The sequence below is a fragment of the Trichomycterus rosablanca genome, chromosome 15, assembly GCF_030014385.1.
Source record: "Trichomycterus rosablanca isolate fTriRos1 chromosome 15, fTriRos1.hap1, whole genome shotgun sequence".
Taxonomy (NCBI): Eukaryota; Metazoa; Chordata; class Actinopteri; order Siluriformes; family Trichomycteridae; genus Trichomycterus; species Trichomycterus rosablanca.
Window position 1 is genome coordinate 5460526 of NC_086002.1, and position 52735 is coordinate 5513260.

Here is a 52735-nt window from a genome sequence, read left to right on the forward strand (position 1 = left end):
TGACATGTTAAAAATCCTCATCTGAAACATGTGACGTGTTAAAAATCCTGATGTGAAAGTGTATGAAAGGTGACGTGTTAATAATCCTCATGTGAAAGTGTATGAAAGGTGATGTGTTAATAATCCTCATGTGAAAGTGTATGAAAGGTGATGTGTTAATAATCCTCATGTGAAAGTGTATGAAAGGTGATGTGTTAATAATCCTCATGTGAAAGTGTGTGAAACATGTGACGTGTTAAAATGTGTGAAACGTTTTTAGAGGTCAGCCTACACATAAAGTCCACATGCTGCATGCTTGCGTTTGGCCTCTGAACCTTGTCGACTCGCCCTTGCCACCCCCTCTTGTGGAAATCCACGTCTCCATCCTCAGGTCTGTTCCGATACTGTATCAGCTGAAAGGAAGTTTGGTACATGACCTTTCGGAGTTCTAAGTTACTAAGTCAACATGATCCTGGACTCGTGGAGCAGAACCTGCTCAGAAGGCTTTGTGTTCTGCTGCAGTTTCTATTGAAATGTAATTGGCAGAGGTTTTTTATCTAAAGTACCTTCCTGCACAGATGTGTGACATTGTTCAAATGTATAGAAAGGGGTGCTCGGATGGTGCAGCAATATAATGTGCTAAACCTCCATGGTCAAAAATCCGTATGTGAAAATGTTTGAAACCTAATGTATTGTCTTTAAAATGTTATTTTTATTAAAGTATTCAAATAAAGTTGTTAAATACTGTACATTTTGTAACGGTGCAGTTTCGAGTGAAGGTGTCCTGCTCGAGGGTCCTATCTTAAAGTTCTAAGATATAAATTCACAACATCAAGACTTGCATCACTAGACAGAATCTAATCATCCAGGCAAATGAAATGAATATTAGTATACACAGTAGCAGTGTTGTCATATCTGCATGATAAAACTGCTCAATAGCCAGTCAAAATCAACCTGAAAAGACAAGAGGGACTCGATCCTTTACGACTAAGCCTATTAGAACTGCGTACACTCCTTGAGCACTTTATTAGGAACACCTACACCTATGGTATGTACATTTATCCATAATTTTAAAAGCTCTGCCTACCATCCTGGTGAACTTTGTGGGAAAGTTGTAGCCTAGCAATTAAGGTACTGGACTCGTAATCAGAAGGTTGCTGGTTTAAGCCCCACCACTGCCAAGTTACTGCTGTTGGGCCCTTGAGCAAGGCCTTTAACCCTCAATTGCTCAGACTGTATACTGTCCCAGTACTGTCTCTTTGGATAAAAGTGTCTGCTGAATGCCGAAAATGTAAATGAGTGCCTGATCTTTATATGTTTTTACCTTTTGGTACTTTAGTTTCCCCCCTTACCCCTAAAACGTGCCAACAGTTGGCCTGGCTACACCAGATTGTGAGTAATGCTCTTCATAGACTCAAGACCTACTGTGACCCCAATCAGTGTTAGGCGGTAACTGAAGATAAATAAATTAAAATACAATTTGCAATTAATTCCCTTTCAGGACCAAAGCTGTTAGTGCATCCCAGTACACGTCTCCAGAATTATACCCTCACGATACACTGCTGCATAAACGTAGCTTCCAAACTCCAAAACAGAAAAACATGGAAGAGAAATAAGCATGAATGTAGAAGAGAATGAGGCCCCCTTTCCCTCCTGCTCTCCATAAACACGTACTGGGTGGAATACGGAGAAGGCAGCCAGTGGTGAAATCAGCTGAACAGAACTCAGAGCTGACCCACGGGTCAGAACAGAGGATGACATCATTGCACATTTAAGCCCACACATCACAATCTTACAGGAACACACACTGTTTCAACAGGACACTTTAGAACGAGAGTGATGGGGTGGGACGTGGGACCACTACTAACAATTACACAAATGCCTGAATGGTAAAACAATTTGTCTTTGAATGTCAGGCTTGATTTCAGCCAGCTCTGTAGAAAATAAGTCGTGTTTAGTTTACCATACATTACTGAAATATCTGGAATTTAAAGCCCCATCATGGCTGCAGCAAGTTAACATTTAATGAGGCATATAGACTGTTGAGTAAGGACTTGACACGGTCAGTCCTCTGTGCTACTCTGTGCTTGCATTTGCAAAAAAAAGTAAATAATTTCCAAACCTTTTGGGATAATGGTCTAGAGATAAACAATGCTATACTAAAACCTTCTAAAAAACAAAAATCTTCTATCTAACATATACAATTACAGCAGTATGGAGACCAGAATGCTCCTTAAATACGGGAGCAACTAAAAATAAACAAATAAATGAATAAATAAATAAGAATTTGTGGGTTACAGACTAAAAGGTAGTGGGTTTAAATTCTGGCTCTGCCATGCATTCATTGTATGGACCTTGAGCAAGGCCCCTAACCCTCAAGGCTCAAAAGGTGTCTTACAACCCAGTATAAACTATATTATTACATCACAAAGCAGTTGTTTTAAGGTGGAGTCTATATGCTTTGTGGTTTTGAAACCAGGTTTGTTTGTTTATTAGGATTTTAATGTCATGTTTTACACTTTGGTTCCATTCATGACAGGACAGGTAGTTACTCGTTACACAAGGTTCATCAGTTGATGTTCAGTCTCAAACACCATCACTCAGCCAACAATCAGCCAATTTAGTGTCTCCAATTCACCCCACTTGCACGTCTTTGGACTGTGGGAGGAAACCCATGCAGACACGTGGAGAACATGCAAACTTCGCATAGAAAAGACCCTGTCCGCTCCACCTGGGAATCAAACCCAGGACTTTCTTGCTGTGAGGCAGGAGTGCCACCCACAAGCCACCCTCGAAACCATGTGTGTTGGAAGAAGAAAGCATCATGTAAAAAATACCATTATATTTTGTTAGACTGGTTTTATAGGCCTACATCAACTTTTATTATTTTAGCCCTGAAATCACTTCAATTTTCATGCTCTGCCTTGAGGAACTATTTTACGAGCACGTCAGTAAATCATATCGTTTGACTCACAGCCTGTTGGCTTAGAGAGCAAGCTAATTGCGTCATTGAGGAGAGACGTTTGTCTAATGAGAGTAAATATCATAAGATATCAGATGTGATGTTTTAAATCCTCCAGCTGATTCCTAGAGCTTTGTGTTTGGGTAAGATCTGAAATACTTCTTGTTAGATCTGTGATGCAGAGCAGAACTCCTTACAGATTCAATCCTGGTGGTTTAGGGTAGTTTACAGTAAATGTCTTGCTAATTATTCTACTCTAATTTATGGTAACTAAACAGAAATGTTTCATTGTACTTGTAATCCGGATTACAGTTATTTTTATAACTATTTTTGCATGCTGAGCCTGTATAATAAGTTCTATAAAATCCAACTAAAAATATTATGATGTTAATTCATTTTGCAAAAAAAAAAAAAACATTAACTTTATACATTACTAAATAGAGTTACAAGTAAAGCATTACAATGTTAAAAACATTATAACATGGGCCGCTCAGTTGACGCAGTGGTAAAAACACATGCTGGAACCAAAGCTGGGATCTCGAATACATCGTATTGAGCCTCAGCTCAGCTCTGCCTGCCGGCTAGGCTGAGCAGCCACATGAACAATAATTGGCTTGTTGTTCAGATAGGGGTGGGATATTAAAGCCGGATAGGGACTTTCTCATAACGAATGCAATTATGACCTCTGCTGGCTGATTGATGGCTCCTGCACAGAGACGAGAAAAGAGTGCTCTCAGGGTGTGTCTCTCCGTACACAGTGCTGATCCGCATTGCACTCGTCATGCTGCCCATGTGCATACAGCATGCTGCCCATGTGTTGGAGGGGGCGTGGGTTGGCTTCGTTTTCCTCAATCAGAGTGGGGATCGGCATTGGTGGAGAGGAAGCATGACGCAATGGGGCAATTGGACGCGCTTAAAGGTAGAAAAAAGGGACAAAATGCATAAACAAAATATAAAAACATTATAACATTAATAATGGCACTGTTATGCATACAATGGAGTGAAATAACCGAAGAATGTTAATAATAAACAATGAACAAATATAGAAGTAATGATTTGTGTTAAAAAAAAAAGGTGTCAAAAATATTAATAAAGTACTTTTATAAAGCGCTCAGGTTGTGCAGCTGTAAATTATGCCAGCCCACTACTGCTGGGATTCAAGGTTTAATTGGCTATGTCTGGGGGTGGCTGAAACCCCGTAATGGACTGGTCCTGTATGAGGTGTGTTACTATGTTGCAGACAGTGATTCTGGGAAAACTGGACCAACCGCATCCCTGACCATATATCTATATTGCTGGAAGAATAAATTATTTAAAATTGGTCCAAAGTACTTGGAAACCCCTTCTAATCACTGAGTTCAGGTGTCCAACCTTAAATGAACTTAAGTGGCCTGCCGTAAGAATTGAACTTAACTCCACTTAAAATCTTAAATTGAAAGATACATTGACAACCTTCTCATCTAACATCAGTGCTTGACCTTACAATTGTCCTTTTGACTGAATAGAAACAAATTCACACAAACACACTTCTTATTATACTTCTTAATTATTTTATTACACGTAGCTAATACAAATTAGGACACACTGACCCCTTGTGGATAAATAAATATGGCTTTGAGTGGTGAAAGACGTATTTAACATTGTTACGTGGACAAATTTCTAACATATAATGTATACAGGAACGGTAGTTACTCATTACACCAGATTCATCAGTTCACAAGGTTATATCGAACACAGTCCTGGACAATTTAGTGTCTCCAATTAACCTCACTTGCACGGAAGAAACCCACGCAGACGTGGGGAGAACATGCCAACTCCACACAGAAAATACCTGGACCACCCCACCTGGGGATCGGACCCAGGACCGGCTTGCTGTGAGGCGACAGTGCTACCCACTGAGCCACCGTGCCGACCTCCTCTGATAGTCCCAGAACTGGGGTAAGTCCTCTACCCTCATACCTCTTTAATACACCTAGGTAAACCAAGTTCAGCATGTTACTTACCTAACAAGCTGAATCAGGTGTCTAGGGAAAACAGAAAAGCATCCAAGCAAAAATACAGGACCATGGTATAGAAACAGTGGTCAAGAGGTCACATAAAGACTGCTAATATTTTGTTTACTGTGGGCATTGAACAATCTGGCTGGTTTTTGGGAATTATGATTATAACCCATTGCACTTGTTTGTATTGCAATGAACAATACAACCCTATCAAATAATACAAATTAGAATAAAATTATTTAATACTTGAACTGTAATTAGAATTTATACTCACTCACACACTCGAATACTGTCTGTTTATAGTGACAGTATAACTGTATAATAAGTATTTGGTCATCATTAGTATTTTAGGAATGTGTCGATTAAAATGGCTTGGATTGAGATTAGAACACATTTTATAAATAATTAATACAAACCTCCTGCAGCTTTTGTTTACATTCTATCACTTCATTTCTATCACTTCATTTCTATCACTTCAATAAAATGACAATTGTCATCACTTCATTTCTAAAATGCCTCTCTTTTGTAGTGGGTTGAGCTTTGGGCTATCAATCGAAAGGTCGAGAGTTCGAATTCAGGATCTGCCATGCCGCCACTGTTGGGCCCATGAGCAAGGTCCTTAACCCTCTCAGCTCCAGGGGTGCCGTACAGACCTTTTCAAATGAGCTGGGATATGCAAAAAAAAAAAAAAAAAAGAATATCATTGTACTGTACATGTGTATATGTATATATCACAGATAAAAGCATTCTATTTTTTTCTTGATGTTTTTAGACATGGACTTTTGTCACAATTTCAACTTCCATGCAGATCATGTAGCTCTTTTGCTTTGTCACGAGTTCTATTTGAGAGTTGAACCAAAATTTTCACAAACTTTTTTCTCAGAAACTTACTCCACTCATTTTTTCTTTATTTAAAAAAACAGTATAAAGTAAACATAACAGTACACTTCATATATATAAACATATTACCAAAAATATGCTTTCACATGAATACAACAATAAACAGTATGTCCAACAACAATAAAAAATACAAATATCAAAGAAAAAAAACTAAACCATTTAAGGGATCCTGTTCCAATATCATAACATATAAAGTAATAGAGACAATAAAATCAACCCTCCTTAAAATGTGTTATCTTTATATAAATCTTGTTTCAAGTTCATTTACATTTTTGGCATTTAGCAGACACTTTTATCCAAAGCCACTGTTCTGTGACAGTATACTGGCTAGCGCCTTGCTCAGGGGCCCAACAGTGGCAACCTGGCAGTGTTGGGGCTTGAACAAGCGACCTTCTGATTACTAGTCAAGTACCTTAACTGCTAGGCTACAACTTCCCCAGTTAATAATCTACATAATTTCTTGTTCCAGAAATTTACTGTTTGCAAACAAGTATTCAAATCTGAATTTATAAAAGAAATAAAAACATTTTAGCATTTTTTAGCAGGTTTTATGAATATAATATTTAGCTAGTAATATAATTAGGTTAATTATATAAGATTTAATTGGGTGAAAGAGAAGGGGTGGCATGGTTGCTAAGTGGGTAGCACTGTCGCCTCCCAGCAAGAAGATCCTGGGTTCGATCCCCAGGTAGGGCGGTTGACATGTTCTCCCCGTGTCTGTGTGGGTTTCCTCCGGGAGCTCCGGTTTCCTCCCACAATCCAAAGACGTGCAAGTGAGGTGAATTGGAGATACAAAATTGTCCATGACTGTGCTTCGAGTAACTGCCGTTTCTGTCATGGATGTAACTATAGTGTGTAAATCATGACGTTAAAATGAATTTTAATGTTTTAATTGGAGCGTCTTTACCGAACCGAACTCCGTCGCGCTGCTTTTGTTTACATTCTAGCAACTTCCTGGTTATGCTCGAACGTCACTGCTGTCTACGGCGACTCGGGGAGGGACAAACTTGTGGCGTCCTGGCGTTGCGGATCTCCGGCGGTGAGCGCCTGATCTTCACAGTGTTTGCGCGCGGGATCCAGCAGGCTGCGGGAAGGCATGGGTTAAGGAGCGGGGGGTTCTGGATTCCTCCTCTCCTGATCGCCATGAAGAACAAATGAACTCTCGGGGAATGAAATTCAAATTCCAGAAAGGGGAAAAAGTTCTCTGCTTCGAACCCGACCCGTCTAAGGCCAAAGTGCTGTATGATGCAAAGGTAACATGGCGGGGAAGGAGAAGTGCGTGGGGTTGTTATATTGAGCCTTATTGTTATGATCCGAGCTGCTGATACCAAAACAACCGCCTTCATATTTATTAGACATGTTTAATAGGGTTATATTTCAGCTGTGGAGGTGATTGTAGTGCGCACTAAGTCATTATTATGTCTGCAGTGTTTACCCTGACATGTGCATTACTGAAGTTGTAATGAAACTCTTCTGGAAGTTGTGCAGTTTTGCTTACAAACGCTGGAGATATTTAATCATTTTGTGTATGTTTTTAATGTTAAAGTCTTTTGGGTAGTAGAACTTAAGCTAATAAACGTTACACCCACCTGTGTGCACAATACGGAACTCAGACCGCATCGCATACTGCATACTGCATACTTCACTACTAACTAGTGCGCCAAAGTAGTATCAACACTCTTCCTGATGCGCTCATTTAGCATACTGTGCAGTATGTTAGTATGTTACACAAGATTCATCACTTCAAGTTTAATGTTAAACACAGTCATGGACAATTTTGAATCTCCAATTCACCTCACTTGCATGTCTTTGGACTGTGGGAGGAAAACCGGAGCACCCGGAGGAAACCCGGCATGCAAACTCTACACAGAAAGGACCCGGATCGAACCCAGGACCTTCTTGCTCTGAGGCGACAGTGCTACCCACCGAGCCAGTTAGCCAGCTAGTTACTCATTACACAAGGTTATATCAAACACAGTCTTGGACAATTTAGTATCTCCAGTTCACCTCACTTGCACGTCTTTGGATTGTGGGAGAAAACCGGAGCAAACTCTACACAGAAAGGACCTGGACCGCCCTAGCTGGGGATCGAACCCAGGACCTTCTTGCTGTGAGGCGACAGTGCTACCCACTTAGCCACCCCGGTTTTCAGAACAGTTACAGTTCTTTGTGCCATGCACACCACAAACTGTTGCTTAATACTAAAATAATTGCATCTCGTCATAGCTGCAGATTTGTCATCTGTACATTTATGCTGCAATCGTTCTACATCATGCCAACAATGCTTTGTTGGATTCAGTCCTAATGACTGGGGAGGCTATTGAATCACACCGAACCAGTTAGAGATTACTTGTGCTTCGTGACATGGCACTTGTGTGCTGGAAGAAGCCATTATGAATTGATAAGCTGTTCGTGCTAAGGGGTTGCACCCGCTCAGCAACAATACTGAAACAGGCTGTGTTATTTTGACAATGCTCACTTGGTATTTAGGAAGGATACAGGCCAGGAAAACACAAATCGAGTCTATGGATTCATTGTCTATGGCGTTCTTGTCACTAGCGTTCTTGGTCTGTACTCTCTATAGCCCACGATTTGGGTTCTTGGTTGACAGGAGTGGAAATCACTGTGGTCTTTTGCCATTATAGACCATCTACAGTTGTATAGACGGATTATTGATGTGTAACAGGTCCACCTGCCGTGTTGAGCATGGGGGCAGGAGGCATGGAGGTGCAAAGATCTTATATTGTCAATACCTTAAATCAACTGCATCTGCCTTATGCCCAGAGTTTTAAAAGCAGTCAGACTTAATACTGATGCAAACAGCTTCTGTTTGTAATTCTGTAATAGTTCCACCATTTATTGTTTAAATTATATAAATGCATAAACAGTTTTTTGTGCAGTGAGCATTCCAAGAAGTCTTTAGTCTGGCCACGGATGGCTTCAAACTTCCCTTATTTGCAAATGTTTTTTTTTTTGTTTCGGCTGGTCAGCATACCAGACTTTGCTGGATGACTTTCCTGACGCAACCCTCCTATTCTCATCTTGGCTTGGGACCATTACTGAGAGCGCACTGACAGGTGCACCTCCCAAGGCTAGATTGTTTCAGCCAGCCACCGGCATAACATTGCTACCATTATATTAGTGTTTTGTGTGTGTGCATGTGTGTGTGTGTTAGACTGATGTGCAATTAAAGAATCGTATCATATAATCTGACACTTGATAAACACTTATGCCCGCATTGTGTTATACAAAAGCAGGTGGGATGTTTTGCCAGAGAGAAAAAGAGATAATGGTTTTTAAAATTACACAGTGTAAACTTGAATTTAATCCAGTGAGGGGCGGCAGGTGGCTTGGTGGGTAGCACTGTCGCTTCACAGCAAGAAGGTCCTGGGTTCGATTCCCAAGGGAGCAGTCCGAATCCTTGTTTCCACCCACAGTACAAAGACGTGCAAGTGAGGTAAATTGTAGATACAAAATTGTCCATGACTGTGTTTGACAGTAAAAACTTGAACTGATGAATCTTGTGTAACCAGTAACTACTTGTCCTGTCATGAATGGAACCAAAGTGTTAAAATCCTAATAAATAATCCAGTGAAAAATGACTGGGCTACTACTGTTACAATGGGTTGAGAGCCCCCCCAGCTTAAAGAATCAGAATCACTTTATTTCGCCAGATATGTTACACATTTGAGGAATTCGTTTTGGTGATACACATAATAATACACACAGTAGTACACATAATACACATGTATGACATATTTAACAGACCATACAGAACATGGACTGTTAACAAGTATTTAACCAAGGGAACGGCTGTGGTTAAGAAGTGCTACAGCTCTGGGAATAAAGCTGTTAGTATGTCTGGTTGTGTTCTTCTGCCAGATGGAAGTGTTTGAAAAGGGTGATTTCCAGGATTAGAGGGATCTGCTGTAATTTTGCTGGCGCTTCAGCACTCTGCTATTGTAGATGTCCCGAAGCGTTGGCAGACTACATTTAATGATCCTCTCCGCTGTCCTGATTATACGTTGGAGTTTGGCTCATTCTTGTGATTGATTAATTGATTGATTGATTGATTGTTTACTTTATTGATCCCCGAAGGGAAATTGCTGCAGTTACAGCAGCAATATACAATTATCACAAGTATCACACAACGACATGACAATGTAGTACAGGAAAGAATACAAATTAAAAGTAATGTAATGCACAATAAGATATAAAAATATAATAATATTAAAACATTTGAATATAAGACAGAACAAAACTAAAGCGGGTAAGCCTAAAGGTGCAGTTATAGACATCGTGTGCAATTTAAGATTTGCAAATAAAACAGTACCATGTGCAAATCTGCAAATCCAATAGTACCATTTGCAAAGTTTATTGTCTGTTGTGGGTACTATGGGCTCTGCGTCCTCCTGTTGCACCAGTGAGAGTCATTATAGATTGCCACCGCTGTGGGCAGAAATGACTTCCTGTATTGCTCTTTGTTGCAGTTGCGGAGTTGACGGAACCCTCCACTGAAAGCACTTTGCTGTTTAATCAGCAGATTGTGCAAGATTCTCTGCTCAACAACTAGCTCTAGGGGCTCCAGAGCAAAACCCAGCACAGAGCCAGCCTTCCTTATAAGCTTGTTCAGGTTCTTGGAGTCTTTGGCTCTGATGCTGCTTCTCCAGGGAGAGAACATGCAAACTCCACACAGAAAGGACCTGGACCGCCCCAGCTGGGGATCAAACCCAGGACTTTTCTTATACATTGCACACTTCATCGGATGCTATACTGTTGTTTTTGCTGTTATATTTTTTTATTCTATGTTTATATATAGTACAACTTTCAATTATTTAATTACCCACCGAGCCTCCGTGCCACCCTGGTTTTATTTGTAACATACGCACTTTTTAGAACAGTTACAGTTCTTTGTGTCATGGTCATCACAAACAGAATCTTTATTTTCGCCAAGTACCAGGTGTACAAGGAATTTCTTTTGGTGCTGGTGTCTGTCAACATATAAACATCTAATTAAATAATAGAAAGTTGTACTATTAAAAAATATAACGGCAACAACAACAGTATAGCATCTGATGAAGTGTGCAATACAGATGTATAGTACAGTACACTGCCAGACTTGAAGTATAAAAAAATTGTGCAACAGATAGTCAAGTAAAAAGGTGCAAATGTGCGTACGAAACAATGTAGAAGGCACGTGTGATGTGCAGCATGCTCATTAAAGTATTTCATTTGCTTAATACTGCTTAGGGACAGTGGTAGCCTAGTGGGTAGAGCTTTGGGCTATCAACCGGAAGATTGGTGGTTCAAATCCAGGCTCTGCTATGCAGCCACTGTTGGGTCCTTGAGCAAGGCCCTTAACCCTGTCTGCTCCAGGGGCCGATGGCTCCAAACAAGCTGGGATATGCGAAGAAAGAATTTAATTGTACTGAACATTTACGGCATTTAGCAGACGCTTTTTATCCAAAGCAACTTACAGTCTAAGCAATTGAGGGTTAAGGGCCTTGCTCAAGGGCCCAACAGTTGCAACCTGACAGTGGTGGGGTTTGAACCAGCGACCTTCTGCTTACTAGTCCAGTACCTTAACCGCTATGCTACAACTGCCCCTGTACATCTGTATATGTATATATGACAAATAAAGTATATCTTCTTAATACTAAATACTAAAATAAATACTTGCTTAATACTAAAATAATTGCATCTCGTCATAGCTGCAGATTTGTCATCTGCGCTTTCATGCTGCAATCGTTCTACATCATGCCAACAATGCCTTGTTGGATTCAGTTCTAATGACTGGGGAGGCTATTGAACCACACCGAACCAGTAGCTTCAGTGCTGCATAGAGAATTGCATTCTCTGCTGAGCCCTTTACTGGTGATGTAGTGAAGTGTGTTCCTGTCCCAGTTTAGGTCCCTGGATAAGGTGGTGCCCAGGAACTTAAGTGACTCCTTGTGAACCTTGGTAAACAAAACATGTCCATAACTGTACAGAGCGCTTTATTATGTAAATGTGCACTAAATTACCTGTACATACTTCAACTTTCTGCATGCAAATCAGCCAACAGGTTCTTCTACTGACTGGTGATCGCTTCTTTCCTCTGGTTATAAAAAGCTCTGATAGGAATGAATGGAGTGACGTCACGGCTAGAGCGACTCCATTGTATGGATCGAGTGGATCTAGGAAGAGCAGCTGGAGAGGATCACAGCACTGATCACTGTTTCTGAACTGATCGTTTCTCTTTCCCTCTAGGTGGTCGATATCGTAGTGGGGAAGGATGAGAAGGGAAGGCGGATCCCCAAGTATCTGATTCATTTCAACGGCTGGAACAGAAGGTAAATAAAGCGAGCTCCGCGGTTCTGCTCACCGGCTCGGTTAGCCGTTAGCTAACTGTTCACAGCTATATCGCGGATACATTTAGCTCCACAAACTGCACCTTTCATCACTAAACTAAATCAGTACCACGAGTACGTTGCATTTACCTGTCAGGTCACGATAACACCGGTTTAGATTGCGAGTTAAACCGTTCAGAATGATCCAGCTGGCTAAACTGTTAGCTACCCGTGTTCGGAATACTGTTACCCTACTGGGAAGATTTATGCCACAGTGTTCCGTACGCGTTATTCCAGCTGGATCAGTGGTCCAGAAACAGTTTCTCAACGTCAGATCTGGATACACATCTATTTAAGAGTTATAAAACCTCACACATTTTGGTTTGAAGTGCTTTTTCAGCAAACACAAGGTGTTACAGACACTAATTTCAAGAAATAAATGCTGCATCTTGAAAAGCTATCTATCTACATATCTACCTATATATATATATATATATATATATATATATATATATATATATATATATATATATATATAGGTATCGCCTCACAGCAAGAAGGTCCCGGGTTCGATCCCCAGGTGGGGGGGTCCGGGTCCTTTCTGTGCAGAGTTTGTTCTCCCTGTGTCTGCGTGGGTTTCCTCTGGGTGCTCCGGTTTCCTCCCACGCTCCAAAAACATGCAGCCAGGCTAACTGGAGACACAGAATTGTCCTATAGGTACCTGGCTGCTAGGATACATAAACCAGTGCATTGTAGTGCCGGTCCCAAGCCCGGATAAATAGGGGGGGTTGTGTCAGGAAGGGCACTTGGTGTAAAAACTGTGCCAAATCAGTAATGCAGATCGCGATCCCTAACGGGAGCAGCCGAGGAAATATATATATATATTTATATTTGTCAGTTAAATAATACAACAAAAAAATAAAGGAACGTAATGCTGTTGTATTTTAGAGTGGCAGTGTATTTTGATACAGATATCCAATAACAATGCTGATTTTAAAACCTACTGCTAGTCTCTATGACCTATATTTGGGTTACAACATGATTCAATCATTGGGACCCTAATAACGAGCATTAATTTTTGGTGTGATGCCTTATATAAGCAGAACATAAGCTTTCCAAGATATAAAATATTCCTAGAGATTTCGATAGAGCTCGGGAGTTCCAATCCTATGACGAAGCAGTAAACCTGCCTGGTCTTGAGAGACCTTGTTGTACTGCAAAAGACTTGCAGGCTGACCTGATTCTAGGCTGCGCTGCCCGAGCACCCAGAAATAAACATAATAAAGATGAAAAATGAGGTTTTGTTTGTTTCACAGTTGGGATCGCTGGGCTGCAGAGGACCATGTGCTGCGAGATTCAGAGGAAAATCGCAAATTGCAACGTAAACTGGCTCGCAAAGCTTTGGCTCGCATGTAAGTCCATGTTAAGCAGATTTGTTTATTTTACACATAGGTGTATTTCTGAATAAAACAGCATATATTACCAGGTGTTATATTATGGACGGTAGAAATCATATGGCACCTTTGGAGCAGAGGTCGTTAAACGGCCCAAAAGTGCGTATGGCTGCGTATTGTGATTCTCAGACGAAAGAAACGAACATTCTCTCATTTGCTGCCACGCTCTAAAATCAGTGGTGTGTTAAATTACATTTAAAAGTGTTTCCACTGATATTGGATCTGTCAGAGAGTGGTATTTTTACTTTAAGTAGTTCAGCGTAAAAAGTTTAGGTTTCAACAACTGCATCATACGCTCATAAGAATACCATGTTTTTGTTTTTTTGGCAGGAGGAGAAAAGGATGGAGGAAGCGACGTTGTCGTTTACCAGGTGTTAACTCCGTTTTAAAAGACGTACCTGGGGACGAATCGGATGAAAGTGATGATCGTAAGTAACTAGTGCTCATAGTTCTTATTTATATAGATGTCCTAATGCACTAGCCCACTACTGGACACCAGTTGGTGGTGCCACCAGCCTTGTCGATTGGCAGTGCCAGAGGGAGAAAGGCGCATTTGGGTTTGCTTGTTTGCCCAGGGTCCATAATTCTCAGTGTGGAAATTAGACATAGGGGCTTAACTCACTGATTTCCGGTCTGTGTACCCTGCTTTTTTTCTACAGATTTGATCACATCATCTGACGACAGTCACGAGGACAATTCTGATCCAGAGTCTTTAAAAAGTGAGAGTGAGTCGTCTGAGGAGCTGGAAGAAATGGTAATTACTCTGTGTTTGACTTGTATCATTGAAAAAGCTCATTCGGTAGCAATATTAACAAAATATTGAATCAAGGTTCTGAATACTTCAGTTAATATTTTAGCTTTTCATTTTAAATTCATTTTGGACAAACTCTAAAAACACGTTTTTATTTTATCATTATTGGGTGTAAACTAGAGATGTACCGATCGGGGTTTTTGACGCCGATTTCGTTCTCCGATTTCTTTTCAGAGCGATCGGCCGATAGCCACAACCTGTGGGGCGCGAGTGCCTGACCAGGGGGTGTGGCGGCATTGCAAGATTTTTTACTTCTAAAACTAAAGCGATTTATTTTTCACCCACCGGAGACATATCTCATTAGTCTAACTGACCACGCACACAAGCACGTTAGATGTTATACAGTTCAGTCTGAAAAAAACTTAAAAATAGGGAAACGGTGAAGATAAACCGGTGACGGAAGCATTGACGTGTGTGTGAGAGACGCTCTGTTCACAGTATCGATATAAGTGATTCATTTTATGCGAAACTTAAGTTTATTTTCTCAGTTATCTCTCCGTGTTTACTGTTATTAATTAATGTCGTGGTTTTAAATAAACACCAGCTACTACAGAACATTGTGTGTGACTCTCTTACATTAAAAAGCTAAATTAAAAAGCTTCATTAAACTGCTATTACCACAGATCTGTAACCGAGTCAGACTCGTTCCGTCTGTGGAGCTAAAAGTTTTCTGTCAGTCAGAGCAGATGATCCTGAACTATGTATGATGCACAACGTTAATTATGTTATTTTAGGTCGTGAAGAGCTTTCACCATGGTTTCTGTACGATGGTTGATGAATGGTGATGTGATGGTTGGTGCTTTGTAGCTCAAAGTCTGGATCAATCCACTGAGCTGTTAAGCTTAACATGGTCTTTATATATCACACTATCGGATCGGCTACATGTGGGAAATATCGCCGATAGCATATTTTGATTAAATATCGGCCGATATCGATTTATAGCCGATCGATCGATCGTTCCATCTCTAGTGTAAACTGATTGAGTGCAAGTCAAAGGGGTCTGAATTCTACAGTCCACTGTATGTGGGCACTTGATTTTGAGCTTGTTGGACGTAATGTTCTAAAACCATGAACGAATGATGTTAATCACTGTCTAATCATCACAGCCAGGAGTCCCACTAGCAAATTAACAGCTGATTATTTTCTTGATCATAGAAAGAGGAGCCGGAGGTTCACATAAAGCGGGAGAACGAAGAGAAGAACATCAATATAAACATAGACATTCCTGATGTACTCAAGAAAAAGCTGGAGGACGACTGCTACTACATCAACAAAAGAAAAAAGGTCACAAATCATCATCATTATACATTATATAATAAACCAAAAAAGGGGATGGGATGGGAATACAATTTCCACCTATATTTCGTGACCTGATTATTATGTAGAGAGAAAAGGACAAAATCTTTTAGCTTATTTCATCCTCTCTGGTGGCACGGTGGCTCGGTGGGCAGCACCGTCACCTCACAGCAAGAAGGTCCTGGGTTCAATTCTCAGGTGGACCGGTCCGGGTCCTTGAGTTTAAATGTTCTCCCCGTGTCTGTGTGGGTTTCCTCCGGGAGCTCCGGTTTCCTCCCACAGTCCAATGACCAGTGTGTGCCAGTGAGGTGACGTGGAGATACAAAAATGTCCATGACTTGAACTGATGAATCTTGTGTAACCAGTAACTATTCCTGTTATGAATGTAACCAAAGTGTGAAACATATTATAACAAATAAATACATTTTCATCCTCTCATTGTTTTTTTTGTTTCTTTTTTAATGAATCTAGTTGGTGAAGCTGCCATGTCAGATGAACGTAGTGAACATTCTGGAGTCTTATGTGAAACAGTTCACTATCAACGCTGCCTTTTCTGCCAACGAGCGCTATCGACAGCCTCAGAGCTCAACGCAGTCCAACGTGAACCCGCACTATGTACCACCTGAGAAAAAGTAAGTATCACTGCCTGGATCACTATACTGGATAGCCAGTTGTGCCAGTTGAACGCCCAGCCAGGTCGATAGCTAGCAGACTAGTGCGTTGGGCCAGTGCAGCCAGATTTCATTTAGTTTTAATTGCTCTTATTCCACATGCATATGTAAATAACCTGGACGCATTCTTTTTGTGTTCTTCTGTAGTGAGGAGCTCTGTAAAGAGATGGTAGACGGCTTGAGGATCACTTTTGACTTTACCTTACCCATCATTCTTCTGTATCCCAGCGAGCACACCCAGTTTAAAAAGGTCAGCTCGTCCAAGTTTTTCCAGCCAATCGGTGATGTTGCAGGATGCTCTAGCAGGTAAGAACTATGGGTGAGATGAGCTGCTTTGACGTTTTGTGTTTGCATAATAAATGAATGAATGACTGATTCCTTGCAGCTGCTCACATTAGGGGGCGCTACAGCAGATAATTCGTCGACATATTTACTTTGGCATCGTGTTTCTTTATCTGGTCATTTTTAGGCCTCTCAGTGACCGTTCCCCAAGTCCAGGCCTGAACCCTTCCACTCCTCAGTCGACAGACGGCCAGTCTGCTCCCGAGACCTGCGTCTCCCCTGTCGTCACGGCGACAACACCAAAGCGCCGCCGCTGCACCAATCCCGATTCGGATACCCCGCACTCCCTGAGACGCTCCACGCGTAACACCTCCGGGGGAGAGAAGAGCACCGAGGGAGGAAGCAGCACCAACACCTCCCCTCAACCCAAACGCAGACTCGCCGAAGTTCCAACTCCGCTGCCCAAATTCTTCCTCAACCTGGAGAAGCGTGAGTGCCGGGTTTTAATCCAGAAAAGAATTGTTTTAGCGTGCTAATGAAATATAGCTGATGGAACATCTCGGTCCACGATTTATGACGAACTGCATTTTCATGATTGTACTGCTGCAGTCTCCAAATTATTCAACCCCTTCATGACAAGCATCTTTAGAAACCCAAGAATAATAGTAACAGGAGGCCATTGCTCATGAGGACTGGGCTCAGATTCTTCAGGAACGCTGCCAGATGCTGGAATCTGGCTATTCAGCACGCCTGCAGCGGGTCATATATACAGCAGGTTGAATAATTATATTATAGAATAGACTGCAGTATCCTTAAAAGTGGACTTTTGCCGCTCGGGTGGCGCAGCGGTAAAACACACGCTGTTCACCAGAGCTGAGAGGTCGAATACATCGTATCGAATCTCGGCTCTGCCTTGCCGGCTGAGGCTGAGCGGTCACATGAACAACGATTGGCCTGTTGTTTAGATAAGGGGCGGGACTAAACCGGATGGGGACTCTCTCTCGGACTAGTGCGATTACGACCTCTGCTGGCTGGTTGGTGGCGCCTGCGCGGAGATGGGAAAGGAGTGCGGTAGAGGGTGTGGCTCTCCGTACACAGCGCTGTACTGCACTGCACTCGTCAAGTGTAGGTGATGAGATGTTCGATTGCTGTGCACGTGTCGGAGGGGGCGTGGAGCAGCCTCGTCCTCTCCAATCAGGAGCAGGGACCGGCATTAGTGAGAGGATGATTGACGGGCAGAAATTGAATGCGCTAAAGTGGGAGAGAAAGGGGGGGTGGTGCTTTGAGTTAAATTGAAAGAAACCGCTTGTTATATTAGCGGTGAGAAAGCCCATATTATTAAGACAAGATAAAATAAGCAGACAGAAACACGATACCTATCTTGCCATAAAATGACACATACATGTTAAACATGGCATTAAAACCCAAATAAATAAATACATATTATTGGTGAGCTATTTAAATGTATTCCAAACATCTGAACTGTGTAAATTTTGCTAATAAACCTAATTCGAATGCAACTGTTCAATGGGTTCTACTATTGAGAGCACTAAAAGGGTGCATTTTAACTAAAAGCACATATGCTATAGTAAATAAACATGTACACTGATGAGCCAAAACGTTACACCCGCCCACCACAACTATGCACGGCAATGCCTGTTTCATAACAACTGTGCATGTAACAGTCAGGGATATACAGGGATGGCTGATGGTAGTCACTCATAGTTCATGTGTAGGATTCAGCAGATATGATCAGGCGTAAAAACCTGAGTCACTTTTGATAAGGGCCAAATTTTTATGGCCGAACGACTGGTTGGAAGTTTAAACAAAATCTCTCAGCACCCCTTGGTACCCAGTGTGAGTACCCACAGACAGTGGTCCATGGAGAGACACACTACAAAACACAGACAAGTTGTTGGAAACCCAAGATTCATTGCTATCTGGTACGCACTAACAAAAGAGCTACTGTGGTTCAAATAGTGGGCACACAGGTACTGAAACTGGACATTAAAGCAATGGAGAAAGGTTGAGTGGTTCGACAGATCCTTTTCTCTCCAAGGTCATTGTGTAGATTTGCATTGTTTACTGTGGAAGAGATGCACCAGAAAGAACTGTAGGAGGATCCACATGACAAAATACAGAAGTTAAAGGATCTGTTGGTAATGCCAAGGTGCCAGGATACCACAACAGGACTCTTTCAGATCTCTTGTGGAGTATTTATTTATTTATTATTTGTTTGGGCGGTCCTAAATGTTTTGACTCATTGGTGTGTTCTTGGATCTCCTCGTAAACCTTCTCTACTTGATGCATGATATAGCCACTAGGTGGCGCATCTGATCCACTTCTTGTCTTAAACACTTAAGTGGTTTGGCTAACGGGAATCAATCTGCACAGCAAAAACAAGCGTTTGTATTCTGGAGTGTATTTAGTGAGCATTTATTTATTTACCTATATATTTTTGCTAGGAACCCCAGTTCACAGTGGCTCGTCGTCTCCTTTACCTCTCACTCCCAGTAAAGACGGCAGTGGAGTTTTCTCAGTCCTGGAAAGCCGCAGAAACAATGAACTGAACGAGGTGAGTTACCAACACACCAGACTTTATTTACATTTAGTTATTATAAGACCAACTCCTGCTTAGAAGTTCCACTTTATTTGACGGTACCTGGACTGGTAATCAGAGGGTTGCAGATTCAAGCCCAAATAGATAGATAGGTAGGTGGATAGATATCCTTTATTTGTCATACACAGGTGTACAGTACAATGAAATTCTTTCTTCGCATATCTCGGCTTGTTTGGAAGCTGGGGTCAGAGTGCAGGTCAGCCATCGTACGGCGCCCCTGGAGCAGACAGAGTTAAGGGCCTTGCTCAAGGACCCAACAGTGGCTGCATAGCAGAGCCTGGATTTGAACCGCCAATTTTCGGTTTATAGCCCAAAGCTCTACCCACTAGGCTACCACTGTCCCAAATAATAATTATAGTTGGTGGATTGCTCATGTAGAGTCACACACTGATCTCAGCGTTACTCGGGCTACTAACCCAGGACCTTACACCGCATCAGAGACCCTGCCACTTTCCCACTTAGTAGAGCAGTGGACAATTTTCTGCTGCATGAACTGCCAATTGTGCCTGATAGGGGGTGCCCAGCTGACCGGTAGCTGAGCTGAGATTTAAACTAGTAGTAGTTCAGAATCCCAGTACAGGTGTGCTAGCAGAGTATCCAGCTGTGCCACCTAGGAGCCCCCGCAATATAAAAAAAAAAAGAAAACTAGCCGCTCAGGTGGTGCAGCGGTAAAAAGACATGCTGCAACCAGAGCTGGATTCTAAGTACATGGTATCGAATCCAGCTCTGCCTCCCTGGTTCGAGGCCGAGTGGCTGAATGAGCAACGATTGGCCGGTTGCTCAGTTGGGGGGGCGGGACAAAGAACCGGATGTGGGTCTCTCTCTGTCAGAATGCGATTACGACCTCCGCCGGCTGATTAGAGGCGCCTGCACAGAGATGAGGAAGAGTGCCCTTAGGGTGTGTGTCTCCGCATGCAACGCTAGGTAGGTGGCACACTCATCAATGTGTGGGTGGCAAAAATGCATTCGGCTGCTGCCCATGTTTCGGAGGGGATATGGGTTAGCTTCGATCTCCTCGGTCAGGGCAGGGTTCGGCATAGACCGAGAGGAAGCACGATGCAAATTGAACAATTGGATGCGCTAAAGGGGGAGAAAATTTAAAAAAAGAAAACCAAATCTTTTTCACTAGGTAGTAACAGTAGCGAGATTTGTACGTCTTGTAGGTGCAGGCCTAGCTTTAATTTCACTCCTGACCTTATCTTACCATCAATATCTGTGTAAGGAATTTTCCTCAGTTGTTTTGTGTTATTCATTTACACTTGTAAAACAAATCTCTTTGTGAGGTGTGTCGTTTTAGTAGAGACTGTCCACTAAAAGAAATTAGTAGTCAGTTTTGATAACGGATTTGGGGAGGTTCTCTAAATAGCACCAGAGTTGTAAGAAGTGTGAATGGAACCAGTTCAAGATCCAGTTGTTTTGTCCCAAAAGAGCTAAGTGTGTGTGTGTGTGTGTTGGTTCATATCTAATCAACTGCATTTCTAAACATGTAATGTGTAGAGATCCACTCTCATTGCCACCGTTGTTCCTCCTGCAGGTGTTAAGTTGGCGTCTGACGCCTGATAACTATCCTCTGAGTGACCAGCCTCCTCCTCCGTCCTACCTGTACGGCTCCCAGCATCTCCTGCGCCTCTTCGGTGAGTGTACAAGCCACCTGTCCTGAATTTTAATATGAGCGCATTTAAATGAGCACAGAGGAGTCAGTCGGTCGAGGGTCAGATTCACGTCAGTGTCAACACACCAGAGAAGATAGATGCAGTTCCAGAAAATTAGCAGCGGGTTATCCATCACTTCACGTCTTGATCACAGTGCACTTAACTTAATGTGTCTTTTGTAAGACAACCAAGCAGATGGAAAAGAATCTCGGCCTCCATAAGGGCGAGTAAGGAAGTTATAGTGTGCATTAGAAGTTTTTTTTTTCTTTTCTTTTCTTTTCTTTGTTACTGTAAGTGCTAAAGTGAGAGCCGAAGTGTCCGGTCTTTCTAGACACATGTAAGTCTGCTCTCATTTCCACCTCCGGATGCCATGTCTGATCTAAACCTTCTCTTAAGTGCACGTATCAGAACCTGCAGTGCGGGCGTGTGGTTAATATGTTGGTGTCATTTACTGCTGAATAGGTTTTAATGTTTGGTTTGTGCTTCGCAGTGAAACTTCCGGAGATTCTCAGCAAAATGCACATGTCTGAGAAGAACCTGAGGGCTTTGGTGAAGCACTTGGAGCTTTTTCTCAGGTACCTTCCACTTTCATCATACAGAAAGTTCATGTTAATTTTCATTTAGTGCTGCTGGTGTATCTGATGGTGAATAATTTTTACACAACAATAATAAAAGAAGGTAAAAACAGAAACTGGTTGTAAATGTTGGAGCATTTCTTAACATTAGATTTTTTTCCCTGAATTAATATTATATTAAAAGATCTGATTTTAGAAAAACTAAAACAGGTTCCCAAGTACCATTACAGTTACAGTTTGGTGTGGTCACTGAGCCGAGGTAGCAGTAATACTTAGTCCTGTTTACTTTTTCAAGCTGTCCATGGTAATTCCACTAGCCAAAATATCCAGATTATCACCTAAAATCAAGAGGCGTGGAGAAAATGTCTTTGGGCAAGTTGTAGCCTAGTGGTTAAGGTACTGGACTAGTAATCAAAAGGTCAGGCTGTCACTTTTGGGCCCCTGAGCAAGGCCCTTAACCCTCCATTGTTTAGACTGTATGATGTCACAGTACTGTTAGTCGCTTTGGATAAAGGCGTCAGCAAAATGCTGGAAATGAAAAGAAAATGAAATACCACTTGCAACACCTCTGCCAGTAGCACCCCTCCACCCCAACTGAGCAGGGACAGTCGCATAGTATCACCGCTCCATACTCATGTAATTGCCAGCCACTTCTTTTCACCTGTCTGAGTCTCACAGAGAGCCGTATTGTGTACAGAGCTTTCCCTAATATAAATTATGTGTCCTCTAATCTTTCCATGTTGTTGAATGAGAACGGTGGCTCGGTGGGTAGCACTGTCGCCTCACAGCAAAAAGGTCCTGGGTTCGATTCCCAGGTTTCTGTGTGGAGTTTGCATGTTCTCCCCATGTCTGTGCGTTTCCTCCGGGAGCTCCGGTTGCCTCCCACAGTACGAAAACATGCAAGTGAGGTGAATTGGAGATACTAAATCGTTCATGAATGTGTACTGATAAATTGTGTGTAACCAGTAACTACCGTTCCTATCATTAATGTAACCAAAGTGTAAAATATGACGTCAAAATCCTAATAAATAAATATAACCCTTGTTACTCGCCAATAACTGCGCAGGGGTTTTTATTTGAATGACTGGCCTATCACAGTTCCAAAATTTTAGATGAAAACGAATTGGTGCTTTAAGCTTTAACACAGGAGAAGCAAATCCCAACATACAAACCCATACAGCAGCCAGTTAGACATGAAGAAACCTTGCAAGCACAGACAGGACCAGAATAGAACTGTCGGCGTGACGGATTTGTGTTCCCTAAAGCATCAAGAAACATTCAGTCTTCCTCCATCGATCTGCTGAGATCTGTTTAAAACTAGCAACGGCAAACTAGTGGCGTTTTAAACTTCATGCTTTTGTAAGACAGTAACCTGTTAGTTACTTTATCTGGAGTGGAGAATTAAAACCCTAATAAAATAGTATTAAACAAATAATGTGTCTTAAGTTCTTGACACCCCACATTGAGTGCTTTGGCCAACATCTTGTCCTGTAGTGCAGTACAGAGAATCTAAGAGCAACCACGACTTAGTTGTAGATTTTTAACAACAGCTGGGTTTTTGTACACCTTGGGGAGGATAAGTCCCCACCCAAGAAGGATGGAGGTCCCTGCTGAGTCTGGTTCCTCTCAAGGTTTCTTCCTGTAATGTAAGGGAGTTTTTCCTTGCCACTGTCTATTGTAAAAAGCTCTATACAAATTAATTTAACTTGGCGCCCAGGAGGCGCAGCGGGATAATCCGCTAGCACACCAGCACCGAGTTTCTGAACTCCTCGGTTCGAAACTCGGTGTTGCCACCGGTCGGCTGGGCGCCATCTGGCGGGCATAATTGGCAGTGCCTGCAGCAGATACCGAGTGGCCACCGTATCTGCAGGGTGGGGGGCGGAGTATGTGGGTGGGTAAGTCTTCATACGCTGTGTAAGGACCCCGATTGGCGGAAGAGACGCCTGTGCAGAATGCAGGGGCGAGAAGAGGAGGGCTGTACACGTGTCGGAAGAGGCGTGAGACAAAATTGAGTGCACTAAATCGGGAGGGAAATGGGGAGAAAATGCATTAAAAAAAAAAAGTAAGTAAATAAATTTGACTTGACTTGACTTGACAGAGTGCATGTGCTGGACTGGACTAGCCTGCCTGCAGTCCAGATCAGTCTCCTGTTGAAAATAGGAGAATCAGACGGTGACTACAGAGAACTTTTTTGGAGTGTGTTGCAGGCATCAATTTCTAAATTTTGTATCTTTACAGAATACAATCACATTGGTCAGTGAAAACACAGAGAGAATGAATTATTTTACTGCATATTACAAAACGTCCCAACTTTTCTGGACATGGGGTTCGTACATATTAATTGTATTAAGGTTAGGCTAATTACCCTAAGATACTTCAGCAGACATTAAGGTGGTGGACGGAGGTGTTATTTGGTGCCAGCATCCATTTCCTGTCTGGACAGCAGCGCATGTCTGAGCGTTTGTAAGAATGTGCATTAGGAGTGAGAGAGCGATCAGTGGGCGTTACACAAGCCTCAGAACTAATCTGGAAATCCTGTGCAGCGATCTTCAGCTGGCCTCAAATCCCTGGGATTTATTATTCTCCAGTCCAATCAAACTGCTGCAGCGATGCCTCTCGCCGGCTTCCTCGCTGTGGAGGAGAGTGAAGGAACGTTAGTGGCTTCAGAGAAAAGCCTCTCGCACACTTTCACACTCCAAATATGTGTAAATGCCAGGTTACATTAACAGGTAATGACTTTGCCTTGTGTCGGTCACTTGTGTCGGTCACTTGTGTCGGTCACTTGTGTCGGCTTTACACAGCAGTTTACTGGCTGGCACATTTTTATTTTCACACATGAACTTCCCTGTTCACTTGTGATGTGTAACAATCCTACATCAGTTTGTTTGGTTTTACATTTCCTTTATTTAGGAGTGTTTCTATTCTCCTGAACAGCTCAGTGTTAAAGTGATTCACTCCTGATTTGCTTACAAATGACTCCTTAATACGACTCCTTATGCCTGGTTCACACTACACGATTTTTGCCCTGATTTTCGCTTGCCGACTGGTCACCACTAGATGTGGCAGCTCGGGAGCAACTCTGCGTTCGCTCGACGATCTATCGCTATGTGTGAACTACTCTAACAACTTGATCCGAGCGGCTGAGGAGAGATATCTAGCATGTTGAATATCTGGATCAGTCGGTTGCGACTGGCAATGAGTGCGGTGAGGGGGATAATATAGTTTTTTTTATCAGAATACATCGGCGCACACACAAGCTTTACAATATTTGTGAACTTATCATCCACGCCAAACCACAATACCAACACTGCAATACAAAAAATATTAACAATCCCGGCAGGTCGCGTTGCCAAATCCACTCGGATTCATTTATTTTTCTCCTTGATTTTTACGCTGCACATCAGCGCGCAAACAACTTTGATCGCTCGCTACTTGTTGACGTTCATTTTTGGACGTGGTATCATTAAACCTCTCGTCACTTCTCGCGTTTGTTTTCGTGACAGAACGTAGTTTAAGAGACCAGAGAAGCTCGCCTGCGATTCCAGTTGGTGATAGATGGTGTAGTGTGAAACCCCCTATCACCCATCAGTCGTGTAGTGTGAAAGCCACACCGACTTGAAAGACTCCCGATTACAGGAGATCCAGATGTGTAGTGTGAACTGTACAGAGATCTGACGACTTTGAAGTCGTGTAGTGTGAACTTGGCATTACTTGGGCTACAGACAGCATTCTAAGGGCGTTTCTACATCTACAGTTCAGTTCGTTTACTCGTCTAAATCAACTGTTGAATTTGTTAACTTATAGTGTTTTCCTTCTAGTTCGGGGTTCAAATCCCAGTTTTTGTCGACTGGTTAGGCGTCTACACAGATTTTACATCGCTTTTATCCAAAGCTACTTACAACAGTGGCAACTTGGCGGTGATGGGGCTTGAACCAGCACTCTTTGAATGACTACTCAAGTACCTTAACCGCTGAGCTATCACTGCCCTAGCTGATGACCATGTTTGAATGGCTATGTTTGAGGAAGGGTGGGGTAACCTAGCCACGTGGAGGTGTAACTGTCAGTGCAATCTCAGATCTGGTCCCAAGCCATGATAAAATAAGTAGGGTTGCGTCAAGAAAGGAATCTATGCTTAATTCAGTCTTAATTTAACATTTCATTTACAGTCAGTACACTGACAGATGTATGACGTATTAGTGGTACGAATGTCTGTGACTCCTCTCATCAGGATGTGACGTTGGGTTTGAACTGTGGCTCCCACTGGTAGTGGGCTAGCATAATTCACCACTACGCCACCCTTGCACCCAGTACTCAGAAGATCCAAACCTAAAATATGTTTTACATTCGATAAATGCAATATTAATTTTTATTTTATAATCTTTCATGAGTAATTATGGGAATTTCTGCTCACAGCAGTCCCATCCTCCATCAGCTCCACTGGTTACCAGTATCTTCCAGTATCAAATACAAAAATATCCTGCTTTTTTTTTTTTAAAGCCCAGGGTGGCTCGGTGGGTAGCACTGTTGCACCTCATAGCAAGAAGGTCCTGGGTTCAGTTCCCATGTGGAGCGGTTTCGGTCCTTTCTGTGTGGAGTTTGCATGTTCTCCCCGTGTCTGCATGGGTTTCGTCCAGGAGGTCCGTTTTCCTCCCACAGTCCAAAGACGTGCAAGTGAGGTGAATTGAAGATACATTCAAAACCTTGAACTGATGAATCTTGTGTAACCAGCAGTTATCTGTCATGTCATTAATGTAACCAAAGTGTGTAAAACATGACGTTAAAATTCTAATAAATAATAATTTTAAAGCCCTTTATGTCCTTGCCTCTGTCTACCTCAGTGAGCTCTTTCATCCGTACTGTCCCAAATGTTCTCTTCGATCCTGGACCTGTGGCAGTCCCACATACTGGACATGTCTCTGTGGGCGACAGGCCCTTTAGTTCCACTACGCCCAAACTCTAGAACTCTCCCACAATGTCATTGTGACTGCTCTTCCGTGTCTTTCTTTAAAGGTCAACTCAAAACTTTCCTCTTTTCTGCTCACTGTTCCTCCTCTGTGTTTGAGTTTTTGTTGTTGTTCTTTCCTCCAGAGTCGTTGGGTATGTGAAAGGCACTATGTAAACTGAAATTATTTTTAATATTATTATTTAAAATATTTGAATCAATTTCTGTTTTATTGAACTTAACACACAAGCTGATGGATTTTTGTCTGTAGTTACTCCAGCCTACTGAATTCCTGACCTCACTCCATGCTGATTTCTTCTTTCGGCAGGTTTCTGGCTGAATTTCATGAGGATTTCTTCCCTGAATCTGTGTACGTCTCCGCCACCGAAGCGCATTACTGTATGAAGCAGCCTCGTTCCGTCTGCTGACAGAATGGATCTCGTTCCTCCGCGTTCGGCCCCGGCGTTGCTGATTACCTAAGCGCTTTCTCTACCTATTCTGTTCACATCTAGAATCTCAGCAACTTTAATTTTCTCTTTCGGAGGATTACTGACTTTTTTTCTTGCTTTTTAATTTTTTTTCTCTGCAGAACAGATGTCCTCCCTCCTTTAGCTTGCTTGTATGGATGGAGGGAGGAAGTGAGGGAGGTCCCTGTTTGAACTGTTTCTGCTGTGTTTTGTTCACATCTGCTGCTGCTTTGGCTGTAGCGTCTCCGCTCCTCTGCTCCTCGTCTTTAGTCTCTTTGCAACCAAAGCAGTCAGAACTTTGTTTGGACTTCGCTTCTTCTTGTTTGCTTTAAAAAGCCTGGATTGTTTGAGTGTTGTATATATTTTTTACACAGTGTCTGTCTATCCGAGTGGTTTTGATTCCTTGTGTGCCATAAGTTTTTATGTAGTATGGATGAATATTATATTTCTGTCTATTGGGACAGATCGAGAAGTCTTTCGTACATCAAAGGAATACTCCAGCATTTTTTCCCCCTTATTTTCATATTTGCATCTGTTTATGGTCAGTTACCTTGTACATGATCCATTGTATTAAAAAAAGAAAACACAATGTCTAAGAGCTGTGTAAAAATAGAAGTCCAAAGAAACTTGTATTTAATTCTGTCAATAAGCGTTTAAATTGAATGTTTTGTTTTATATGAATGCTGGGATGAAGCATTTTTCCTGAAATCTGGCATTTACATCTGAAAATACCTATTGACACCATGTAGCACAATTCCACTGCTTAACAGGCAGATAAAGCCAGACGCACACATGCTGTGTTATTGGTTTGTAACATCCTCCATTGAAGCAGTGGTGGTGTCAGTCTCCTGGTTATAAAAACATACATACATTAACAGACCAGCACCCTAAAATTCAGTTAGTTCATTGTTTCAATGTCAAATGTTTTCAATTTCTAAAGCGTTCACTGAAAACCTAAATCTGGATTCCTGATATTAAGACTGAATACCTAATATAGTTCAACATGCTAGCACACCACTGCAGAGTGTTCGAACTCATGAGTGCAGATTTAATTTACATATAAGACAACATTGTTACTTTTAGAAGCAACAGGCAAAATCTAATCTTTAGTCAGGACTCTTTGCTCCTGCTTTAGCATCGGCTCATTTTATTCCATCGGATCATGTTCAGAAGCACAAATGATCCCGTTCAGAGGAGCAAAGACGCTCGTCAGTGATGTTCCTACTGTTGTACACTGACTGGCCACTGTTACACCTGCTCATACTTGTAATAATCCAGTCAAGTGCCAGGAGCAGAATGAATAAAATAAAATAAAAAAGGCACAGCATCAAGAGCTTTGGTTAATGTTTAAATGGAACAATGAAAAAATTCCCTGCTGTCATTGGCGGTGCCGGTTTTTTACAAACAGCTGTACCTGGGTGTTGGGATGGCACAGCGGTCTAACCCACACCAACCAGGCCAGACTTCCACACAAACAAACAGGTGACTGTATTTGAGGGAGGGAGGGAAGGTCTGACAGGGTCTCATCCATGGGGTGGAGATGGAGAGTGTAGCGCAGCTCTCCATGGGCGATATGGCTCTGTGTGGAAATCCAAATGTCAGGTGAAAAGAAGCAACTAGCGACTGGGTTACAATCAGGAATTATTAATTACTAGATTTGGGTGGGGGTTAATAAATAAAACTACTCTCTTGAAATTTTTATGCAAAACTATCGCTAGAGGTTAGCCGTAAAGGGGGAAAAACATCCAGTGAGCAGCAGTTCCGCAAATTAACAGGCCTTGTCTAGAAGAGTCAGGGGGGATTAGTCAGACCTTGAGCCGGTTAGACTGCATTCACTTCGATTTGCTTCATATTGTATGAACTCATGAGACTGTTGTGCATGTAAATCTCACATCATCAGCAGTTTCTGACTTGCATAAATCAGCCTGCCTTGTGCTAGCTATAAAACATCAAAGATACTCTGATTAACATTCTGATGTTTGATAGTCCCATGTTTGTATGATTTTTATGCACTGCGCTGCAGCCACATGACTGGTTGACCGGACAGTCACATGACTGAGTAGATGTTCCTAACAGTACATGGAGTAAATATTATTTGCTGTTTAAAAAAAATTGTTTGGATTTTTTATATTTTTTTGTATGTTTTAATTGTTCTGGTGTGTTTACTAGACACGTGCTGAATAAACACGCTTTGTTCAAGTCATGAATGTGTCTTTAACATTGAATCTAAATATTGCTCAGGTATTTCATTGCAATTTACTGGGTATGTTTTTAGCTCAGCCTGTGCAGTAGTGGGAGAGCAATGAAGAGACGTCTGAATCACAAATAATACTAATAATACACTAAATTTAGAAAGTATTCAGACCCCCTAACTTTTTTGCACAATTTATTGTGGCACACTGGTAAAGAACGCTAGCCCACTACTGCTGAAATCTGGTAATTTGCAGAATTCAAATATCAGCGGTGCTATCGGCCGGTTGGGCGTCTGCATGGACATGATCGGCTAATGTTCGAGAGGGCTGGGAGGCCAGTGAAAAGAATGCAGCAGTGTTTAGGTTGATTGAAAACCAGGCGATCAGCTGCATTTTGTCAGGGTTTAATCGTGGACTATGGGTGTTCAGTGGGGTTGAGGTTTGTGATCTTTCCTGGCCACTGCAGTTCCTTCCTACCAAAGTCATCTCAACATTAAATGACCTTTTTTAGTGCACAGAGACACTGTTTTAAACACCTGAACCCAAAAATAAAAAAAGCATTTTTTAAGTCTATAGGATAGGATGAGTTTCAGTCTGGATTCTAGACTAACGAAAACTTGAAACATGTCCAATTTTGGTACAGGTCTTTACTGATGTGCATGAGTTTGAAGTACATTATTTAAAAGTTGCATTGAATGCATTTAGACCAAAGCAGTTTTAGATGCTCCTGTGTTTTAGTTAGGCCTAATGTTAGCATGCTAATCCACTAATCCACTTTAGTATTGTACACACTGCTTTCATATCACCCACCGTTACGAGTCACAAACACTGTAACCCTGTCCATGTCAAATTATGAGTGAACTGTAAGCACTGGTGGGACGTGACCATATTTTCAACACGTCCGTGATCAATGATGTAAGCTAAAATAAAATTCAAATTACAATTTCCCATCACTCCGCACCAAGATGGCTCCCGGTCCCGTAACCAGTCCGGCTCTTTGCTCTCAGCCCGTATAAAAGTCTATCCATTCTAACAAGCCAAATGGACAAAGTGCTAAGTGCTAATTTAATCTGGATGCCATCACTGAGCAGAACAAAGCACTTATAAAGGAAATCGGAGCTGGGCGTTTCGGTCCTTCGGTATCGGATAGCGGAGAAATTTCAGACCAGTCGAACGTCTGGGCCAGTGATAAACCGATTTGCCCCGCCCAGCCCTCTCGATATCAATTCCTCTTGATTCGATTTAAAATTACAGCACTATGGTCTGCAAATGCACCTGGAGCTCGCGTGTCTGCTGTCATTCTCTCTCGCATTCCTGTCTCGTTGCGTCGGCTTCTGCTCATGAGCTAAGCCTTGGATTTCTGGACAACAAATATGGAGTCGAGGACCAATCCTGAGACCTCCCTTACTGCTGCAGACGTAGGTTGGGTAGAGGAAGGTGTGGAGATGCCAGTGTAAGTGTTTGCTATCAATTATTATTATTATTATTTTAATTTATGTCGTCTCCAAAGGAGATAATATCAATTGTTTTTAAATGTTTTAAAAAGTTTTCAGTGGCTTAATGATCAACAGTTCAGATGGCAATAGTGGCAACATTGGCATCAAGTGCATTTCAGGGCTTCAGACTGGCAGTGAATTGGTAAACAGTGTTTAATATTTAGACAGAATGGTTTACCGTAGTGATTACGTAGTGAAAATCATTGCTAAAGTAGTTATGACTTTATCTCTATAGTTAACAATCGACATGTCATTCTGAGCTGGACCTGCTTGTGTGGAAATTCAAATATTACAACTTTCCTAACAGTAGTGTAGGATTTTAACCCCATGATACAAGGCTAAGCTAAGGCTGATCGTGTGTTAGCTAACATTTTTTCTGTTTTAGGAACTTTGAATTGCATATGTCATGTTTTTTAGCAACAGTTTGATTTTAAAAGAACAAATTGTGTGGAAAACCATTTTTATTCATTGCACTTGCACTTACGTGTGGATATGTGGATAAATTGTGGCTAATCATTGTAAATCTAACCAGGCTACACTACCACCATGGCTGCTCTGTTGTATTTCTATGAATTGATCTGTTTGTTATTTTGATTGGTTGCTATAGGATTTTTATTAATGGTCAAGTAACTGCGTTGATCATTTTAAAAAATGTAGCAGAATGATCATCTGTACTAAAAAGAGCTCACTATAAAAACATGGACTCTTTATGATCAGTCAATGCTACAGTGCCAATAGTGACCCCTTGTGGATAAACTTCTGTCTGCTATCAGTGAGGGAGTGAGTACACAAGGCGGGGCCTTGAGGTGCGTCACTTGTTACAATCAAAATGATCTGTTTTAGCTAACAGTTTAACACTCTGAGAACATTTTCTAAACATTAGAGTTTAGAGGGATGTTAATAAAATAGAAAATAGTTTTAAGATTTTAATGTTAACAAAAAGTTTTACTCTGGTTTTAATCGATTTATTATTTAATTTGTATTTATCTTTTAGAACTTTGCATGTTAGTCTTATAGATCAATCGATTTAAAACATCAGGTAAAACAGTAAACTTATACAATGAAGTCGATGTGGAAATCATATACATCAGTGCCATGCAGAGAAAGCAGGTGTTGTGCAGAAGTTCAGTCAACAGAAATTGACTTGGTATGAGTTGACCTTCTTCCTTCCATCCATCCATCCTTCGATCCTCTCATCCATCCATCCATCCTTCCTTTCTTCCTTCCCTTCTTCCTTCCATCCATCCATCCTTCTATCCTCTCATCCATCCTTCCTTTCTTCCTTCCCTTCTTCCTTCCATCCATCCATCCTTCCTTCCCTTCTTCCTTCCATCCATCCATCCTTCCTTCCCTTCTTCCTTCCATCCATCCATCCTTCCTTCCCTTCTTCCTTCCATCCATCCATCCTTCCTTCCCTTCTTCCTTCCATCCATCCATCCTTCCTTTCTTCCTTCCCTTCTTCCTCTCATCCATCCATCCTCTCATCCATCCATCCATCCATCCATCCTTCCTTCCCTTCTTCCTTCCATCCATCCTTCCTTCCCTTTTTCCTTCCATCCATCCATCCTTCCATCCTCTCATCCATCCATCCATCCTTCCATCCTCTCATCCATCCTCTCATCCATCCATCCTTCCTTCCCTTCTTCCTTCCATCCATCCATCCTTCCATCCTCTCATCCATCCATCCATCCTTCCTTTCTTCCTTCCCTTCTTCCTCTCATCCATCCATCCTCTCATCCATTCATCCATCCATCCTTCCTTTCTTCCTTCCCTTCTTCCTCTCATCCATCCATCCTTCCATCCTCTCATCCATCCATCCATCCATCCTTCCTTTCTTCCTTCCCTTCTTCCTTCCCTTCTTCCTCTCATCCATCCATCCTTCCATCCTCTCATCCATCCATCCTTCCTTTCTTCCTTCCCTTCTTCCTCTCATCCATCCATCCTCTCATCCATTCATCCATCCATCCTTCCTTTCTTCCTTCCCTTCTTCCTCTCATCCATCCATCCTTCCATCCTCTCATCCATCCATCCATCCATCCATCCTTCCTTTCTTCCTTCCCTTCTTCCTCTCATCCATCCATCCTTTCATCCTCTCATCCATCCATCCATCCTTCCTTTCTTCCTTCCCTTCTTCCTCTCATCCATCCATCCTTCCATCCTCTCATCCATCCATCCATCCTTCCTTTCTTCCTTCCCTTCTTCCTCTCATCCATCCATCCTCTCATCCATCCATCCATCCTTCCTTTCTTCCTTCCCTTCTTCCTCTCATCCATCCATCCTTCCATCCTCTCATCCATCCATCCATCCTTCCTTTCTTCCTTCCCTTCTTCCTCTCATCCATCCATCCTTCCATCCTCTCATCCATCCATCCATCCTTCCTTTCTTCCTTCCCTTCTTCCTCTCATCCATCCATCCATCCTTCCTTTCTTCCTTCCCTTCTTCCTCTCATCCATCCATCCTCTCATCCATCCATCCATCCATCCATCCTTCCTTTCTTCCTTCCCTTCTTCCTCTCATCCATCCATCCTTCCATCCTCTCATCCATCCATCCATCCTTCCTTTCTTCCTTCCCTTCTTCCTCTCATCCATCCATCCATCCATCCTCTCATCCATCCATCCATCCTTCCTTTCTTCCTTCCCTTCTTCCTCTCATCCATCCATCCTTCCATCCTCTCATCCATCCATCCATCCATTCATCCTTCCTTTCTTCCTTCCCTTCTTCCTCTCATCCATCCATCCTTCCATCCTCTCATCCATCCATCCATCCTTCCTTTCTTCCTTCCCTTCTTCCTCTCATCCATCCATCCTTCCATCCTCTCATCCATCCATCCATCCATCCTGCCTTTCTTCCTTCCCTTCTTCCTCTCATCCATCCATCCTCTCATCCATCCTTCCATCCTCTCATCCATCCATCTATCCTTCCTTCCTTCCCTTCTTCCTCCATCCATCCATCCTTCTGTCCTTCCATCCTCTCATCCATCCATCCTTCCTTCCTTCCTTCCTTCCTTCCTTCTCTTTATCCTTACTTCTTTCCATCCTTCCTTCCTTCCTTCCTTCCTTCCTTCTCTTTATCCTTCCTTCTCTCCATCCATCCTTCCTTCTTCCTTCCATCCATCCATCCATCCTTCCATCACTCCAACCTTCCTTCCATCTATCCATCCATCCTTCCTTCAGTTCATTCACTCATCCATTCCTCCATTATGATTTGAAAACATTTTTGTGTTACCAGGTTTCTGGTGCTGGATTAAACTAGTGCTGGTTTGTATCTTAGCTGTCTAAGTCTGGACATTCCACATTTGTGTGGGTCAAAAGTTTGCAAATGAAACAGTTTTGTTTGTCTGGTTCAGAAACAATAAGGCTATTTGAGCAAAGAAAATACATTTATCATATCAGGACTTCCCATGGTTACCATCTCCATCTTCAGCTCAACTGAACCAAAATGTGTCTGCACAAAAGACTTTTTAATACCCATGCAAAATCCCAAAGTGTCTAATATATATGGCGTTATATATATTTAATGTAAAAGAGGAAACCAGAAGGAAGCAAACAAGAGAAAATCAATACATTTAATTTAATACATTTACAGAGGCTTAAGAAGCTGAAAGCTTAAAACTCTTCTGCTTCTTCAAACTCTGTCTAATCACATCGGTTCAGTTTTCATTTCTCTCACCCACTCATCCATCTGAGTCTCACTCAGGTTCAATTAAATCTCACTCTAATTCACAGCTGTGTAAAAGACTCGAGACGGCCTGGAAAATCAGAGCTAATGTGCCTCGGTTTCCATCTCTTAGATATAAGAGCTGGTCAGAACGTGAACCCAGGACCACGTGGATCGTATATTTACAGCAGCTGAGTTTCCTTTCATTTGTTTTCATGAAGATCCAGGGTTTCTAAGCTTCAGCAGTACAATCTGATGAAAATGTAAATATATTCTAATATTATTTGTGTAAATTTTCTTAACAATGTTTAGGTAAAATATTGAGCTGACAGACAACTCGACAGCTCCCAGCAACACTGCAGTTCTAATCTCCCTGTTTCTAATATTCATTAATCATTCAAATCCCGGATTTTTTTTAGCTCTGTGTGTTTATTGCTTTGATTCCTTCCCTGCACAAACAACTTCAGTATATATATAGTTAATAATGTTTTTACATTTACATTTTATTCTTGCTATAACAGTATCTATTTTAAAAGTATATTACCATAACACAGCTCGCATTATGTCAAATAAAAATGAAATTCTTACTGGGAATAAAATAAGGAACTTTGAGCTTTAAAAAAAGCTATTCATAATTGGTAAGAACAGCTTTAATCTTATGCAACATGTTCATTTGCCTTCTCACTCAGTTTGTTGTTGGTCGACAGCTTTACAAGCTAAAATAGCTCTGAAATTAATCAGCAAGGCATGGACTGTTTGCAAAACTAATAACAGTAATAAAAAACCACTGTTAGGCCCTTGAGCAAGGCACTTAACCCTTACAGCTCCAGGGGTACCATAGAGTGTCTGACCCTGTGCTTTGACCCAAACTTCTAAACAAGGATGTGTGGTAAAATAATTTAATTGTACTGTATATGTGTACATTTATACACGACAAATAAAGGCGCTCTGTTCTATCGGATTTAAGATCAGGGTTTAAAACAGAAACAGAGGAACTCTGACTTTACATTGTCAGAACTGCATAAGGATTATTCCAATGAAATAAAGTAACAGTACCATGAAACCATTCCTAGAAGAATCGAAGCGTGTCTCTTCATATAGCACATGGGGGAATTCTGTTTTGCTCAGGTAGAGCATGATGAACTATGTGTATTAAGTCATTGATACTCTTCATTTTCTCACAGGAGTCTCTAATTGCCTTTCGCCTCCCTCCAATTCCTCAAATACACTCCACGAAAAGTAAAGTCACACTTCTGTATGGGCTCGATTCTCATACACTGAGACTTAGCATGAACGTTGTTTGCTTTCCTGCTCCGAAATCTAATAGCACCAGTAAGAAGCTGACGATCGAATAAATTATGAGAGGATCAGAGATGCTTAGAAATGAAATGACTGAAAAGTGGGACGCTCAAAGAACAGTTAATCTGATTTAGCTAAATATCTTCTAATCGACCGAACACAGAGAGATAGACTGAAAAGCATTATCTATTGTCGTATTGTATGTTGTATTTGTCTTGTTTTGCCTTTTTATTTGATCCTCTTGTATTGCAGGGTGAGATATGATACTTCACACAATTAACCTTTTCAGGGATCATATCTGTGATTAGGTCAGGATTATGATCAAACTAGAGTTCTGATTATTTTCAGCCATATAGACGTGAACTTGATTTTGTATTTTCAAACATTGTCCTGCCGCCCAGTTTCAGCCAAAAAGATGCAGCCATCCGAAAGATCTAAATCATTTATAGCATGCTTCAATTTTCAACAAAATAATATAACACATAATGATAAATCTTAAGGTTTTTATTAAATCAAAACAGATATGGTGCCCCTCCATCTAGTGATTAAGTATTTGACAAGTGGACCTGATTTATTCCCACCAAATCTGCACTTTCTGTTCAGGTTCTCTGCTCTTTTATTAAGAACTCATAAATGCTGTCTCAAATTTTGCACATACCACATTACATATTGACCACTAGTCAAATGTTCACAACCACACATGACCAAAATACTTAATTTGGATCATCCACTTCATAACTGTTGGTTTTAAGTATTGATTTTGAGTAGTTTTTCTGGTTGTGATTATTCATTAAAGATTTATGGGATTGGTTATTCTAGCATCAATTCCAGGCCACGGATGGCTCTGGCACTCAGTCTGGTGTAACCAAGGGTTTTATGTTAAAAAGAAAATTAGAATTAGAAGAAATAACTCTGCACCGCGCTCATATTTTGGCAGCAGGTTCAATCTCTTGTTCTGTCGTAACGCTGTGCTGTGGCAGCTTTGTTTTCTGTGTGGTCACAGCTGTTGAATCATTGATCCTCTCCCTCCCTCTGTCTCTGTGGGATAACGTTGTGTCAGTAATAGGCCGTGGAAGAGATGTGCGCCCCTGAGGGCACTGGCTCTGACTTGCGCAGGATAAAATTGTGTGTGCCGTTTATCCTGCCTGGTCCAGATGCCACTGCTAAATCCATCAGCAGCAGTACCGCTTCAAACTGGAACATTCGGTTCTGCACTTGGGAGTTACAGAACTCAGTAAAAAAGAAAGAAAGGGAATTTACTCGGTACGAGGGACAGGTCTTCTTTATCCACAAGTATGGATCAGTTAGGAGTCTTCACCATCATTCAGTAAGTACTAGCAACAGTGATTTCTCAGATCTGGCTCTTAATATGAGGCTTATGTGACATCCTGGTGTAGAACGATGTCTTTGTGTTAAGCTTGACAGTGTAGAAACATCGTCAGGATAGTTCAGGCTGTCTGAAAGTTTGGTTCTGTGACTAGACTGTAGTTTAAAGTTTTTTTAGTAAGGAATACATAAGTGCTAAAAGATTTTATTTACACATTTTGGGGCAATTGATGGCACTGACTTGATGTAATGTAGAGTAGCCAGTCCCACCTTTGGGAGGTGGGAAAAACTTACTTGGTAAAGTCCATTGATAACTGCTGCCATTAGGTTAGAGCATAACAATTGTCATGATAATAGTTTGGAGACTGGGGTCAGAATGGCTGCCCCTAGAGCCGAGAGGGTTAAGGACCTTGCTCAAGGGCCCAATAGTGGCCACATGGCAGAGCCAGGATATGAACCCACAACCTTCCAGTTGGTAATCCATAGCACTACCCACTAGTCTACCTCTGCCCCACCATTGTTGACTCTATTGCTGGTATGTTTGACACCACTTGTGTTGATATAGATTATTAATGCAGTTTTGAACTTGAACATACCTGATTTAGCAGGGTTTTAATTTCCCGAGCTTCTGTAACCTATTCCTTAATACTGGAGCTGTTGTTGCTTCTGGATTTTCTAATTTCTTTGCCACTGTTTGTCTATTGAAATGCATAATTTTAAAGACCTGTTAGAAATGGGTGTAACAAAATAGATGAATCCACAAATGGTGGACATACTTTTGAACATATACTGTACACATAAGCTTGTTAGTCATCCCATTCTTAAAAATGGGTCTTTGTCAAACTGTTGCCACAGAGTTTAAAGCACATGATTTATTAGATATCATTTATTTTATACACTTGTTAGCAAAATGTGTGACTGAAGCACCTAAACTCAATTATTTAAAGTGGTTTTTTCCACCATATAAAGTATATAAATAAAAATTGACTAATTTGTAAAGAATACAAGCTTGGTATTTGTAATATATATTCTATGTGTAGGAGAACTGCAGTACAGTATTATTTTAAAAGCTTTAAAGCTCCTGTGATTGCACTGAGGATTAGACTTATGTTTTGTGCATTGGTGGGATGTTTCATTGGCAAATTTCTCATGAATTTGAGGTTAGAGGGCAGCGTTATGGTTCAGAATGAGCTCTGATGGATTATCAACATGACCATGAGCTCCTATATATTTCCCCAGTGGCTTTTTGCCTATAAAACACAGCTCATCAGGGTTATGAAAGATCACACAGTATGGTTTATGACAAAGGACCTCTGTATAACAAGTATAAAGATATCCAGTCAGTGTGTATTTTTATTCTCGGCCTGGCTGCATGCTGCATAATATCTACAAACTAATAACCATGTTCTGTTTGTCTCTGACATTGTCCGCATTGAATCTCTCAGGCAGCCTCATCATGCAGAACAAGATTCAATGCTTAATATCTCCTTAATGTGCTGCCATTGTTTTAATGAGTTGATAAAATGTTGAAGTAATAACTTTCCATCACTGAAACTGCACTGGAGTTTTTATGTCCTTGACGTTGTCATTACAAAAACTCCGTCCCATATATTTTCCAAAATCATAGGAGCTATAACAGTATAATTTACTGTTCAAGTGGTGGTGTGGTGGTACAGCTGGCAGAGATACACTATAGAACTGGTTCAGAAAGTGTTTTTGACTTTTTTGTGAACTTTCCTGTGTTGTGTATTTGATTTTGAATGACTATAATTGCATTTTTACCCATCAGTCTACACTTAATCACCCACAATGATGAAGTAAAAACTCTTTATTTAATACTTTGCAGAAGTTCAGTTCAAATTGCAACAGGTGGAGATAAAAAAATAAAAAGCAAGATGCACCTAATTACAATTTTGAGTACCAAGGGAAAGGAACTGATACATATTCATTTATCCAGGTCCAGGTCATGGTGGGTCCATGACCTGGCTTTATGGGTAGTGTATTAATATGACATAATTTTTAGTACTATTATATGTTCTCTATCAAAATGAATCCATGTGATTACAGGATGGCAGGAGGACATTAATTTTCTGGTGTTCATATTTAAAAATATTAAAATAATATGATATATGAAATAAGGGTTACAGTATGAAGACGTTCCTAGACTGTATCTATGGTTTTCTAAGCCATTAATTAACAAAAGTGAAATTTAAGATAAATTAAACTTTTTAAAATGTAGTCAGTAGTTTTTAAAATAACAACACATGAGATATCTTACAGAGTTCATGTATGTTTACATAGCTGCTAATAATCAAATATTAATAATACAATAGCTAGTTCCAACCAAGTTACTTGTTGAACAAAGAGGCATCCAAGGCGAAGTGATACACAGTGTAACCGCACTGGGACTTTTTACTATACGTATCACTCCGCCTCACAGGTGTAATAACCGTTAATTAGATACGTTAATGACCGTTACCGCTTAGATTGCACCACAATGGTGAACGCATACGATTTAAATTCTTGTTTACGTGTCGCAGAGCATAAAAATATGAACAGAAAATGTGTTCAGATCGGAAAGCTCACTAAAAACTTTCTGGAAATCATCCACGGAGAGCAAAAAAAGAAATAATTTACATTCTGACTTATCGGAATCATGAATGGCAAACTAATAAAAAATGTATAAATAAACGTACATACATGCTATAAAGTACACGACATGGTAAGCTAGTCCTAACAAAAACAAAGTTAGAGGACTATTTAGTGTGCAGAAGTATGTTTGTGTTGCCTGGCAACGGTCCAGGACTATTTGTGTTTGGGGAGTAAAATCGATATCTGCGCGCTGTAAATAGGTCTCGCGTCTATAACCTAATCACGGCATGCTAATATTCAGTATAACAGCACGACCTCGAGTAGAATAATACTAATGATTTATATTATTAGATTGTGCTGGATTTAGGCTTTTCTGGCTTAAAGATTTAAAGTTAACACGAAAGAAGAGTTGTAGTTTTGAGTTCTTAAGGCGAGCTTTGGTTTATGCCAACTTAATAACGGTACCTTTAAACGCTGAGGGATCTGTATTTGGTGACATTATTCATTTCGTTTGTTTGTTTATTAGGATTTTAACGTCATGTTTTACACTTCGGTTACATTCATGACAAGACTAGACAGTTACTCATTACACAAGATTCATCAGTTCACAAGGTTATATCAAACACAATCATGCACAATTTAATCTCCAATTCACCTCACTTGCATGTCTTTGGACTGTGGGAGGAAACCGGAGCACCCGGAGGAAACCCACACGGACACGGGGAGAACATGCAAACTCCACACAGAAAGAACCCAGACCGCCCTACCTGGGGATTGAACCCAGGACCTTCTTGCTGTGAGGCGACAGTGCTACCCACTTAGCCACCGTGCCGCCCTACTCATTTCACACCACAGTTTAGTGTCACTGCTACTTGGTTTGACCTGATAATAAATGTGTGGAATGTAATAAATGTGACTGTTATTCAGACAGTCATTCAGACACATGGTTGTGTATCTAAGGTCATTTCAGAATACCTCGTTCCAAAACCATGGGCATTGATACAGAGTTAAAATATAGACATTGTGCTGCTATAACAGTTTCCTTGGACATTTCTCAGAGGAATATGACTGCTAGGATTAACTTCAGCTTCATTCAGTTGTGAGATCTGGTCTTGGTTGATCTTCATGAGGTCAAGAATCTGTCCATTCACATTTTTGGCATTTAGCAGACACCTTCATCCAAAGCGACTTGTTATGGAAGAAATGAGATTTTATGCTTTATATTACTTAATGCTGGTTTGTCTTGAATTCTTAGTTATATTGTGCTTGAGGGGGGTCTGTGAGTGTAGGCTACAAAGATAAGCATCATACCTGTGATTAAGCAGTAAGCAGTAAATGGTTGTAAAGCGGTTGTAAAGCCTATAGGGGGTAACACCCAATGGGTCCAACACCCAATGTCATGTGACCAGAGCAGTATAAAGGGACAGCCATAGCATCTGTTCTGGGTTCTTGTCCAGAGAGACTGCTGGAGGAACCCACCATCGTGCCAATAAATTCTTCAATCCAATCCAATCAAGTATAATCTTTGTTTTTATTCATCATCTCACCATATTTTTCCATGACAGACTTACAGTATACAGTCCAAGCAAGGGCCCAACAGTAGCAACCTGGCAGTGGTGGGGTTTGAACCAGCAACCTTCAGCTTACTAGTCCAGTATCTTAACCACTAGGCTACAACTGCCCTAGCTTGTCAAGTTGTGTCATATGTTATTTGGCAAACTATTTTCATGAACCTCACATCATGAAACTTAACCAGGAGAGGGTCTTTCCTAAACAGATGCCAAATTAATGGGAACATCACACTGTCTAGAATTTTATGTGAACTGTATGCCAGTCTAGAGCATTATTTTCCTTCACAAAATTCACAGTTGGGTAGATTTTTTTGGGGTTAGATTGCCGAATAGTAATGCACTAATTACTCCAGAGAATCTAATAAGGGTGTGCTTTACACCTCTCAAACTGATGATTAAAAATTGTGCATTGATCTTAAGTTTGTTTACGGATGCTCAGACATGGAAACTCAATTCTTGTCTACCTCCAGAGGCAGTTTTAATGATGAGTTTTGCAGTTGAGGGCAGGTTGAAGCACTTAATGGACCTGGCTTATAACTTACACACTCTTAACATTGTTTAATTTTTTATTTACTTTAGAAGGGGCAGCTGTTGGCACAGAGTTATCGTGCTTTGCTTCAATGGCACTTTGGCACTAGATGGTACAGTTAATAAGTTTGTGTTACCGCACTTATGTGGCTGTGTTTTGGGTGTTTAACTAACCTGGGTTGCTTCCTTGTCAAGTCATGTTCCTACCACATGGACTTCAGCTTCCTCCCACCTCCCCAAAACACGCCTTAGATGAATTGGACTGAAGGTTGGAGAAAGTAAGTGTGTAAGTGAGCGAGGATGTGCCACCCTGAGATGACCTGGCATGCTGTCCTAGAGTGTGTTCTTATGTAGGGCCGGATTTTTCCAAGCTAGGCTCCGGACCCTCTGCAATGAATGATTAATAAGTTTCACATATGACACCTCGAGCTCATGCTGTCCCCTGTGTAGTCGAAGGAACCTGATAGGGTAACGTTACATGACACTTCAGTATGGAGTGCAGCAGCAGGCATGGGGGGGGGGGGGGGGGGGGGGGGGCTAAACTGTGATGAATCGTTACGCTGCATTGCTCTTTGGTATCTGAAGCTGCCACACTGAGTCCTCCTTATTGATGAGTGTGCTTAGTATTCAGATTGCAAGTGGACAGCAGGGAGGGGGAGAGACTTTAGAGCCTGGGAGCAGCAGCTTAAGATTACTGAGTACACACACACACACACACACTCACACACTGTACCTAATAATGGATTTTTCCATAGATTGTCTGTATGTTGCTACTGTCCTCAGTGAAGGTTGTTTTAATATGCTACTGTTGGACCCTTTCTGGTAGCTGCTTATTTAAATTTATAGTCTCATAAAAGCCTATCATTAACATTTCTCCTCTTGATGTCTCCTGAAATGTGGAGAGTAAGTGCCAACCTTAGGGACAAGAATGAACATGTATCATTTAAGAAACTGGCATCAGTGTCAGTTCTTACCAGGGTTGAGCAGTTTTAATGATTTCTGCACTGACTGAATTATTAAAATATCCTGCTTTGCCTTTATCAACATTCGTCTTCAAAAAGTGCTGTTAAAAGATCTATTTAATCATTTACTTTGTGGCCTCTTAAATAATCACTGATTATATTATTGTGCACAAATACATGGGGCTTCCTCTACTGCTGCAGACCTTCACTCCTGACTAACACATGCCCCCTCCGACTCATGCGCAGTAGCCAACCACTTCTTATCACATGCATAAGTCACCTGCTTGACGGGGAGTCAAGCACCTATCCCCATTACCCCCCGTCTCATTGTGTATATCAGCAAGAAGAGGGTGTAACTTCAGCAGTTATGAGGAATCCACTCCAGCATCTCACTCTCAGACGAGCCAATCATTGTCCATTTTGGTGCCCGCCTTTCGGTAGCAGAGCTGAGTTTCAAAGTGGCAAGTACAAGATGTTAGCTTTGCTGGCCTAGCGTGCTTTTACCGCTGCGCCAACCGGGCACTCAGTTCGACTACTTCTATCAAAAAGCACCCAAATCCAAAACTGATGCATTATGCTAGGAGGAAATTTATCTGGATAATCAGTTATAATCCAAGAATCAACATATAGCAGGACTGGCATGAATTCCAGGTCTAGTTTTACTAGAAAACGCTGGGTACAAGGCAGGAATACCCAAAACAGAATGCCAATTCATCACAGTGCTTTGGCCAATCTTGTCAGTGTAGACACCCAGCTGACCAATAGCACCACTGAGAGTCAAACCTGATGGGCTAACAGAAAAAAAGTGTGTGTTTTTTATCTTTCTTATCTAACATCATTTAAGATAAAGATAATATAAACAGAAATACAAAGGAGATCTGTTCTGAATAGCAGAGTTTTAGCGTCTTCACAGACCGTCCCACAGCACTTAGCACAATGCGTTCAGTGTAGTTTTGTGAACCTCTGTGAAATGAAGGCCGTGTCATCTGGGGATTAGGTATTCCATGAAAGGAAATTGCAGCTCGGATTTGTGGCAGATGAAAAATGCAAATGTATGATTTTTATTTGTACACGAGGTATCCGTGATTAGAGGCGTATTATTTTTCTGCCTGAAGTCACAGACACAGTACAAAGGTGTAAATTATCTGTGTTTAGGAGATCATGGTGAAGTAACTTACATGTCATTACATCTGGGGAAACAAGGGTGGATTTATAAATAAGAAGAACAATAAGTCATAAGATTTGTGAAGCTCTTTTTTACATTATGAATGACTTAGCAGCTATAGACCAGTTTTATTCACCAATTTTGCAAACCTTATACAAAGCACTTTTTATTGGCACAGTGCAGCTTGTTTTTTTCTTGGCTTATGTTTAAGCTGGTAATGTGCATATCCAACTCAAAGAATAAGGCAGTAATGTTATACATGATCCAAAATCATCCAGAAATGAAAATGATCCTGTACTAGATTTTCGATCATCATTATTTTTATTATTTTAAATGTATGTGAACTTGTAGCATTAGTGGCTAAATTGAAAGTGAAATTCCGGCAGCAGAAAAACATCCCATCGTAATCACTGACCCGCCTCCATGCTTGACCATGAGGACAGTGATCCATATGGCCAAACAGTTCCAGTATTGATTTGTAACTCCATAGAACCAAAGGCTTATCCAGATTGCGACCCTTCCTGCACCTCTTGGGCAAGAGTGGCATGTGTTGTGGAGTCTGGCTAGGGCAGTTGTAGCCTAGTGGTTAAGGTACTGGACTAGTAATCAGAAGGTTGCAGGTTCAAGCCTCACTTCTGCCAGGTTGCAACTGTTGGGCCCTTAACCCTCAATTGCTTAGATTGTATACTGTGACACCTGTAAGTAGCTTTGGATGAAAGTGTCTGCTAAATGCTGTAAATGTAAATGTATTAAGTTTTTGGCTGATAAGTGATCAGCTCAGGACTTACAGATCATCCTGTAAGTCCTTAGCAATAACACAGTGTTTTTTCTTTGTTGTCCTGATAAGATTGCTAATGGCCTCTGAACAAAATTCTGCCCCCCTCCCCCAAGTGAGATTTTTGGTTAAAAGTCATGATACACAAAAGTCACATTTTGGACAAGTTTATTTTAAAAGTCCAGTGCAAGGAGGTTAAATTTCCATTCAGTCCATGTGCAAGTGTGACTGTTTAACCTTGAAAGTTCCTTGTGCTTCACTGTGCCGAGTAGAATACCAAACCTCATGTGCTCCTCTCTGACACACCACTGTGACCTGAAGAGAGAGAAAAATCACCCTTGTTTATAAAGTAAACACAATGTATACATATGCTATATTAATAATAATACAGTTAAATACGTAATTATATACGTATATTATATAATACTGATGGGACAGTATGATGGCATGGTGGCTCGGTTGGTAGCACTGTCGCCTCTCAGCAGAAACATCCTGGTTTCGATTCCTAACTGGAGCAATCCGAGTCCTTTCTGTGTGGAGTTTGCATGTTCTCCCCATGTCCATGTGGGTTTCCTCCAGAAGCTCCAGTTTACTCCCACAGTCCAAACTCGTGCAAGTGAGGTGAATTGGAGATACAAAATTGTCCATGACTGTGTGACATTAAAGACTTGATGAACCTTGAACTGATGAATCTTGTCTAACCGGTAACTACCTGTCCTGCCATGAGTGTAACCAGAGTGTAAACCATGAGGTTAAAATACTAATAAATAAATATATACTGATGCACCAGAACAATAGGGCCACCCTCCTAACATGCTGTCAAAACAGCTCTGACCTGCTGAGACCTGAACTCCACAGGATATCTAAAGACGTCCTTTAGTATCTGGACATTAACAGCAAGTAACTTCTGTAAGCTGCGAGGTGGATTGTCCTCCAATGCATCCTGGTGCATCTCTTGCCATATACACACATGCCCGACAGTTCACATGATCTTGCAGTTGACCTACCACTGCTGTAATGTCCAGTTCTGATGCTTGCATGTCCATGGTGGTTGCTTTGACTGTGAATACGGGATTAGCATGGGCTCTTTATATATATATATATATTAGGGCTGGGTATTGCCACTAATTTCCTGTATCGATTAGATTTGATTCACAAGGTCCCGATTCGATTCGATTTCCGATTCGATTCGATTCGATTTCCGATTCAACACAGTTAGGCATATTTGAGTTACATTAACAGGTTTTGTTTAAATATGTAAAGATGTTCAGAGAACGAATGTGATAATTGTACAAAGAACACTCATTATTAAAAATATTTGTGTATTTTGTTTACATAAATAATTAATCCAAAACAGAAAACAGTAACATTCATTTTTTATTATTATTTTATATGTCTGACACGCTACAACATTGTAAATGTAATGTAAACATGCTTTTTTTTCACTTTTTCTCCCCTTTTAGAGCGTCCAATTGCCCGATTGCGTCATGCTTCCTCTCCACCAATGCCGATCCCCGCTCTGGTTGAGGAGAACGAAGCTAACCCACGCCCCCTCTGACACGTGGGCTGCAGCCGTATGCATTTTGTCACCTACACATTGACGAGTGCAATGCGGAATGCGGATCAGCACTGTGTACGGAGAGACACACCCTGACAGCACTCTTTTCCCGTCTCTGTGCAGGCGCCATCAATCAGACAATCACTACCAGTATTAAAATGATCTGTAGTTCTTTCTGTGATCTGTACCTGGTGACATAGCATTTATGTTCCTTGGCATCACTGATGGTCTGTCTCAAAACACAGTGAGCTGCCTTGCTGCCCACTGCCTACCTGGTCAGCTGCCTAAATAGAGAGGATTCTAACCGACATTGAACTTTCAAAAGCCGGTTATTGAGACGCTCTAGTTAGACAGTGATTACTTCATCAGCTGTCCCCACCCACCGCTGCAGTTTTAGCCTGTTAAGCTAACAGAGTTAGCCGATGTTTTGACTCATCAGTGAATGTTTTATATGAATGCTTTCATGTTTTCAAATAGTTAATAAATGAAAACAGTGAACATTCATAAACTAAACTACATCATTACTACCATCAATAAAGTGGACGGCAGGCACAGTATAAAGCGCCCACTGAAGCAGGTGCACACTCAAGAGACCCATTAGCCCTGAAACACTAAGATAAATTGAAGTACTACAAAAGAAAGTGTTCTCCCTGATCAAAGCTTGTCATCCTGCTATGAAAGGTTCCTCCGTATGGCTCGCGTTTCCTCCCCACCGCTTTCAACTGTACTTTGATTAATGGGAACCTTGAAATTTGTTGTCAGTTGTAATAAGTATAAAGAATCCCCCTTTACTTCAGTCTTTCAGAGCTTTGGATAAATCGGGCCACTAAAGGAAGATTTTTTAACAGCCTCTATATTTCTGGGAGGGATTTTACTTTAGACAATCCTTAGCCACACAACATTAGTGAAGTGAGCAAACGTTAACTAATCAGTTTATTTCAGCATTGAAAGAATATTACACTTAATGTACTTGATTCATTTGTAGGTCATTATGGAAGAATTAGTGTGCAGATAATTGTTTATGAGTGCAGGCCACGCCTTCAACTACAGTGGATGATAAGTGATCACGGGGCGGGGTGGAGGGACTCTGAGAATGTTGGGCTGGAGTTCACGGCGGCTCCCTGTTTGTCCCGGCTATTTATGAAAACAAGAATGTGAAGAGCTGTGGAGGAAATAGGACGGAGGTGGATGTGGAGATCCGCCAAGGAGGAAAGAAGGAAATTATGGGTAAATACATTGACAGGAGTGTCAACCATGTCCTTTCTTCCTAATCTTAGTTATTTCATAACTCTAGTAAATGTATTCCAGTAACATCAGTGTCACATAAGTTCCATTTTCTAGAACTAAAGGGCCGAAACTGTGAAAACCAAAAGCTCCAGACTATAAATCCATCTTTGCTATATGCAAGTGCATTCTTGTTAGTAGCTCTCCTGGTTCTCCAAACCCAGGATCAGGTGTCAGACTGTCAGATGGTGACGCATGATTAGTCACTTTAAAAAATTGATTTCCTCCGCTTAGAGTTCACACCAATCCAACCAATGCTTGGCACCGTGCATGATGGTCTATGTGTAGCTTCTAGATGATAGAAAGCTACTCTATGATTTTCTCAAAAACAATTATTGTTTCTACACTCACTGTCCACTTTATCAGCTCCACTTACTATATAAAAGCACTTTGTAGTTCTACAATTACTGACTGTAGTCCATCTGTTTCTCTGCATACTTTTTTAGCCTGCTTTCACCCTGTTCTTCAATGGTCAGGACCACCACAGAGCAGGTATTATTTAGGTGGTGGATCATTCTCAGCACTGCAGTGACACTGACATGGTGGTGGTGTGTTAGTGTGTGTTGTGCTGGTATGAGTGGATCAGACACAGCAGCGCTGCTGGACTTTTTAAATACCGTGTCCACTCACTGTCCACTCTTTTAGACACTCCTACCTAGTTGGTCCACCTTGTAGATGTAAAGTCAGAGACGATCGCTCATCTATTGCTGCTGTTTGAGTTGGTCATCTTCTAAACCTTCATCAGTGGTCACAGGACGCTGCCCACGGGGTGCTGTTGGCTGGATATTTTTGGTTGGTGGACTATTCTCAGTCCAGCACTGACAGTGAGGTGGTTAAAAACTCTATCAGCGCTGCTGTGTCTGATCAGCTCATACCAGCACAACACACACTAACACACCACCACCATGTCAGTGTCACTGCAGTGCTGAGAATGCTCCACCACCCAAATAATACCTGTTCTGTGGTGGTCCTGTGGGAGTCCTGACCATTGAAGAACAGCATGAAAGGGGGCTAACAAAACATGCAGAAAAACAGATAGACTACAGTCAGTAATTGTAGAACTACAAAGTGCTTCTATATGGTAAGTGGGGCTGATAAAATGGACAATGTGTGTAGAAACAAGGAGGTGGTTTTAATGTTATGGCTGATCGGTGTATACTGTCTAAATATTTTAGTCAAGAAGTAAGACAAAATAGAATGATGTTCACCAGAACAATATATAACAGTAGAAAGAACCCCCAGTAGCAGTCAGTTCCTATTTAATGTCGTTTTATACACACTGCTCCTCACACAACATCACCAAACAGCTGAATACTCCTGGAGAGCAGCGCTGACTGCCAGATTGACTGTACACGCTGACAGATGCCTCAATTTGCAGTGTTGTTTTGCCGCGCCGCTCTGATCAATTGAAAAACAATGCGACGCAATCCTTTCCACCTTGGAAGCTGTGCCAATAACGCTCTCTTAAAACCCGGCTACGACACGATCTAAATTAGGAGTGTCGCTGCCATCTTGTTCAGATCCTTCATCAGCCGGTCGATATTTGGATTTCATCAACGAAATGACATGTCACTGTCACCTTAAATGGCGTTTCAAATCTATTGATTGCTGTGTTGCACCAGGCTAGAACAAATGAAAGCATTGTTTATTTAAATATTGTTAAATCCAGTCCAAAGAACCAGTCGATTATTTGGAGTTACATCAAGTTACATCAAGTACTTACTGTTTACCTGTGCTTATCCGGAGATCAGGGATACATAATCGTACCTGAGGCTTTTAGTATCGGCTTGTAAACGAGATAGGGAATAAACCTATTAGGACTGAAGGAATTGAGCCGTGCTTCAGACCTGTTCTCAGAAATGTGATATTTCTGTATTAACTCTTCCAATAAGCCAGTTACATGAGAACTTAGGTGGACGTATGTAACTGTATGACTGTAAAAGCACTGTAATTGTTTTTATTTGATTTAAAAGCTTTTAAGCTTTATAATTTACTACTAATGATATTGTGGTTAGTTACTTAGAGCAATACTCCAGTGTTTTTAAACCTAATCACTATCTACTGCAAAGCATGTGGGCATTTACCACCAAATACACGAGACGTTTCCCAGTAGCTGGGTAAAGATCTGAAACTTGTGTACTCTCCTGTGTAGTCACTTACTGCAACATTACTACCATAGAACTGTTTATTTATTAGGAACATCGTGTTTTTTTATTTAACATCATGTTTTACACACTTTGGTTACATTCATGACAGGACACATAGTTACTCATTACACCAGATTCATCAGTTCAAGTTTTAATGTCAAACACAGTCATGGACAGTTTAGTATCTCCAATTCACCTCACTTGCACGTCTTTGGACTGTGGAAAGAAACCGGAGCTCCCGGAGGAAACCTACGCATACACGGGGAGAACATGCAAAGTCCACACAGAAAGGACCTGGACCGCTCTACCTGGGAATCCGACCTCGGACCTTCTTGCTGTGAGGCGACGGTGCTACCCACTGAGCCCCGTGCCTCCCACGATAAAACTAAGTACTACAATACTAACCTGGCAGGGGCGAGACAATGAAGGTAGTTCACCCGGACGAGGCTCAGTTATTGCACTCCTGTGAATTCCCCAAATGTGGGAATCTCGACTGCATAATCTCTGATAGTGTGGACTGCATTGGTGCTCTCCCCTAATTTCTGGGGACTGTGGTAAGAGCTAGTGAGGAGAGCTTTGGGCTGTCAATTAAAAAGTTGACAGTTTGAATCCCAGCTCTGCCATGCAGCCACTGTTGGGCTCTTGAGCAAGGCCCTAATGCTCTCAGCTCCAGGGGTGCCGTACAACGGCTGACCCTGTGCTCTGACCCCAGCTTCCAAACGAGCTGGGGTGCCTGATTTAAGAATTTTGTTGTATTGTATAAGCATATATGACAAATAAAGGCATTCTGTTCTATTCAATTATATTCTATTTAATTCTATTCTATTCTAGAAAATCAAGAAATAGGAGAGAGGAGGCTTTTTCTGTTTTTATCTTTAATCAACTAGTAAATAATAATCCATAACATCATGATAACTGTAGCTGGCTCTTCTGGTATTTTTGCTATTAGTTACACTAAACAACCATTTAAATAATTGACCATTGGTTATGATTGTGTCAAGACCTTTTATTAAAAATAAATGAGCTCTTTCTAAACAGTCTTGACTCACTAAGAGCATCCATTAAGACCAATCAGCTAATCAATTTCTCATGCCAATCTTTACTAAATGCAGCTGACAATTAGTCAATATGCATTTAGTTTATAAGAATGTATAATGCTATTAAAAAAACACTGATTACACGATTACAATAAAGCTTGTGGGGATGTTTTAGGAAAGTTGTAAAGCATGAGTTAAACTGGGAGTCTGCTATGACTGTGAACCACCATTCACAGCTGGTTCTAGTGGTAATAGTATTGTTGTTTGTTGCCTATTCCAGCAAATGCAGCGTTTCCAAACTTGAGACAGTCTGAGAGGACTATCAGTACTGAACAGCCTTTATTTTTATAATTTGAGTTATAACGGATTAACAAACACCCACGTCTGTAGCATAGCTTTTGCTTTATGCAGCTTTCCAGTTTCTCCACTAAGGTACCCTGAAATCTATTCAGAGTAACATACACCTGTTATTAAGATCTTTACATGCATTTTAAAGGGACAGGGCACATATACAAGTATTATCCTATTAGTAGAAGGGGGAAAAAATACTTTTTCATATTTTTTAAGCCTGGAATGTGTGTTATTAACTGAAATGTTTTTAATTAAAAAGTAATACACTGATCAGGCATAACATTAAAACCACCTCCTTGTTTCTACACTTACTGTCCATTTTATCAGCTCCACTTACCATATAGAAGCACTTTGTAGTTCTACAATTATTGACTGCAGTCCATCTGTTTCTCTACATACCTTTTTAGCCTGCTTTCACCCTGTTCTTCAATGGTCAGGACCACCACAGAGCAGGTATTATTGAGGTGGTAGATGATTCTCAGCACTGCAGTGACACTGACATGGTGGTGGTGTGTTAGTGTGTGTTGTGCTGGTATGAGTGGATCAGACACAGCAGCACTGCTGGAGTTTTTAAACAGCTCACTGTCACTGCTGGACTGAGAATAGTCCACCAACCAAAAATATCCAGCCCCATGGGCAGCGTCCTGTGACCACTGATGAAGGTCTAGAAGATGACCAACTCAAACAGCAGCAATAGGTGAGCGATCGTCTCTGACTTTACATCTACAAGGTGGACCAACAGGTAGGAGTGTCTAATAGAGTGGACAGTGAGTGGACACAGTATTTAAAAACGGTATTTATCCACTCATACCATCACAACACACATGAACACACCACCACTATGTCATTGTCACTGCAGTGCTGAGAATCATCTACTACCTAAATAATACCTGCTCTGTGGTGGTCCTGTGGGGGTCCTGACCATTGAAGAACAGGGTGAAAGCAGGCTAAAAAGGTATGTAGAGAAACAGATGGACAACAGTCAATAATTGTAGAACTACAAAGTGCTTCTATGCAAATGGACAGTGAGTGTAGAAACAAGAAGGTGGTTTTAATGTTATGCCTGATCAGTGTACTACTACTAATAATAATATTAATTTAAAACAACTTTATATTTATAGTCCAGGATGTTAAATTGGCAAATGTACGTAACAAAAATAAACAAGGATTCTTTTTAAATCAGTTTGCAATCAATAATTCATTCTAAATCTCTTAACAAATGAACAACAAAGCAAACATTGTCATCAAATGAGCTAAACTGTTTTAGTAGATCAACAAGATGTTCCGAGCTTGAAAGATCACAGTATATACTGTAGTTTTACTAATACTAATTATAGAAATAATACTCATTTCTTTAACAGCATGTACTAATCTCCTGGTGTGAGATAACATATGTTTAATGTTTGCTGTGCTTCTACACTAATGGCATTTAGAAAAATGTAGAAAGGTTTTTGAAATTCATAGAAGCTTTTGGTTACATTTGGTTTAAATTGGTGACTTTGTTTAATTATAAAGACATAAAAGTACTTTTAGTCTAAATGTAGTTTAAGCAGAATGTGTTTGTTCTTCTGGCTTGAACCATGATCAGCTTAGTGTGATAATTAAAGGGTTCAGAAACTTTTTCCTGCAACCCTCGTTCATGTGCACGTGCTATATTTGAGGCACAGACACTCCTTTACACCGTGCATCACTAAGCAATGCAAATCAGGACGGTCCTCTACGTATGTGGTCAACCTCCTGTGGACAGCAGAGTCCTGCTCCCTGCCATCAGCAGTCTGGCGTTCTAATGCAGAGTCAGCTATCTGTCCCTCACCCACCCTCACTCTCTCTCTCTCTCTCTCTCTCTCTCTCGCT

General features: G+C 41.2%; 1 protein-coding gene and 1 pseudogene across 2 annotated transcripts; both read left to right on the forward strand.

Annotated features, from left to right (window-relative positions):
• Positions 1 to 6887: 6887 nt before the first annotated feature.
• On the forward strand, positions 6888 to 46255 carry LOC134328322 (male-specific lethal 3 homolog). 2 transcript variants are annotated; one of them, XM_063009422.1, is made up of 13 exons: positions 6888 to 7094; positions 12091 to 12173; positions 13487 to 13582; positions 13955 to 14052; positions 14284 to 14378; positions 15591 to 15719; positions 16203 to 16363; positions 16550 to 16708; positions 16872 to 17173; positions 19150 to 19259; positions 20839 to 20938; positions 21447 to 21531; positions 45968 to 46255. In XM_063009422.1, exons 1-13 carry the CDS (start codon positions 6996 to 6998, stop codon positions 46029 to 46031), a joined length of 1581 nt encoding a protein of 526 aa, XP_062865492.1. In that variant the 5' UTR covers positions 6888 to 6995; the 3' UTR covers positions 46032 to 46255. The 2 variants fall into 2 exon arrangements, with proteins under 2 accessions (XP_062865492.1, XP_062865491.1); XM_063009421.1 differs by lacking the exon at positions 45968 to 46255 and adding an exon at positions 26802 to 29143.
• Positions 46256 to 49890: 3635 nt separating this feature from the next.
• Positions 49891 to 50030, forward strand: LOC134329716 (U1 spliceosomal RNA; annotated as a pseudogene).
• The last annotated feature ends 2705 nt before the right edge of the window (positions 50031 to 52735 follow it).

Bases quoted from the DNA above. Each gene is read 5' to 3' on its own strand.
- LOC134328322 (XM_063009421.1), top strand. From the start codon at position 6,996: ATGAACTCTCGGGGAATGAAATTCAAATTCCAGAAAGGGGAAAAAGTT. The intron at 12,174-13,486 runs GTAAATAAAGCG...TTTGTTTCACAG, and splicing joins TTCAACGGCTGGAACAGAAG to TTGGGATCGCTGGGCTGCAG. The intron at 14,379-15,590 runs GTAATTACTCTG...TCTTGATCATAG, and splicing joins CTGAGGAGCTGGAAGAAATG to AAAGAGGAGCCGGAGGTTCA.